Source organism: Cervus canadensis, chromosome 24, assembly GCF_019320065.1.
Source record: "Cervus canadensis isolate Bull #8, Minnesota chromosome 24, ASM1932006v1, whole genome shotgun sequence".
Classification (NCBI taxonomy): domain Eukaryota; kingdom Metazoa; phylum Chordata; class Mammalia; order Artiodactyla; family Cervidae; genus Cervus; species Cervus canadensis.
The window spans coordinates 25739382-25811470 of record NC_057409.1 but is presented as its reverse complement, the minus strand read 5'-3'; positions in this window follow the sequence as shown (position 1 = coordinate 25811470).

The window sequence follows — 72089 nt, the reverse complement described above, 5'->3', positions numbered from 1 at the left end:
AGGGTCCACAACCATTTGGTCTCAGACAGGGGTGTGATGGTTTACTGAACTAAGTTTTGTGCCAGCCTGAGATTCCCCAGTGGAGGAGAATCAAGAGTCTCTTGATAAAAGTGAAAAAGGAAGGTGAAAAAGTTGGCTTAAAACCCAACATTCAAAAAACTAAGATCATGGCATCCAACTCCACCACATCATGGCAAATAGATGGGGACATAATGGAAACAGTGACAGACTTTATTTTGGGGGGCTCCCAAATCACTGCAGATGGTGACTGCAGCCATGAAATTAAAAGATGCTTTCTACTTGGAAGAAAAGCTATGATCAACCTAGACAGCATAGCGAAAAGTAGAGATGTTACTTTGCCAACAAAGGACCATCTAGTCAAAGGTATGGTTTTTCCAGTAGTCATGTAGGGATGTGAGAGTAAGACTATACAGAAAACTGAGTGCCAAAGAATTGATGCTTTTGAAGTGTGGTGTTGGAAAAGACTCTTGAGAGTCCCTTGGACTGCAAAGAGATCCAACCAGTCCGTCCTAAAAGGAAATCAGTCCTGAATATTCATTGGAAGGACTGATGCTGAGACTGAAGCTCTAATACTTTGGTCACCTGATGTGAAGTGGTGACTCCTTGGAAAAGACCCTGATGCAGGGAAAGATTGAGAGCAAGAGGAGAAGGGGACGACAAAGGATGAGAGAATTGGATGGTATTATGGACTCAATGGACTTGAGTTTGAGCAAGCTCCAAGAGTTGGTGATGGACAGGGAAACTTGATATGCTGTAGTCCATGAGGTTGCAAAGAGTCAGACATGACTGGGAAACTGAACTGAACTGAGATTCTTATTTCTGAAGTGTTCTATTTAGAAGCACTCTATGGTGCTAGCTCATCTATAACAAATGCATGGGTCCAGAAGCTAAGAGATAGAATTAATATGAAGAGCAATGCAAAGTCCATCAGGAGAATGAATAGAAAATGGAAATATGGGTCAGGCAAGGCTGACTGATCCCTGAAAATGATGCCACATTCTGGGATGGGTTGGGGGGGGGGGAGTATGCATAGAAAATTGGAGACATACAAATTTTTTTCATTGCTTATTTGAAATCCAAACTTAATGGTTATCTCACATTTAATCTGTCAACCTTGTCTGTGAGACAAAGGCTATAATGGAAGAGACATTGACTTTGTAGAAACCAAGCTGACACCAAGCAACTCAGACAAGAGCAAGTCACACTGTAGCCTTCATCAAATACAGTGAATGGCTGAGGGAGATATGACTCCAAGAAATTTGTCCCCTGTAGACCACATTCAGAATCCTCACCATATCCTCTTGGTTGGTACTTTTGGTTCATTTTCTACTTCTTCCCACTCCCCCACCCTCTCCATTCTCCACAATGCTTGGGTCTTCCTTGCAGATGGAGTCTTCTACGTTTCCCTTGACAGACTGTGGAGGATTGAAGGAGCTCTTCAGGCATCCTTTCCCAATTCTTTCCAGCACAGATATTATTTCATGTTTCCCTAAACTCAGCATTAGCCAGATCCTGTCCTCTAAAGAAGGGATCAAAGAATAAGTCATAGTCAAAGCACACTGGGGAGGAAGAAAAGGAGACTGGAAGGGCTGCAGTGATCTCATCCAAACCCAGAGATGGAAGATGGGAGAGAGACAAGGGGGGACCTGTCCTTCCTCTTCACTGTGGCTGCCTCAGTCAAATTCTGTGAGCATCTCAGGCAGGAATGGTGTTTGGAGGGTGGATAAAGCTTTGGCATGATATCAAGAGTTCTGTGTTACTCAAATGGTGTGACAATAACTGTGTAGTCAATCAGTCCTGAGAAATTTTACCCTCACCTCCAAAAAGAAGGAGATAAAGAGGAAAAGTGGCAAGACTCAGAATAAGCATTGAAAGATGCACAGGACTAGAATTTGTTCATTTAAGAAACATTAATAGAATAAATCCTGCAGGGTTGCTTTTATTATTTAGGCAATATAAGCCCATGCTTCAGTACCTACAAACATTCAAGGGCTAAGAAAATATCTGAGACCACTAAAAATATATTTCTTGGCTCTAAGATATAGAGGAATACTAAAAGCAATAATATTCAATGTTTTATCAAATATCTAAAAATACAATTCTATGTCAGTTTTGCAACTTAATTTGTGCCATAACATGGAATGTTTAAATCAAAAAAGCCAACTCAATAATATAGTCTTTAAAATTCCCCAAATGGTAAAAGTTAAAATCTTTTCCATTTTTTTCCAGTAGGAATATATTTAATATAGAATGTAAGTGTGTTAATACAGGCAGTGGTTGTCTTTTTTCTAAGTTATAGTCCTTGGTATATACTCTATTGCTGCCCCAAGTTTTTGGTTATGTCTGCTCTTTAATTTTCTCAAATATGGGAATTAAGTCATATTTTCCCTTTTATATATTCATTATTATTTTGTCACTAAGTTGTGTCCAACTCTTTTAAGACCACATGGAACTGGAGGAATCAACCTGCCTGACTTCAGGCTCTACTACAAAGCCACAGTCAACAAGACAGTATGGTACTGGCACAAAGACAAAAATATAGATCAATGGAACAGAATAGAAAGCCCAGAGATAAATCCATGTACCTACGGACACCTTATCTTTGACAAAGGAGGCAAGAATATACAATGGAAAAAAGACAACCTCTTTAACAAGTGGTACTGGGAAAACTGGTCAAACACTTGTAAAAGAATGAAATTAGAACACTTTCTAACACCATACACAAAAATAAACTCAAAATGTATTAAAGATCTAAATGTAAGATCAGAAACTACAAAACTCCTAGAGGAGAACATAGGCAAAACACTCTCCGACATAAATCACAGCAAAATCCTCTATGACCCACCTCCCAGAATATTGGAAATAAAAGCAAAAATAAACAAATGGGACCTAATTAAACTTAAAAGCTTTTGCACAACAAAGGAAACAATAAGCAAGGTGAAAAGAAAGCCTTCAGAATGGGAGAAAATAATAGCAAATGAAGAAACAGACAAAGGATTAATCTCAAAAATATAAAAGCAACTCCTGCAGCTCAATTCCAGAAAAATATATGACCCAATCAAAAAATGGGCCAAAGATCTAAACAGACATTTCTCCAAAGAAGACATACAGATGGCTAAAAAACACATGAAAAGATGCTCAACATCACTCATTATTAGAGAAATGCAAATCAAAATCACAATGAGGTACCATTACACACCAGTCAGAATGGCTGCTATCCAAAAGTCTACAAGCAATAAATGCTGGAGAGGGTGTGGAGAAAAGGGAACCCTCTTACACTGTTGGTGGGAATGCAAACTAGTACAGTCACTATGGAGAACAGTGTGGAGATTCCTTAAAAAACTGGAAATAGAACTGCCATATGACCCAGCAATCCCACTCCTGGGCATACACACACCGAGGAAACCAGATCTGAAAGAGACACGTGTACACCCCAATGTTCATCGCAGCACTGTTTATAATAGCCAGGACATGGAAGCAACCTAGATGCCCATCAGCAGATGAATGGATAAGGAAGCTGTGGTACATATACACCATGGAATATTACTCAGCCATTAAAAAGAATTCATTTGAATCAGTTCTAATGAGATGGATGAAACTGGAGTCCATTATACAGAGTGAAGTAAGCCAGAAAGATAAAGAACATTACAGCATACTAACACATATATATGGAATTTAGAAAGATGGTAACGATAACCCTATATGCAAAACAGAAAAAGAGACACAGATGTACAGAACAGACTTTTGGACTCTGTGGGAGAAGGCGAGGGTGGGATGTTCTGAGAGAATAGCATTGAAACAAGTATACTATCAAGGGTGAAACAGATCGCCAGCCCAGGTTGGATGCATGAGACAAGTGCTCAGGGCTGGTGCACTGGGAAGACCCAGAGGGATGGGATGGGGAGGGAGGCAGGAGGGGGGATTGGGATGGGGAACACATGTAAATCCATGGCTGATTCATGTCAATGTATGGCAAAGACCACTACAATATTGTGAAGTAATTAGCCTCCAACTAATAAAAATAAATGGGAAAAAAAACAATAAAAGACCACATGGACTGCAGCCCAACAGGCTCCTCTGTCCACGAGATTTCCCAGGTGAGAATACTGGAGTAGGTTGCCATTTCCTTCTCCAAAGGATCTTCCTGACCTAGTGATTGAACCTGAGACTCCTGCATTGGCAAGCAGACTGAACCACCTGGGAAGCCCAATATATAATATTCATTATATATGGAGTCTATGCCATCTGTAGTCCTTTGTTGTTGTTGTCAAAGAAAGTGAAAGTGAAAGTGTTAGTCACTCAGTCCTTATGATCCTATGGGTCTGTAGCCCACCAGGCTCCTCATGTCCATGGGATTCTCCAGGCAAGAATCCTGGAGTGGGTTGCCATTCCCTTCTCCAGGGGATCTTCCCAACCCAGGAATTGAACCCGGGGCTCCAGCATTGCAGGCAAGTTCTTTACCGTATGAGTCACTAGGGAAGCCATATTCACCAATAGATAATTTCTATTTAGGTTCTCAGTTTTGAAACATATAAGCATTTAGAGTTATCACAAATACTTTAACTTTGAAGGGTTTTTGAAAAATTCTTTGGTACAGTCTTCTCATTTCACAGATAAGAAATTTGAACCCCAGATGACTGAGCTGACCTAGGTCATACACTGCATAAATGGCGGATATGGGACTCCAAATTGGATTTTCTCATTCTACTTCCAGAGTTCATTTCATCCCAGCACACACTTTCAAATATTTCCCAGACACTTTTGGGGTTTCTCCAGTGGCTCAGAGGGTAAAGAATCTGCCTACAGTGAAGAAGACTGGGTCTGTTCCCTGAATTGGGAAGATCCCCTGCAGAAGGAAATGGCAATCCATTCCAGTATTCTTGCCTGGAGAATTCCATGGACAGAGAGGGGCCTGAAAGGCTAGCTACAATCCAGACACTTTCCATCTTTTACAAAATAAAAATGCTGATGTTATTTACAAACTGGTGTTGGTTCATCCTACTAAGATATAGTAACAATACTATTCTTACCTTTAATTCTTCTGCCCAGTCCCAGAATTAGCCATCCTAACTAAGCTAAATGACAATTATCCATAATAAGGTGAAGATGATCACATTGTTTATTTGCAAATCCTTCTCATTTTCATTTCAAGTTTAGAGTCATACCAAATGAATTTGGAAATAAATGTATTTATTATTTCAGTTTGCCATTATTTGAAATTATAAAAGCAGGTATTGAAACAAAAAGTCCTTTTGGGGGTGACTTTGATACAGTACATTAATTTCAATTACAACATTCATGATCAAAATATGAATGTATCTTTTTCTTCTGAAATTTCTTATACAGAAATCTATTTGGCCAAGAATTTCTATAAAACCTTTAACCAGAGTACTTAAGAACTCTAAAAGGAGGGCAAGATTAGCACAATAATAACTTCCTTCTCTTTATAAGAATATTTTAATGTAGATAAAATGAGAATATATTAGAACCAGAATTATTCAGCAGATTTTTTTTAGTCTGAGTTTCAGGTAAGCCTGTTTCTACTTTACAGTCCTTAAAATTTTTAAATAGTGAATAAAAATCTCTTATTGAAAATACATCCTATATCTCTCTTTTCTAGTCTGACATTAGAATTGTTTCTTTTCAGGTTTAAATTTAAACTACTTTGATTTCTTTTTGTGCTTTGTTAACTTTTTTAGTGACTGTAAAAAATATTTTTTTCTTTTTTTATATTAATCAGAAAGAGTACATTCTTATTCATAGAAAATATGTATTTAGGACTTTAAAACATTTTTTAATTCTTTCCATTTTTTAATTTTTAAGTCATGATTTAGGCTCATTGTTGTTTTTAATATACAGGGATAAATATGAAAACTTAATTTCAGAAAAATCTCTATTTCCGATCCCAGTGACATTTCATATTCAAAAGTAGTTTAAGAACATTATTAGAATAGACCTGCAGTATAATATTTGACAGATGGTTATGACTAAGGGAAAGCCAGCTTTGGAACTCTTCCACTAACGAGTCATAAAAGAAATGTCATCCCCTTATTCTTCATTTTGACTCCATTGCTTAAAATTTGCCTCTCATTTGTAATAGACTGTTAAATTTCCTCAGTTAATCCTTCTCCTAAAATGCATTAACCCAATCTGTGTTTTCAGTATTTGGAAAGTCCAGGAAATTCCTTTTTAGGGTTATGAGCAAGACTTTAGGAGAACAAACACAGGCTTGCAAGAAGATATCTCTGTTTCTTAATAAAGTCAGCAGATCCCTACAATGCAAAGATATTTGGAGAATTAGGAAGTACCTTGGGAGTTAGTGAAATGATTGGTGTCTGACCAGTATGTTGGGGAAGAATGACAATCTGTTTTCTTGTCCCAACATCTATCAATTAGTGATGGATCTTCAGTCTAACTGATCAAGTTCATACACTTCTACCTCTTTGGAAGATAAATAGATAATGATTTTTAACGTTCCCTAGACCAGATCTCAGGGTAATTTTCGATCTCCTCTCCCATCTTATCTATTTTACTCCTCTTTGTTCTATGCTGTTTTGTCTGTAAATTTGTAGTGTTACCTTTTGGAGCAAATGTATTTTCTCTTTGCTCTATTCTCTTTATAAAGCCTGAATTCTCCCAAATTTCATAAATGGAGAGAGTGTCTTGGCATGTGTGAGTGTTTCCAAGTGAAAATGAAGTGAAAGTGTTAGTTAGTTGTTCAGTCATGTCCGACTCTTTGTGACCCCACAGACTACAGGCCACGAGGCTCCTCTGTCCATGGAATTCTCCAGGCAAGAACACTGGAGTGTGTAGCCATCCCCTTCTTCAGGGAATCTTCCCAACCCAGGGGTCAAACTTGGGTCTCCTGCATTGCAGGCCAATTCTTTACCTTCTGAGCTATTAGTGTTTCCAAGTAGGGTTTCCAAACTCTGCTTTACAGAGATCTGGAGGTTTCTCAGTCCCCCTAGGGACTACAAGTGGTATAATGATGGTAAGCAGATAGGACTTGTTTGTGTGTGTGTGCGTGTGTGTGTGTTGGGGAAATTGTCAAACACTGTCTCATTCAAGGAATTATCAGTATTATCCATTAGAATTTCTCATATTAATTTGTTTAAACAATGAATTCATTTTTAAAATTAAAAAATAATAAATTGTTTGGAAGCCAACTGTCTAAGGGGGTAAAACCATTCATCAAAGCACTTTGAGAACAAGGTAAAGTTTTAGCTCCAATCCTAATTAGATTTCAGACCCAGCTCCAGACCTAATTAGATTTTCTTAACAAGCAGAGTACTCACTACAAAGTAAGGAAGCTAAAGAAATTATCTGCAAATTCACTCTTGGTTCAGCATTAGACAATTATATGTGGAGTTCAGTGTTTTGTTCTTCTGACACACTCATATATTCAGTTGCTGTTATTTAGAGGTGTAACTTTATGAAGGTGATTTTCAAATCCAGGGCCAAGTGTCTTCATTTGTAGAATTGTTGTCTATATTTAAAGATTTCAGAAGTCTTTCTCAGATAAAATTCTAAGATTTTATCATCATTTTATATGTTACTACAAGTCTGGACTGTGCTGTGCTTAGCCTCTCAGTCATGATCAACACTTTGCGGCCCTCTTAGCCCGCCAGGCTCCTCTGTCCATGGGGGTTCTCCAGGCAAGAATACTGGAGTGGATTGGCATGCCCTCCTCCAGGGAACCTTCCCAACCCAGGGGATGAACCTAGGTCTCCCGCATTGCAGGCAGATCCTTTCCCATCTGAGCCATCAGGGAAATCCAAGAATAATAGAGTGGTCTCCAGGAACACAAATGACAAAAGTAAAGTGTTTGTAGTCTTTGCCTTTCCTCTGTATAAGATTAGGAGAATTTTATCTTAACTCTCTCATTTTCTCTTCCTTCTTATTCTTCCAGAAATTTCTTGCATTTGTAACTAAAAAGAAAAAAAAAAGTAGTGAAGGGACTCTCAGGAGGCTGTTGGGTGAAGGGCAAAATGGTTTTTTCGAGAAGCAGGTTATTGGAGCAAGATGCATGGGAACAGCTGTGGCATGTGAGAACAGTGGACCAGAAAGAAAAAAATAAAGATATTTTTAAAAATATTTCTGGGATTTATATAGAAATATCTTGAGATATTTTGAAAGGATTTCATTGCAAATGTTAATATTTTTTATGCTGAAATACACCTTCAGGATTAAACAACAGAGTCTATAGCTTCATCTGTGTTCTAGAAGGCAGTATTGTTTAGTAAAATAAAGATTAGACAAGAGTCTAAACTGTAGCATAATTAAAAATCATTTGGAGAGTTCCAAAACTCACAACAATAGTCTTCCTGCTGTTCTATGAATTTCTCCTACCTGCAGACAAGGCCATGCAAATCAGATTTAACTTTTGAATCCATAAGGAACTGAACCATTACTCCTCAGTGTCTGCTTCTCTATCTCTCGTCTCTCTAGCTCTCTCCCTCTCTCTCTCCTTCTGCATAATCTATCTCTGCTATTTTATGCATATCTAATTCAATCTTCTATTTCTGCCAACAGCTTTCACTGGGTCCATTTGGATATAATTTCCTCATAGCTCCTGTGTTTATATACCCTTAGGTCCAGACATCAGCAACAATTAACCAATTTCTTTTGGTTCCAGTTCCAAATCTGTAGGAGAGAGAATCTGGCCAGCCTTGCAAAGTCCAGGTGTCCACACCTGGTGTCAATCTTGGCTAGGCCCTAACTATATGTAAGAGTCTCCTTGCTACAGAGCTCCAAAAAAAAAAAAACCACAGAGGACTGTTAGTATTCTTCAATCCTGTAAGTCTGCCATTTCTAAAATGCAAGAATCCCGTATTTTTGTCACACACAAGCTGAAAAAGCCCTGTGCTTCCACCATCCTCCAATTTGCCATGTCATTAAGAGTGGCACACAGCCCATTATCCCACAAGCAAACAAATACATGCTCTGTAATAGGAAGAATCTGGACACTGAACCATAGATTCTCTCATTGCTGTAGCCTAGATCCACTGACACAGATTCTGTTCAGTCAGTTCAGGTGCTCAGGTGTGTCTGCAACCCCATGGACTGCAGCACGCCAGCTTTCCCTGTCCACCACCAACTCCTGCCTGGACCTTGCTCAAGCTCATGTCCACTGAGTCGGTGATGCCATCCAACCATCTCATCCTCTGTCGTCCCCTTTTCCTCCTGCTTCAATCTTTCCCAGTATCAGGGTCTTTTCTAATGAGTCAGTTCTTCACATCAGGTGACACAGAGTATAAGACCTTATAATGTAGCTTCTGTTTATATAAGCAGGAATTCTGCAGTGGTCACAAAATTCATCCTTGCCCATCTTTTGCCTTCCATGTCCTAAGTGTTTTCTGCCTCTCTCCAGGTGTTTTGTCAGTAACAATATCAAAAAAGGATAGACTGTTTCTGAGCAAGCTATGAATGCCAACTAATAACCCCTCCCAAAGAAAGGTGACTAACAGGTCTCACTGTCACCGAGGTAATGAAGGCACCTTGTCTAAAAACAATGAGGTGTCACCTTACTTGCACAGCCAGCTTTCAACACGCCTTGCCCTACTTCATCTGTGATTGATGGGGACTGAATTGTGTCCACCCAGAACTCATATGTGAAGCCCTAGCCCCCAATATGACTGTTTTCAGAGATAGGACCTTTAGAGAGGTAATTAAGATTAAATAAAGCCACAAGAGTGGGAGCCTAATCTGATAAGACTGGGGCCTTACCTGATAAGACAAAGAAGATACAGAGAGATGTCTTTCTACTTGTGCAGGGAGAAAAGATCATGTGAGACGCAGGGAGAAGGCAGCTGTACAGAAACCAAGGAGAGAGTTCTCACTAGAAACTAACGCTGACACACCTTAACCTGGAACCTGCAGCTTCCAGAATTGTGAGACAATACATTTCCTTTGTTTAAGCCACTCAGTCTGTGGGATTCTGTGATGCCAGCCCAGACAAACAGCATGACACTGTTGACAAATGCTTGCAAACAAAAGAGTGGATATGCAATAGTGGCCCCTACCACTCCCAGAGGGGATGATCAGTTTTTCTCCCTCGGTCAATTGCTCTGGTGGCATTAACATCTGATTTCCACTTAATTGATCTGATCAACTCTGCCCTCATCTGAACTGGTCACCAAGACAAGTGAAAGCCCTGAATCGACGCTGCCACCGTCTGCTGTTTTTCAGTTGTCTAGACATAGTCATAAATAGCTGGATGACTTCCCACTATAAATTTTTAATGAGAGATTTTGAAATTAGAAAAGGAGGGAAGCGATTGCAATTTATGACCTGGAGTGACTCCATAAGCAGGGACCCACCTGAAAAGCCAACGCTGGGCATCCATCAGCTCCCCAACATCATCTGCATGCTTAGTTATGCAAGCCCAGAGCATCAATCCTATTCTTACTTCCCCTGTCACCCTGGACTCTTCCCAGAAAAATCCCATGATATGGCCTCCTAATTTTTAGCTTAGGGAAGGAAAGTTTTTAAATAATCCAGAAAGCATCACATTTAAATCAAATGAAAATGATTTGGGAGCTTTTCTTTACTTGGACTAAGTAGTTCTAAAGCAAGCTGGATCAATGACCAATCTTTGAAAATATGAGGCAGATAGAGGCCTTCTCCCCAGAAAATATCTAAGTATTAAAAAGAATTTGGGCAAATGCACAGGCTTCTTGAAGCTTATTCATACACCTGAGCCTGCTAGGATGTTGTATTGGTATGCTTAGTCACTCAGTCATGTCTGCCTCTTTGTGACATAATGGACTGTAGCCCACCAGGTTCCTCTGTCCATGGGCTTCTTCAGGCAAGAATATTGGAGTGGGTTGCCATTTTCCTCCTCCAGGGAATCTTCCTGACCCAGGGATTGAACCCATGTCTCCTGCTCTCCTGCATTGCAGGCAGATTCTTTATCCACTGAGCCATCAGAGAAGCCCCATCCTAGGTTAGCACCCCCACAAGATAACCTGTGTCCCAGTTCTCTTATCTGCTGTGGTTCTGGGTTTTCTGAGCTCTATTTCTATATACATCTGGATATTCAGACAGCAATATACCTGGACTATATTCTGTTAAAATGTGCTTACTGAATTAGTCTATACAACTCTGCAGTCAAAGAAAGATAAAATGTATTTTGGTCTACATGTAGAACTGTGTGTATAACATTGTTTATGTATGTGTCATTTTCTTTTTCTTACAAACTGGTGTAGAAGACATTTCTTTAAGGTATCTGATGTATCTTTTACATAATGATCCTGGTGATTAACTGCTTTTTCCACTAGTTTTTCCCCACTGAGTTTCCTCTTAGAGGCAATAAAAATTATACAGCTCAACATGTTTACCTTTTTTCTTGGCTCCCAGAAATCTTAAAACTAAATTATATTGCCTTAAGTTCCTGGAAACTGTCCTTTAATTTAAAAAGTTTATTTAATTATTTTTAACTGACAAAACATCTGTTTTTTTTTTTTTAGAATAGGCAAGACATAAATGATAAAACAGAAAAACTGAAGCCAGCAGACAATCTAGGCAACAAGACAAATGACAGATTTTAGAAGGAAAAAAAAAAAAACACTATTACTTCTAACATTGAATCAGTAAAGTGGATGATATTCTTCTCTTAGTCAAGGATGACCTGAGATGTTTCACTATCAGTGGGGATGTTCTTATATTCTTCCAGCTAACATGTACTTGGAATGCAACCCAATGTCAAAGAGTCTACTAGATGGATATTGATTTACAAATCAAGCAAGATAAAGTTCTGCTTTTAAGAGATGGTCCATTCTTAACTTAAGAGGCAGCCAAATAAATAGGCAAATAAAGCAGTACAAAAACGCCATGTCGGGGTACACATAGGAGCACCTTTTGTGTCTGATGTTTTTTAGTAGCTGAGCATATATGCAACCCTCCATTCAACTCTCAGTAGCATAATCAGTGCTTCATTTTGTCGCAAAGTCAGTCTTCTTAAAAGCAAGGCTTCCCCACTTAGCTTCTTTGATCAAGAGGGAGAGTTTCAATTTAACATTTGATAAGAAGAAATATAAATGACCGATAAAAGCATTAAAAAAGTTAACGTCATTTAAAATAAAAGACTTTCAAATAACAACTAAGTGCTTTTCTCTGGCTACCAATTTTACAAAATGAACATGATTAAAGACTGATAAAAATGTGGGCAGCGGGCGGGGAGGAGCACTCTCATCTACTGTCAATAGGAGGCAAATCGACAATAGATTTCCAAAGCCTTAACCACGTAAATAACTTCTGAGGCAGCATCATTCTACAAATTTACTCTGAAGAAATAATTGATTATATATGAGCTATATGTCAATAGCATTATTTATAATGATAAAAAATCTAATCAATTATGATGCATAAAATATAGCAGCTATTGAAAAGTGTAATGAAGAAGCATACTCTTCATCATGCAAAAACTTTCAGGAAATTATTGAGTGAAAACAAAGCATATTATAAAACAGAATATTTAGTACAAATTGTGTATGTATATTAGGTAGATAGATAGATAGAAATAAAGGTATATAGATACAAAAGGCTGGAAAATATATATTGAAACATTGTCTCTGAAACAGTGTTCCTCAGATGTTTTCTGTGGCCCATTAGTTCAACAATCCATTATACATTTTCTTAAAGTGCAGATTACAGGGTCTAAACCCCATCCTTGGAATCAGATTTTAGGAATGGGGACAAGGATTATATTTTAACAGTCCCCTCAGGAGATTATTATACTGTGGAAGTGCAATCTACAATTTAGAGGGAATAATATTCATGCCAATTTCCATTAAAAGTACTTTCTGACATAGGAAACAACTCAAAGGACTTTGCAGAGACCGAAGTGGAACATATAGAGAAACAATATAAAGAGTGTATTGAATATCTAACCCACAGAATAAAGCATGAATATCTATAAAGAACAGAGTGAATTTTTCCTTACAAAGAATTACAAATGATAAAGCAGAGAGAAAGAGAAAAACAGACAATCGTGATTAGGCAAATATCACCGTAATTATTGCAGACAAGATCAACTAACGTGTGCTTAAGATCAGCTAATATTAAAACTGATGGATATTAAAAAAAAACTGATGGATAAAAGTTTGTGGAGGGATGATGTATGTATGTATTGTCTCAAAGTATGTTCCCTTATGATATTTATGAATTACGAAAAGGAAAGATTATGACTCTGTAAAGAAACCGGCAGATCCTACCTTACCTTTCTTTATGAGGAATCAAGGTTAACACTACCAAGAATAAGAAAATTCAGCATCATGAACCCCTTGATATGAAACACTGAGAAGAACATAACATCGCTTTTGCCAAGAAAACTAAAACTTCATCATAACGGGAGAATACATCAGATCCAAATGTAGAAAGAGAATAAATGATCAATACTCTTCTAAAGTGTCAAGATCATGAAAGACAGGAATGACTGAGGAATATTAGAGAATGGAGAAAACTAAAGAAAGACAAGGAAATTTCAGACCTTGCATAAAGCCTTAGAAAAGAAACAGTACATTAGTGGAAAAACTAGGGAAATCCAAATAAGTTGCAGTTTAGTTAGTAGTACTGACCAAGGCTAATTTCCTGGTATTGATCATTGTACGATGGTAACTTAAGATAATAACAACAGTGGAAGCTGGGTGAGGCATAAGAGCAAACATCATACTATTCTCTGCAGCTTTTCTGTAATTCAAAAATGCATTCAAATAAAAAGTTAACAAAAGTGGCTAAGCATTCCTTTGATTCAGCACCTTTCAGTTCTCACTAGCATATTTGTAAATCATAAGAGCCAAAATGCAACCATCAAAAGTTCAAGGAGTGCCAGACTCTTAAGGGGATTCCCTCTAAATTAAGCTGATGAAGCTAAATTGAGAAAGGCAACTGGTAGCCAACAAATCGAGAAGGAAATGGCAGCCCACTCCAGTATTCTTGCCTAGAGAATCCTGTGGACAGAGGAGCCTGGTGGGCTGCTGTCCATAGGGTCACACAGAGTTGGACACAAATGAAGCGACTTAGCAGCAGCAGCAGCAGCCAACAAATGTTTAAATATTAAAAAGACAGTGAATAAACCAGTAGAACTGAAAGAAAGAAGGAAGACCATTTATCATTTTCTCCACCATCTACATCTGGCTCAGAAATTCAAAGTCTGTTTGAATGAGAATGCTAGATAGCCATATCTCCTTGAGGGTGTATCTCTCTGAGGCAGCAGGAGTCCTTGAAGTTCGATGGACACCTCTTGGGTCCTCCACTATTTGTCTGAAACACAAGCAGGCTTCAGCAACCCTGGCTGCACTTGTGATGGTGGGGTGCCCAGCACATCAGAATTTTAGGGCAAAGTCCTCAGGTTGGAAATGAAGCACCTTCCTAATGAAGGGAGCCAAGCCTCCATAGATAACTTGAGCAGCCAATATCACTGAAGGAGCCTGAAGCAAGGAAAAAAAGGCATGTCAAAGATACCAGCTTGTCTGTGTCCACACATGAGATATCTCAGAGGATTTCAGAAGTTGCTAATGATACTGAATGGCAAATGCTGGTAACAGCCACAGGGGTATAGTTTATGTCTGTGTTCCTGGTATATGGGAAAGACCCAATAAATAGTAATTATTATTTTTTATTGCTATCCCATTTGTACCCTCTGGCTAGGGATAGCTGATGAAGCACTGCTTAAAGCTGGTCTAAGGTATTAAAGATGGCTTTGCAGGTGCCGTGTGAGCTGAAGGCATCAGTAGGGTGGCAATCATAACCGTGCGTGCTCAGTCATGTCTGACTGTTTGGGACCTGATGGACTGTAGTCTGCCACGATTCTCTGTCCATGGGATTTCCCAGGCAAGGACACTGTAGCAGCCTGCCATTTCTCCTCCAGGGTATCTTCTATTCTCCTGCATTTCCTGCACTGTAGGCGGATTCTTGAACCACGGAGGAACAAACAGAAACGGGGTCCAAATCAGGGTGTTAGTTCCAGATTTTCATTAACTTGGACCATAGCTGCTCTTCTCTGAGCATCTTATCTCTTCTATAAATAACCACCGGGACTCTTTTCAGCCATAGAGTTCTTTAACTGTGCATTCTTTAAATTCTCTCATTTCTCTAATTCCTGAACATGATTGCACATGTTGTTGACCCTCTGCTAAATATCAATAGAAGATAGAATGAACTTACTAGTAATGCAAGTGCCCAAATCTCACTACAGAGCTGCAGAGTCAGAAACTTCAGAGGACTGTGATGCTGGATAAAGTTTGAGAACCACAGAGCTCTTGACTGTCTTCTCATTTTTCAGAGAAGAAAACTGATATCCTAAAAAGAGATACGGCCAGCTCCAAGTCTAGAAAATGTGCTCTTTTGGGGGGCAAGACTTGAATCCAAATATACTTATTACCCTAAGTAGTAACAATAGTAATAGCTAACGTTGAATAAACCATTTATGTCAGACACTGTGCTGAAGATTAAACACAAATACCTCATTTAATCCTCACAAAAGTTCGATTAGGTAAATACTATTTGAATTTTTCTATTCAGTCTGAAAACTAAGGTGTATATAGAGAGATGAAGGAACTCTTCAGAAACCAGTTACAAAGTTGACAGTGTTGAAGCCAGACTGAGCTCACTTACTGAGTCTGTGTTGGTGTTTTTTTTAACAGTGGCTCTGTCATGTCTTATGTCTTTTTTGCTACGAAAGTGATTCTTATATTGACTGTACACACTCCAAGAGAAAAACAAAACCAGAGGACAAGACAAACCTTCTTTGAGTATTAATTTTTCTTAAAGTTAATTTAAGGACATTTGTCTCTTTTAATGCAAGATTAATATTTCCTTGAATATTATTTTTTAAGATATTAGGGAAATTTTTTCTATAAAACAGGCATTATGGCCTAACAAGTAAAACTTATATAGCTTTTTAAGATAAAATGTCATGGTCTATGTGCAGGCTGCATAAGAATTTCCAGACATGAGGCAGAATGAGAGGAGAATAAAGTTTGTTAGAGTGGGAGACACTGGTAGAACAGCAGGCTGGCTCAAGGGAAAGCTGACCCTTCTAGCCAATTTTTATAGCCTCACGACAGAAAATTCCTCCTGGAATGGTGGCATTAGGTGATTGGTTAATAGGATGGGTATTTCACTTAATATAGGGTCAGAGAACTGGCCAGTTTAGATCCAGAGGCTCATGGCAACAGTTGCTATGGGGCTCATTCAGTTCATGAAATTTTTGTCCTGTGACCTTGGTACAGGGCTCCATGCCTGTGACTCTAGTGTAAGGCTCCACATAAGACACAAAATTTAAAGTCACATCTAACATGCAGGTAATTGCATGAACTCACCTAATAGCCAAATAGGGTTAAGTATTCAGTCTTCTCTACATATGGAAATTCTACATGGAAAAAGTTTGAGAATGAAGCACCATATCACTAACACCAACATGTCATTTTTATAATCAAGCAAGGACACTTAATGAAGCATAGAATATATTTAGTAAGTTTCTGCCTTTCATATTTAAATTTTTGGCAGAGAACACCACAATGCTTGGCATACAGAATAGGGATTGAATAAATATCTGTTGCTTCTTTCATCAAAAGCTCTCACCTGTTAGTTCACCTATTATTTCATACTCTATCTCCAGCTACTCAAAGTATGATCTTCAGACTAGCAGCTGCATGAGATCAATTATGATACATACAGAATCTCAGACCACAGTCTCCTTCTATGGAATCAAATTCTGCTTTTTATCAAATCTCAGATGATTGATATGCACCGTAAAATTTGGAAAGATTACCCATCTATCCTACGTACTCCTAGAGTTAATACTCTAGTCTACAATCTTGGTTCTTAAGGTGTGGTCTCTGGACCAACACTGGCAGCATCAACTAACACCAATTAAACCTAATGAATTAGAAACTCTGGAGGTAGGTCCAGAAATCTTGCTTTAACAAATTCTTTAGATTTTTTTTTTAATTTATGTTGAATATAACCTGAATGAGAGGATTCTGGGAAAGCGGGAGAGTAGTAAGCACCAGGACTCTTTCTCTTCACATAGACAATAATTGCACTGGCAAAATCTATCTGATATAATTATTTTGGAACTCTGGAATCTATTGAAACCTTACAACATCCAGGAGAAGACTTGGAGGGTAAATCTAGACTTATTTTGGTCAATTTCAGCTCTTGGCACAATAGCAGCTACCTATCCCGGCCCTCAGCCCCATGGTAGGCAGCTGTGCACGGTTCCTGGGGCAGCTTGCACACAGCTTGAAGGAGCCAGGGTGGGCAAAAAGGTCTCTGCCTTCCAAATATCAAGAATCTGTGCTGTGATTGCTGGTTGCTGCTTCTGATCACAGAAGGGCAGATGAAGAAGCAGGTGGCTGATTTTGTTGCATTTTCCCTCATTGCTGTCGACTCCACTCCCACAGGCTGAAATGACTTCTAAGGGATTTAAAAGGCCAGTGCTTTTTGCTCCCTCTTCATTTTTCTCTTTTTCCTTTTTTGGGAACCAGACATTAAAACACATGAGATTCCAGGTGGCACTACGGGTAAGGAACCCACCCGCCATTGCAGGAGACATGAGATGCAAGTCGGGAAGATCCCTAGAGGCGGGCATGGCACCCACTCCAGTATTCTTACCTGGAGAATCCCATGGACTGAGGAGCCTGGTGGGCTACAGTCCATAGGCTGTAGGCTACAGCAGGCTGTAGGCTACAGTAGGTTACAGTCAAACAGAACATGACTGAAGCAACTGAGCATGCACGCACAGGGAAAATTAGAAAGTGATCATCCTAGTCCAGGAAAATACTCAGAAAAACCTGGGGAAACCTTAAGTTTATCACTCAGGCTGACCCTCAGCATAGAGACAGCCTAGAATGATACTCCTCCCCAACACCCAAGAGCAAAAACCAGCAAGCCCTGAGGCAGGGAAAGCCTCTGACTTCCAGAGTTACCACATTATTAGATACAAATGTTCACTTCTGAACAAAAATTACAAAGCATACAAAGGAACAGGAGAGTATGGCCCATTCAAAGAAAAACAGACATCAGCAACTGTCCCTGAAAAAAATGTAACATCAATTACTAGAAAAATACTTTAAAGTGGTTGTCATAAGTATTCAAAGAACTAAAGGAAAGCATGAAGAAAGTCAAGAAAAAGATGTGTGAATAAAATAGAAATAGCAATAAAGAGACATGAAAAAAAATCTGGGGTTGAAAAGTAGAATAACTACAGTGAAAAATTCACTAGAGGGATTCAGAGGCAGATTTGAGCAGGCAGAAAGAATCAGCAAACTTGAAGATGAAAATGGCCATTTTCAGACAATGAAAATTACTGGATCTGAGGGACAGGAAAAAAAAGGAAATGTGAAAAGAGCCTGAGAGATCCACGGAACACTGTCAAGTGGATCAGCACACACATTTTGGGAGTCACGAAGAAGATAAAAAGAAAGGGGCGGAGGGAAGATTTGAAGAAATCATTACTGAAAACTTCCCAAATTTGATGAAAAACATGAATATAAATAACCAAGAAGCCAAACAGATTTGGGAGTAAAATAAACTCAAAGACATCCACATTGAGACATGTTATAATCAAAATCACAAAAGACAAAGGGAGAATCTTGAAAGCATCAAGAGAGAAGCAAATTGTCACATCCAAGTGTTCCTCAATAAGATTATTAGTAGATTTCTGATCAGAAAGTTTGGAAACCAGAAGAGATTGTGTTGATAGAGTCAAAATGCTAAAGGGATAAATAATAAACTGTCAATCAAGAATCCTATATCTGACAAAACTCTTCTTCAAAAGCAAGGGTGAAATTGCTTTTGAATAAACAAAAGCTGAGGGAGTTTGTGATCACTAGACCTGCCCTGTAAGAATTTCACAAAGGTAAAATAAAAAGATGTACAAAGCCGTATGGAGATTAATGATCTCAATAAAGGTAAATGTATGGCAATTATAAAATCTACTATTATTGCAACAATGATTTGTAATTGCACTATATTTTCTACACTATTTAAGGGACCAAAATGGAAGTGGAAGTGTTAGTAGCTCAGTCATGTCTGACTCTTTGTGACCCCATAGACTGTAGCCCACCAGCCCACATCACAAACCCACTTGTCCATGTGATTTCCCAGGCAAGAATACTGGTATGGGTTGCCATTACCGTCTCCAGGAGATCTTCTTGACCCAGGGATCAAACCCAGGTCTCCTGCATTGCAGGTAGATTCTTTACCATCTGAACCACCAGGAAAGCCCATTCAAGAGACTAGTACATTTAAAGAAAACAATACAACTACTAGTCTGAAAGCTAATATCATTGCATCTTTGATTTGTTAACTACAAATCTTGTTTTCTATACCATAATTATAAGACCAATGCTTTTAAAAAAAATTAATTTACATTTAGGGGTACATAAGATCATGGCATCTGGTCCCATTACCTCATGGGAAATAGATAGGGAGGCAGTAGAAACAGTGACAGACTTTATTTTTTGGGGCTCCAAAATCACTGAGGATGGTGACTGCAGCCATGAAATTAAAAGACGCTTACTCCTTGGAAGGAAAGTTATGACCAACCTAGGTAGCATATTAAAAAACAGAGACATTACTTTGCCAACAAAGGCCCATCTGGTCAAGGCTATGGTTTTTCCAGTGGTCATGTATGGATGTGAGAGTTGGACTGTGAAGAAAGCTGAGTGCCAAAGAATTGATGCTTTTGAACTGTGGTGTTGGAGAAGACTCTTGAGAGTCCCTTGGACTGCAAGAACATCCAAGCAGTCCATCCTAAAGGAGATCAGTCCTGGGTGTTCATTGGAAGGACTGATGCTGAAGCTGAAACTCCAATACTTTGGCCACCTCATGTGAAGAGTTGACTCATTTGAAAAGACCCTGATGCTGGGAGGGATTGGGGGCAGGAGGAGAAGGGGACAACAGAGGATGAGATGGCTGGATGGCATCACCGACTCAATGGGCATGAGTTTGAGTAAACTCCAGGAGTTGGTGACAGACAGGGCGGCCTGGCGTGCTGCGATTCATGGGGTTGCAAAGAGTCAGACACGACTGAGCAACTGAACTGAACTGACTGACTGAATGTTTAAAAGTGTAATTTTATGACATCACTAATAGAAAGGGATGGGAATAGAGCCATAAAGAGTTAGATTTTTTGTATATTATTGAAGTAAAGCTGGTATAAATTCAAATTATAGTGTCTAACTTTAGGACACTGAATGTAACTTCCACATTACATTTATATAACCAAAAACAAATGGCAATAGAATCTACATGAAAAGAAATGACAAAGAAGTTTAAACAGCTCACTACCTCAAATAGCAACTAAAAATAAAAGAAGACAGTAATATAAGAAATGAGAGACAAAATGGTGTAAGGCATATAGAAAACCAATACTGAAATGACAGAAGTCAGTCCCTCCTTATCAGTAATTATTTTAAATGTAAGTGGATTAAATTATCCAATCAAAAGATAAAGAGTTTGGCAGAATGTATAAAACACGCTGTCCACCTATATGCTGCCTACAAGAGGATCAGTTTAGATACAAAGGCACAAAATAGGCTGTGAACGGATAGAAAAAGGTATTTTATGTAAATATTTTCCTTTTAAGTTACATGTACTTTATTGCAATTAAAAAAATGAAAAAAAAATCTGGAAGACATTTATAAATTCCTAATGCTCAGGACTTGCTTCATACCAATTAAAATACAATTCCTTAGACCAGTGGTCCTTGGCTCTGGAGGCACATTAGTATTACCTGGGAAACTTTTGAAACATACCAGTGCCTGATCTCTCTAGTACTACTTTGTTATTATCTGTAGGTGTACCATTTCCAAAATCTTAATTAACATATTCTACTCTACTCTCTGACCATTTTCTCCTATATTTTGAGCTCACTCCTCCTAGTACTCAAAATACCAGACTTACTAGGATCTGAGATCCATAAATACCTGTTATCACACTGTTACCTCTCCACATCTCTCTGTCCTTCACACCTCTCTTTCTCTCTCTCTCTCTCACACACACACACACTTCATACTTCTTACATTCTTCGCTGCTTAGCTTAGATTTCATAGATCATTATTATAAATGCTCCTTTACAACCATGATCTATTCCCTTACCCTTTTCTTCTTCAATCTTCTGTACCTAGAAAAACTCCAAAACAATTAAACCCTGTTCCTTTCAGATTCTACAACAGTAATCAAATAGCTGAATTTTGCTAGAGGAAAACACCAGCCATGTTGACTGGTGACTGGGCTTACTTTGTATTTATGATAGCAAATCTCCAGTGGACCCTTAGCACTGGTAGGCAGCCCTATAGTTGATTTATTCCCCTATCTCCCATAGCCCCAGGTAACATATTTCCTCACCCCTCAAACCTCAAACACCCTTTCTGCTCTATGCACTCTTGGTTGATGATTTGGCTTCTCATTTCACTGAGAAAATAGAAGCTTTCAAAAGGGAATGCTTTTTCCTGCTAACCAACAACACTTCACCTGGCCTCCTCTGTTCCCTTATGCTCTGCCTTTCTTCCTGCTAAGATAAATGAATGGTCTGGGCTCCATTTTAAGACCAATATTTCCACTTGTTCTCTGGATCTCATCCTATCCTCTCACTCAAAGACCTTATGCTTGTAATTTTCTCCCTTCTCTACAGTATCATTAATTCTCCTACTTTTGATCTTTAAAATTGGTACACAAGAATACTGTAAGACTTTTGTTAAAAATCTTTCTTTTGAACCCACATCTCTCTACATTCCAAATCATTTCTCAGCTCTCCTATAAAACAAAATTTCAAAGTGTTGTCTATATTAGCTTCCTCCATCATCCTATTACCCATTCTCCTCAAAATCACTCACAGGAAGCTCTGCCTCAACACTTCCACTATTCTCCTCCTACTGAAACTCTCTCAAGGTAACCAATGACCTTACGCAGGCAAACTCAACCATCAATTTTCAGCCAGTGTCTTTTTTAACTTCTGAAGAGCATTTAGCAAAGTTATTCATTTTCTCCCTGGAAATATTTTCTTTCCTTGACTTTGGGAAAGTAAAATTCTCTTGTTTTATTTTTACTTTACAGTTCTTTCTTTCTTCTCTCCATTGCTGGACACTTCGAACTTCTAATTTCTAAATTTCAGAGGGCCCCAAGCTTGAGTTATCTTCATGTATCTTCTCTAGCTCCACTTATTCCAAAAATATTTCATCTAATGCCATGGAGTTAAATACCATCTACAAGACTGATGACTACCACATTTGTTTCTATAGCCCCAACATCTTTCCTACACTCCAGATTCCATTTCTAGTTGCCTTTCTGTGTTGCCTCATGGCTATTTAAGAAGCATCTCAAACCCAGCATATTCAAAGCTAAATGCTTAGCCTTTCCTCATAAGTATACTCCTCCCTAACACTTCCCAACTTATTCTACGGCTAAACCATTAGTTCAGATACTCAGATAAAATTCATGGAGACAGGCTCCCCTGGTGGTCCAGCGGTTAAAAATCCCCTTGTAACCCAGGGGACTCTTGTTTGAAATGCAGAGCAGCTAAATCCATGCACCACACCTACTGAGTCAGAGCTCTAGAGCCCCCAGGCCACAACTACTGAGTCTAGGCGCGGCAACTACTGAAGCCCATGCACCTAGAGCCCATGTTCCATAAGAGAAGCTACCACAATGAGAAGCCCATGCACCACAGTGAAGAGTCACCCTCATTTGCTGCAACTAGAGAGAGCCTACAAGCAGCAGCGAAGACCCACTCCAGGCCAAAAAATAAAATAAATTAATAAATTAAAAAAAAAAAATTCATGGAGACATCACTGACACTTCTCTTTCTCTTGCTGTCCAGATCTAACCCATGAGCAAACACTGCTCATCCTAGTTTCAAAATATATTTCAAAGCTCTTACCAGACCATCTTATCTTCAAGCGCTGGTCTGGTTCAAAGCAACCCCACTACTCCATTAATGCTTCATCAGTGCTTCATACTGAGCAGTACAGATGTGGGTTTGGCTTCAGCCTTGACTTTACCACTTCTGAGGTGTTTTACCTAAAGCAATCCACACCACATTTGGAGTTTGATTTCCAGAGGTTGAACATATGTACAGTATGTATGTATGAATATATATACATATACATATGTGCATGTATGTATATGCATATGTATGTATATGTGCATGAAAGATAGGTAGATTGATCCCAAATATAATTTCTCACCAACTCTACCATCTTCCATCCCATTCAGTTCACCACCGTCTTTGGCCTGGATACTTGACAAAGACTTGCAAATTTGTCTCCCTGCTTCCTTTCTTGTCCATCTCTACCACCATACTCTCCACTAGCAGTTTGAGTGTCCTTTTCAAATGTAAGTCACACTATGCCAAGCTCCTGTTCAAACTCCTCCAGTTACTTCCCATCACACTAAAATAGCATCCAAAGATCTTAAGACAGTCTACACCAACACCTCATGATCCTGGTCTCACCTACTCACCTATTTTTGCCACTCACTATTCTCCAGCTACCCTGCCTTCTTGATGTTCCACTAATTCATCAGGCAAGATTGATTCATTTTATTTTTCTTCATGACACCTGTCACTATCTAATACTATATTAAAATGTATGCAAATATTCACTGTTTATTTTTCCCATTAGTATGTAAGTTTCATGAAGGCAGGGATTTTTTTCAGTTGTATCCTTCATTGTATCTCTAGTGTGTTAGAACACTGCATGCCAGAGTAAATACTCAATGAGTGTTTATTAATTCAATATATGAATGAACAAATGGTGAAAAAATCCCTGTACTTGAAAGGTTGATATTTGAAATTTGCTTTCAGCTATACTATCAACTTGTTTCTTCACTTCTTTTCTTTTTCTTTCAACTTTTCTAGTTTCCTCAGTATTCCCACTCTCAGGATGACATTCATTTTCTCCTCTTTCAAAGATTCAAACTTCCTTTAATGTAAAATATTACTGAGACTTCTCAAGGCCAGTCTCCTATCTCTTTAACCAAAAGCTTAGAATCTTTGTAGCCTCTAATATGATCACACCACTTGGTTTTCTGACCTGTCTCTTGGACACCTGAGTTCCAAAATTGAGTCCAATCGCATAATACTTCTGATTTTATACTGTGATATAACTCAGAATCCTTCCTTCTTGCTTTCATGGCAAAATTCTTTCAGTTCATATTCTGAAACAATTCTTAACCACAAATTTGTGACTCACAAAACTGGACCTGTGAAGAGATAGAAGACAGGAGGGCTAGAGATGATGAAAACCACTCTATAAAATTAGAAAGGTGAACCTGCTCAATTTTTTCTTTTGCATGGAATTCTATAATCAAACCACTTTGTTCCCCTTAGTTTTCAACATATGCCTCCCATTGTCAACTTTCTATTCCATTTCTTCACCTGGGAAAAGTACTTCTGAGGTATAGACTCCATGTTTTAAAAGCTATTGACCTAAAATTTATGCTGTTGAGCTGTTCCTGTTAATGGACTTGATGCACATAGGGAAGGATACTCATGTTACTGGGCTTGATCGCTTTCCTCTGTTTCATTACAGAGGTTTGTAGACAATCACTATGGAGTCAGACTAAGATGTATTAAGGTGAGTAACAAAGCATTTTTGGATTCCCTTGTATTTTGTCAGCACAGACGGTGAGACCAAGCTTTTATGAAATGGACACCTATCTGTGAATGACCACATGGTCACAGAAATTTGACTGTCAGAGTCTACATCACAGAGAATGACTCAAGGAAATGAATTATTTTCTCCTGTCTTCCTGCTTTGTTCCAGAAGTGACATTTAAGAAATTAATCAATAGCATTTGGTGCAATTATAAGTTTAAAGGGAAAGACTTGTATTAATTTTATTAATAATAATTTGACAGAAAATGCATGGAATTAGTTTCCTCAAAACTGAATTGTGAGACGACTCATAAATTGTACTGTCATTTCTTTCTCCAGCCTGTAATCCCTCATATGTCAGAAACAGTCTCACGATTGAACAGGTGTTTTAATAATAGACTGGAATTTGCTTTAACATATATCCCTGAAATGTCCATTTGAGTGACTTAAAGCTAAAACCCACATTATAAGAATATCAAACTGAAAACCTACCAATCTAGAGGAGGCCTGTCTTTGGGCATGGGTGGCACAGGGTAAAATCCAGGGCTTGACCCCAGGAGTGTAGAAAAAGTTCTCCTGTCCTCAATTCCTCCTCCATCTGATTTGTACACCTCAAATTGTCTCAAATTTATTAACAGGAGATTTTCATTTTGTTTAATACTTTTGAAATGTTTGTAGCCAGTTAATTTTCATTCATTATGTATTTTTATATCTGTGTCTATGTGTCTTTATATGTGCTTGTATGTGTGAATGTGTGTATTTTCCTAAGTTTCCATTTTTATTATGATTGGCCCTTCTTCCTAAGACAGCACACACCAAAGGAAGTGAAATTATTGAAATCAGAGGCTGTCCTTAAGTTCAGGAAGCTTCCTTTAAAATGTTTTGTTGTCTTAGTCTCTCAGTCATGTCTGACTCTTTGTGACCCCGTGGGTTGCAGCCCGCCAGGCTCCTCTGTCATGGAATTCTTCAGGAAAAATACTGGAGTAGGTAGCCATTCCCTTCTCCAGGGGATCTTCCCAGCCTAGGGATCAAACTGTGGTCTCCTGTATTGCAGGCAGATCCTTACTGTCTGCGCCACCAGGCGGTTTACTTCATATTAATTTGTACTTTATGGGAGAGTCCCTTCTGACCAACCCACTTAAAAGAGCCTCCTTCACTCACTTTCCTCTGCGCTGCTGCAGTTTTCATTATCACCATTTGATATGTGGTTCTTCGTGTGAGTGTGTATTGGGAGACTCTGCCCACAAAAGGTCAGATCATTGGGAAGCCATTCTGGGATGATCAGTTACTCCAACTTTCCTGTCCAATCCATGCGTGCCTGGCAAGACTCAGGGCTCTATATCAAGACTTGCAGGCATAATTGAAGAAAGGGAGGTAGTACTGACTACCCACGGACTTTCCGGCCCTGGACTCCTAGCATAGCTCCAGGGCAATTAGTTCAAAGGTCAGGGAGTCCAAAAGGTTTGGCAGAAGCAAGAGAAAGAGAACATGAGATACCCTAGAACATGCTTGACCTTTGTTATCTGGAGGTGAAAATTAGAGAGATTAAGGGACAGAATAACCTACCAGTTTTATGGAGAGTTCTGCAGTCAAGTCTTCTGAAATTTAATGCTCATGCTTATGGACTATATGACATTGAACAAAGTTCTTAATTTCTCTGCTCTTCAGTTCTCTAATATGCAGAATAATTTATAATCTGCAACAATAGCAAACATGCTTATTTGTTCTTATTAATCTTATGTATAATCATATTTATGATTAATATACAACTTGGAATCTATAAGCCCTCAAACAATGTGTCATTATTGTTGTTATTATTATTATTAACACTGCTCATATTGTTACACTTCATCCTGCTGCTACTCTCATTCTACCCCATTGGCTTCTTGGATCTGGAGAAATAATTTATTAGCTTTTAAAATCAATTTGTGAAATATATTAAGGCTCTATTGTGTACCAGGTACAGAGCTAAATACCATGGAAAATGTGGATGTGAAGAAACTGTTGCCTGACATCCACTTATGATCCGGTAGGGAATGTAAAAAATACTAGAGTATAAACCAAACCAAAACAAGGCAACATTTGATAAACATTATGGGAGAGATATAAGCCAAGAGTCATGAGCCCTGTGAAAACAGAACACTTCAGCTGTGGGTTCATTTATTCATGGAGGTGCCAATCAGTGTGGTGAAAGGGGAGAAAAAGGGGGAACAGGAAAGTCATTTCAGACAGAATCACAGATCCATTACACTGGAGGATACAGGAAATATTGAGGACAACTTGTATGCTATGAGCCTGGAAATCCAAGAGAAGATTAACAGAAAAATGAATAAATGAATGAATGGATAGATAAATAAATAAGAAAGCAGGAAAAGCTTGTTTGGGAAGAAAAATAATGCTTCCTCATCCAGATGGGCACTGGATCAAACATTTATGAACACCCTCTAAACTGAACTTTTGTCTTGGCTGAGTTTTCCACTATAAAACCAGGTAAGTGTGGGATTGTATTTGCTTCCTCACCTTCAATATTTACTTATCATTTGTATGCAGTTTTGTTTTTTTTTTTCCTGTTCTGATAATATTGCCCTTGGGAACCGTCACCCACAAGCATATTTCCTCACTATGTGAGCTAACCCTGTTCTGTAAATGAAAAAGCACATTCTCCCACATTTCTCCCTGGCCAAACTGAGAGTCATCAGTAACTTCATCAAACCCAAGGAAGCACACAAAGCATTTCAGCCAGTTGAGTAATGTTTGCCATAGATCATTCCTACTACTGGGTAATAGACATATGTTATAACTGTGATCTGTTGGGGAGAAATTCATAGTCAGTAGTTCTGGTATTTCTACCTCCGTGTTGTGTGCACAATCGTTAAATTGTTAAATACAATTGTGAGTATTTTGAACTGTAATAGAATGTATATTGTAGAAATATCAGCTAACTCCTGTGTGAGACACTCAAGCTAATTTTTCTTGAAAAACTGCATTCTTTTGTTCACCTGGGTTAATGATTTTTCTGTTCAAAACAAAACAAAGAGCACGTCACAGAAAAAAGAAGTCATTGATCTCCTGCTCAAGCCTTTTGGGCTATGGTTAAGGAAAATTGGGGCCCCTGGGAGAACTCAGACCAGGTGCAGCATCATAGGATGTTAGTTCTAGAGACAGTGTAATCTACAATTTATAGATGGGAAAATGGGATGGAGTGGTGAAATGACTAGCAGAAGATATCATTATTACAAGTGTGTTAGAGGGAGCCTCACGACTAGAATCAAGATTTTTTGTGGCTGAACAACTGAACTAAACTGAGACAAGATAGTGGCCCTAGACCACTGGTGACCTCAGGACCCATCAGGGCAGGAAATTTCATCAGAACCCTCTGATAGGCAGATAGTTTGTCTTTTCATGGAGCAAGAAATGTAGGTTAGGAAAGCTGGGTGAGTAGTAGAATAGTTTTTCTACCAACTTTTTACAGAACTCCATGTCCTTCCTACACTTCCTTTTCTGAATGCACCGAATTGCTGATGGCCTTTGTTCACCCTGCAGTTTCACTGTGTTTTTAAAAATTGAGGTAGCAGATTGGAAGTTCTTGGAGTATCTATTAAGATCTTTTCCAGCCCTGAAATAATGGATCTGAGAGAAGTCAAGTCAGGGTCCTCGCTCCTTCTCTATTAGGAGATTAATGCAGAGGCACACACCCATCTGGGCAATCAGAGTTTACCCCTTATTCTTATCCATCTCTTCCCTCACCAGTTTGAATTTGGCCTCTAGCATCAGCCTCTAGGACCTCATTTTTTTTTTTTTCTTCTGCGCAGAGGGTTGTTATGAAACCAGGAAAGAAATGGGGTGGGGGTGGGGGGGAAATAGGCTGAAATGTCCAAATGTAAGATTCCTGGGCATCCCGATTTTTCCCCCAGGGCTTTCTCATTAACTTTCAAATGATCATGGACAAATATTTAATAGGAACTTAACTGGCAGTACAGTAGTTAAGACTTCACCTTCCAATGCAGGGGACACGAGTTCAATCCCTGATCAGGGAACTAAGATTCCACATGTCATGCAGCCAAAAAACCAAAACAGAAAACAGAAACAATATTGTAACAAGCTAAATAAAACCTTAAAATTTTAAATAAATAAATAATTTAAAAAACTACAAGCAAAGGTATACTGACCATCTTTGGGACACACACAAGCAACATAAAAGAACCCAGCTGTTAAGTAGCAGTATCTAAAAAGACTCAAAAAAATCTACTATTTAGGTATTTGGGGGGAGTTTGCTATAATCGTGGTCTCTTGTTGGGCTTTCCTGCTGACTCAATAGGTAAAAAATCTGCCTGCAATGCAAGAGACATAGGTTCGATCCCTGGGTCGGAAAGATTCCTTGGAGAAGGGAGTGGCTATCCCCACTCCGATATCCTTGCCTGGAGAATTCCTTGGACAGAGAAGCCTGGTGGGGTACAGTCCATGGTCTCTTGTTATGGCAGAAGACAGCAGTGGCTCTTTCTTTCAGATTAATGTCTCGTAATTCTCAGTCTACTTCAGTATAATGCACAGGAGATTCTCTGGGACAAATAATTTCTAAAGACATTAACCTACCTTAACATTTCTTCCTGTGATAAAAATAAAACAGTCTGTATCTTGACAATGATGGCCTTTTGTTTAAAGCAGAGCCTAGTAACTTGCTCGGTTGTGGATTTTAGTTCTGTTTAATGGAAAAACCAGACTAGCTCCTTAATTCAACATCAAGGAAACAATAAACCTGGTTTGTTCTCTGTTAGTGGAAGCAAATGTCCTATTTATACCTGTGATTATTCTGGCTGGTCTGCTTGATTACTTTCAGGGATAATAGAAGAAGCAAAGGGCAGGTTTGCAGAATTGACAAGCCCTCCTAATTAAAGACTAAATCAACCCATTACTCTATTCAAGGTGGAAGGGTTTTATACATTTACCTTTTCTTTCTCATGTGTTTCTTCAGTCAGATTCAGGGTTATCTGGGGGGTTCTCTCACACTACCTGCTGGGATTGTACATACCCTTCAGACATCAACTATTCATTATGGTGGATTAACAGAGGTCACAGATTTGTTTCCACTACTCTCATAGGAAGTGAAGTCCATTCTCAAGCCTTTGAATCTGGGCTAGTCTTCAGACTTGCTTTGGCCAATAGCCTGAGTAATTTTCGATATTCTTTCTGGAAATAGCCTTTGTCAGATCCACTGGTTCATTAACTACTTTTTCTCCCATGTTTCCTCAGGCAACGTTTCACTATTTTCTACTGGGATATAACTAAACTCCTCTTTTCCCCAGCTTTCAAAAAAAAAAAAAAATGATCTCACTGTATTTTACACCTTCACCAACAGTCTCCTTGAGGTCCTTCCAGCTTCTACTTACCACCAGTCCCAAAATCATTGGTACTTTTATTTTTCACCATGGCAGCCCCTTATGTTCAGTACCAATTCTGTTTCATTTTTTGCTACTTAATAAACCAACCTAAATCTCAGTTTCCTTAAAACAGCAACTTTTAAAATTCTCTCTAACAAATCATGGGTTGACTAGGGTAGTTCCTTTCCTCCACATAATCTCACACAGAGCTGGATTGGGCTGGAAACTCCAAGATGGTACCCCCATAGCTGGTCGGTGATATGGTTGTCAGGCAGGTGCTCAGCTGGGAGTGACTGCTGGGACACCCAAGGTGGTGTCTCTGGGTGGCTTGGGATTCTTGTCCTAATGTCTGGATTCCATGGGGAAGTACTCAAGAAATGGGTGTTGTAAGAGAGAGAAAGTAGAAGATTACAATGACCTTATCCCAACTAGATCCAGAGCCATTGTACCATTTCTTTCACCACATTCTATAGGGTAAGTTTTAAAGAATCACAGTTCCGGGGAATGGAAAATAAATTCCACTTTGGGGTGGAGATTTTGTGGCCTTTTTTTTTTTTAATACACTCTAATCTTCAAATATTTTCCTTTTGAGTGCTTTTTCGAATTTTACCAAGCCCTTTCCTTCCGTGTATGTCCTCCTTTTCTACATTAGCAATCCAGACATTCCCCACTCCACCACCATGTTCTTAGAACATCTGGAAGATGTATCATCTGGAAATATCATTGGTCACTAATTTTATAAATATAACAATAAAGTGCATGACAGTAAAACTGTCATCAGTTGATAGTTGTGGGACCCACATAATGGGTACATGGGGGTCTGCTACACTGGCTCCTGTACTTTTGTACATATTATAAATTTCCCATAGTAAAGAGTAAAATAAGGGAGATTATAGTAAGGATTGGGATATACTCTTCTATAATAATCTTGTAGCAACCTCTAGCTGACTAGCAACCCTCTTAGCTACTTAATAATGTTTTAAACAAGTTTTAAAGCTCCTGGAATACATGGAATATAAACAAGATCATGCATGCCTGTCTGGGCTCAGTCATGTCTGACTCTTTGGAACCCCATGGATTATAAACCACCAGGCTCTTCTGCTATGGCATTCTCCAGGCAAGAATAACGGAGTGGGTTGCTATTTCCTTCTCCAGGGAATCTTCCAGACCCAAGGATTGAACCTGCATCTCCTGCATTGCCTGAGTTGACAGTCGGATTCTTTACCACTGCACCACCTGAAAGGTCCTGACAAAGTCACAGGGAGTCTAATTAAATACATGGGTTTACCTGATTTTAATATTACAGGAGGAAGACACACTTCTTAAAGTATATAATTGCTAAACCTTAGGTGGCATAACTGTGCAGTTTCAGATAGAAACATGAGTACTCACAGTAAATGGAAATGGTCTTGATTTGTTGCTGTTCAGTTGCCTAGTCATGTCCAAGTCTTTGCAACCCCATGGACTGCAGCACGCCAGACTTTCACAGTATACTTGCCATGAGAACTCCATCAACTGACTTTATTAAATGATGGGCTGAATGAATCACAAACTGGAATCAAGACTTCTGGGAGAACCTCAGATATGCAGATGATACCACTTTAATGGTAGAAAGTGAAGAGGAACTAAATAATCTCTTGAAGAGGGTGAAAGAGGTGAGTGAAAAGTAGCTTTAAAACTCAACATTCAAAAAACTAAGATGATGGCATCTGGTTCTACCACTTTGTGGCAAATAGATGGGGAAAAAGTGGAAACAATGACAGATTTTATTTTCTTGGGCTCCAAAATCACTGCGGACAGTGACTGCAGCCATGAAATTAAAAGATGCTTGCTCCTTGGAAGAAAAACTATGACAAACTTAACATATTAAAAAGCAGAGACATCACTTTGCCAACAAAAGATCCATGTGATCAAAGCTATGGTTTTTCCAGTAGTCATGTATAGATGTGAGAGTTGGATCATAAACAAGGCTGAGCACGAAAGAATTGATGCTTTCAAATTGTGGTGCTGGAGAAGACTCTTGAGAATCCCTTTGACAGCAAGAAAATCAAACCAGTCAATCCTAAAGGAAATCAACCCTGAATATTCATTGGAAGAATTGATGCTGAAGCGGAAGTACTGGTACTTTGGCCACCTGATGCGAAGAGTTGGCTCATTGGAAAAGACCCTAATGCTGGGAAAGTTTGAGGACAAGAGGAGAAGGGGGCTGCAGAGGCTGAGATTGTTAGATAGCATCACTGACTCAGTGACTATGAGTCTGAGCAAACTCCAGGAGACAGTGAAGGACAGGGAAGCTCCAGTTCATGCTGTAGTTCATGGGATCACAGTGTCAGACACGACTTAGCGACTGAACAGCAACAACAAACTATGAAATATTTTATACATAGAGACTTAGAATGCCCTTCATAATATGCAAAATCTGATACTGTTATCAATCTAGCATGCTTAAGAGTACTTCTAAGGATATCATAAGCCCCACAATATCAGTATTTATTGTTATTATCAGCAGCAGCAGCAAGAAAGGATCTAGCTGACACTAGTCAGTGTGACTCAGTGTAGGATCCTAAATATTTGAGGATGCAGTTGTGGTATAATGGGGAGTATAGAATGAGGACAGTGACTAAAGCAGGCCCAGGCTCGAACAAAGACATACATTATCCTGGGAATTCCACCTCAGTCACAGAGACAAAGTCTTGGTAGATGATCCCAGACCTAACTGCTATGATGTCTACTTACCAGTTGTGGTCTACTTTGTCAATCAAGCCTTCCTGGATGGCTCAGTGGGTAGAAAATCTGTCTGCAGTGCAGGAGATACAGGAATCATGGGTTTGATTCCTGGGTTGGGAAGATCCCCTGGGAAAGGAAATGGCAACTCACTGCAATATTCTTGCCTGGGAAACCCCATGGACAGAGGAGCCTGGTGGGCTACAGTTCACAGAGTCACAAAGAGTTAGACACAGCTGAGCAACTAAGTGCTAGCTAATCAAGCTTATAAAATCAACAGGGAGTTCACTGAAAAGCACTAGTGCTAGTGTCAAAGAATCCGCCTGCAATGCAGGAGACCTGGGTTTGATCACTGAGTCAGGAAGATCCCCTGGAGAAGGGAATGGCAACCCACTCCAGTATTCTTACCTAGAGAATTTCATGGACCAGAGGAGCCTGGCAGGTTACAGCCCATAGGTGACAAAGAGTCAGGCATGACTAAATGACACACATACACACACACATACACAATCAAGCAAACAGGGGAATTCATTGAAATGCATCCCAGCAATGTGAAGAGCCATGGACCTGCATCTCCAAGAAGTCTGTGTCCTTAGGTCTCATGTTGCACCATTGCTCATGAAGTCACCACTGCTCTTGGATTTTTCTCTCTTTTGACTTTATCATCCCAGATGATGACTTAATGGAGAACTGGAGCCTAGAAAATTGCAGTTATTTTCTTTAATATATTTGTTTAATGTTTCACTCCAATATTAGATACAAATTCCTTGAGGTTAGAACCAATGTCTATCTTTTTCTTCATAAACCTCTAGTACTTAGAACAGTGACTGACATATTTCCTGAATGACTTGTGTAATGACTTAGAGTTTACTAATGCTCTGTTTTCAGGGAACCTCTTTGGGTAACAGGTTCCCAAATGGTAGGATAATATCTGTATTTATTCACCATCTCAGTTTCCAAAGTTGATAACAGAGGTCATCTTCCAAGATGTTATCTGAACAAGGACTGTTTCTGTTTGGATACTCTTCATAAATGGTCAAGTGAAGTATCATCAGTTCAATAGTTTCTTAACATATCCTAACATGAGTTTTGCTTATTTTGCAAGAAAATGGAATTTTAACATATATTTATCTTAGCATAGACATCTCTATTTATATATCCCCATCTATCTATCTATATATATATACACACACATTCAATAGCCCTCTACTTTTCCACCTCTATTCCCACCAAATAGTAATTGGTTATTGAAGTTATTAACTAATCAATAATCAATAAAAGTCTAAAAGGAGACACAGTTATGAATACAGTTTGGAAAATTCTATCAAAAGTCCCAAGCATGACATAATCTCTTAAAAACATTCTGGCAACAAAGTTTTCTATAATACAATCATTGCCATTATTTTAATCTGCCCATAGCTAGTAATATTAACTACTGTAATATTTTTATAGAGCTTTATAGTTTGAAAAGTACTTTCACACAGTCATTACCCATTTGGTCTCACAATAACTCCACAGCTAACTTCTTATTTCTGTTACAATAAAACCACACTTTGGTATTATTGTTTCTGTTCTTCAGATGAAAACAGCTGAGGATGGAGTTTCTTGATTGACTTGCCTGGCATCATCAAGCTATTAGAATTCTTGTATATTTAAACGTAAGAGATTCCAAAGGGTCTTAATTACGTGTAAAGCACAGTTTTGAAAGCGTTCATTTGTGCTATTACCAGTTTCTCTCATCTACATATCAAGAGAGACAAAGGTGATTCTAAGGTCACTTGGACTAAAAGAGAGTTAAACACAGCTTACTGTGTAGAAGCTACAGAAGAATGAAGACGGCCTTTGACTCAGTTTTCTTCTTTCTGAACTAGCTTTTAAGAATTCCACCCCTCTAGAATTCACATCTGTTCATGACGTAATGCTGTGGGTCAGCCTGGGTTCTGTCAAAATGAAGCCAGCATTACCAAATTCCAAATTACAGTATGTTTTACTAACCGGTTTTATAGACTAGACATTTCACTCAGGCAGAAAGGAATTCCCACTGCACTTGAGGGGTAGAAGAATCTCCAGAACAGGCTACTGGTTCTGCTTGGCTCCGAGCTGCCCACAGTCTCCAGGCACCCCAAAGACAAAGAGGCAGGAGAAATTGGGTGAGGAATGAAATTACGAAACCAACATTCTGGATTTTAACTGAACCTATTCAGGCCAAGTGGATGGCATGACCTTATACTCAGACATAGCAAAGAATGTAAATCTAAAAATAAAACCTCTTAAAGATAGAAAATTAAAATCCTGACAGTTAAAGAGTAAGAATGCACATTAGAAGTCATATTTCTATTTGTGTGTTTGTTTAAGGCTGTTGCTCAAAAAAAAAAATCTAAAAAATTAATGCAATTATTCATTCCATGCAGCTTAAATTATACCTGGTCTATGGCTTTACTTAACAGAAATCACATCAAAATATTTTATTTTATTTCTTAATCAGCCCCATCAGCTTAGTCACCATTCTGGGGTAAAAGGAAAATCAGTAAGTAAAGCAGAAAGAAATTAAGAGGAGGTGCAAGACTAGTAATGTGATACAAAGTGCAGGGCATGATCTGAGGTCTTTTACAGACATTTTTATTCACACATTAAAAAATTACTGATGGATTTTTTTTTAACTGAACATGTTTATGTTTGTGTAATAAGGGTCCCAGAATTATGGTCTAAGACCTGCACCTGCTATAATTTTGTTTGCTCATTTATTCATTTCTTGACACAACTAATAGATAGCTACTGCATGGCTAGGATGTGCCAAGCACTGCATTAGGCACAGCAATGCAACAGAGAACAAGATAAAAAAGAAACCTGTCATAAGGCTCCTTGTATTATAATGAGAGAAACAGAAAATTAATAAGCAACCACATGTGACATCATATCAGGCAGAAATAAGTGCTAAGAAGAAAAGTAAAACTGGATTAGAATTTAGAAAGTGTGTTGGGTGGGCTGCTGCTTTAGGTCAGTAAAGACAGGCTATCTGACCAGGTGACATTTGAGCAGAGTAGAGACTTAGTCTATTTGCTAGAGAACATCAGAGAACTTCATGGATGGGTCCACGAATGAACACAAGGCACTGCTGTTGACACCCAGTCCCCAGAGCTGGATGGAATAATCACCAGGAAATTGATCTGTGTGCCTGCTCTAGGAGAAGGGGTTATGATGAGAAGCAACCTCCAAGAGAAGAAACTCAGAACATAGGCAGCAGTAAGTAGGCTGTGATTGTTGAGTCCAGCATGACGTAGTCCTCACATGCCACAGATTGTCTTTTAAGGACTGCCCGGGGCGGGGCTCATTTATGCCAGAGCCCTTGAGAGATGTTCTCTCTCTCTTAAAAAAAAAAAAAAAAAGAAATACTATAATATCATGTCTCCAAAAATTTCTGTTTCACTTCTACAACTAGTCAAAGTAACACTTGTACTGAGAAAGGGCATTTTATTTCATTTTATTTTGGAACCTGAAATAACTAACTTACTTTCAGAAGCCTCAGAAAATCATCACAGAAACATGGTTGTGGAAACATGCTTGGCCTCTCTAAAACCCTCTTCCCCTTCTTCTTCTATTAGTAGGTTCTCTTTTTCCTAGAGGGAACCCATCAGTATGGATCAGGTGGAGTTAAACCCACTCTCTGTTAACAGCAGCATTTATTTGACCCAGTTAGAATCTATATGTCTCAAACAAATTAATCAATAAAATATGGGCATGTGATACAAACCAGACATGCTAAAATCCTCGGCAAAATATGTTTTAGGAGTCATTAGAAAGTCCTACCTTGTTTTCCTTAGACTGATTAAGTTAAACAGATGAATGTAAAGCTTTTCATTACCAGTTGTGGCTGCCTCTGAAGAGAAAAATATTAAAAGAGGAGAAAGAGACAGAATCTCTGATGACATTTGTGAACCCCTGGATCCAGCTATACCTGAAGGCATTTCTTTCCATACATGTCCCAGAAGGAGGATCAATAAATTTCTGGGTTGTTTAAATGTGAGTTGCATTACTGCCAGGAATAACTGAAAAAGATCCCACATAAAGAGAATCAGGGAAACAGAGAAAACGTGACCAATGACAAGAAAGATACCAGGAACACTGGTGGCTAGCAAAAGCCAACAAAATGGTCCATGATATAAGAAGAAAAAGAACTGTGGTTGCCCCTAGTTACACATCAGACTCCCTAGGAAGTTCATGAAAATGACAAGGAATGGTGATTGGCATTCCAGGTATTCTCTCAAAAGTCTACTGCAAAGGGTTGCTGTTGTTTTATTGTCCCTCTGAGGTTATACCTCTCAGACTGGTGTGACCTAGACCACTGTAGTTTATTATTGTTGAATAAAACCACTTTCTTTGATAGTTAACATTTGCAGAGAGGGCCAGCAGCAAGTCATGGGGTATGACTTTCATTCACCACATGTTGAGTGAGTGCCAATCACAGTTGATGTCCTTTAAAGTCAACAAAAGTGACCTCCAATATAGCACACTCCTTGGTCCCCATGAAAAATTTTAAAGGTAAAATCTGGGATAAGGAAGTTACCAGGGAATAAGACAAAAACACAAAATGCTTTCTGAAGAAAGCATATGAAGGCAAAAAGGTAACTTTGGTTGATTGCAGCTGACTTGTGCATGGGTGTCCATGGGGTATTTTTAGCATGAGCTGGGGGCACCGAATGTTTGTCCCTCTTGCTCTGAACCCTGTCCTATCTCACTTTCCACTCGCCTGCAACATGGCCTCACAAAATGGCGGCACAGGGCAGGGCAACCCTGTGAATTCCATTCTTCCTGCTTCTGTAGGGACAGGGGTCTTTCCTTGGTGGAGAGATTGTTCTAAGACCTCTTACACTGAAAAATTTTCCCTTAACACAAGAACGCTAGTAATACTAGTACACGTGTTTACATGATGACACATGAACGCTTTGATGAGATGTAGCACAAGTCATGGGAGACACTCTTTACTCCCTCTGATTCCTCCCTTTCCTCGCCTCCAGATTTGCTACCCAGAGCTACCACCCTGCGGACATGGAGATCTGATATAGAAAGTGAACCTGGCAAAAATTTCCAAGGAAAGGGTGAAGCAGAAGGTGGGGCTGGAATAGGGACAATGTGGCAACTCCTTTGGGGATAAAACAATGGTGATTCTGAAGGAAATGTCTGGGGTCAAGAGGTCAATTCTGTGAGACAGAGTAACACAAAGGGTACAGGATTCCTACAAAGGGGTATGAATAACCTGTCTTCATCTGGGCTTGATTTGTCCAACTCTGCCACTCTGCCACTGGCTCTTACCCTCGCAATCTTGCCCTTTTTCACGATGCACCACCACACTAAAGAGAATTGATTCCACTGCCCCCATTGTAACCAGGGATGAGGTTCTTCGGGTAATTTGGGGCCTGTGACCAGCCTTCTCAGGGAACAGAGGAGGGCCCCTTCTTCTCTGCATCTGCAAAATATGAAAGGAGGCAAAGGTCTGAATGTCACTGAGTCCTCCCACAAGAGGACAAAGAACAGAGCTTCTCAGTGTCTCCTACGGGCACACACACAGTTCATTTAAACACTTTCAGATTAACAGACTGTGTTGACTGAAGGGCGCATTTCTCTCTGTTTGGGATGAAAACTAATTTAAATGTGGTGGTACCAGGCTGTGAACACATTCCTACAAGGAAGTAAACAAATGTTATTGCCTTCGCTTAGACAGTCTTGCCCAATTAGGTTGATTATGGTGATCATAGCGATGTCTCCTGAATGCACAAGAACGTAGTAATGCTCAGATTTGTTATATAATATTTATAGACTCTGTGGTATAACTTCAAATGAATTAAAATATACAATCTTGTGTTTCCACGGACCAGGGGAATGGGATTCACATGTTTGCCAAGAGCAAGAGACAGAGCCAGCAAATTCCCTGACATTTAAGTTGATAAGAACCTTCTCTGAGAAATTGTAAACTCCTGCTGTAAACTGCTATTTTAAACAACAGAGAAACAGCTCATCTCTGTCACCTAGAAGTTTAACCCCAAATCACAATTTGCTCTTTGCTTGACTTTAGAAACTGTCTCTATCATTTTCTCCTAAGTGGATCAACTAAAGAAGGCATACTCCGTAAGAAAACAACTTATGTTACCTCCTATTCAGCCTAATTATTTTATCATCAGACCTAAAGTGTTATTAGTGAGCAGATTTACTTAGATATTTCCAGGACTAAATATGGGCTTTGCCATGTTTCTGTGACAGGCTAGAGATGTGTCAAGGTCACTAAAAAAAGAAAAAAAGAAACAGTTTTTAGAACAGCATCTCATTTTACCGATAGGATTTGTTTTTATTGTATCTGAATTGATGAGAAAGCATACATAGTAAAAGGGCAGTGTTAATGAATGTTAAAATTTTGGATGAAGAGTTTAACCCCTGGGGGATCCTGTTTCCTCATGTGAAATGATAGCTATCTTAGATGATCTCAAAGGTTTTTCTAGTCCTCACCATCTGCGGTATTTGATGCTAACACACTGATGCTGTGGGTGGTAGCTAGGTTGGGGGGACCAAGCCTGAGAATACTATTTCAGTATGATAGTCATTTGTGGTTATGTGAAAACAAGAGTGGGGAGTCTTCAAGGACAGGGAGCAGACAGGACTGGAGGAGCTATAAATGAATGAAACAGAGATACATGCACAAACACATATATAGAGTTTGGAAAAAATACTTGCTGTTAAAGTAAGCATTTGTTGCAACATTTTTTTGCATAATATGTGTCTTGGGGGAGGCAGCTCATTGTTTAGGGGAAAAATGAACCTCTATGGGTATAAAAACTAAGGCTAGTTGTAGAACAGAAGCAAGTCAAGGGGGTCTTCATTCCAAGTCTGTGCATGTCCCTCACAGCAAATTCGAGAAAGTGACCGGTATCAACAGAGACAGTTTCCTGAACAGTCTTGCAAATCAGATTTCTGTGCTGTCTCTCCTACTTTCTAGCTGTATGAACTGGGGCAAATGCCTCAAGCTTTCTGAACCTCAGCCTAGGAAACTGTTGGTTGTGTCTATTATCAATGTTTGTGAAATGTTGGTGACGATGCCTACCTGGTCTTTCACCTGACTTGAACTATAAAGTTGGAAAGATTCACCTGTGTGGACTGAGGAGCATCCACACTCAGATCACAGATGAAGCTAGACCTTGGAATGCCTTTTGGTTTCTAAAGAAGGTAGAACACAGAAACAGGTAGAATATGAAACGCCACCAACTTTAATAGCATTTGGCTCGGTACCAGACATCCTTTTGTTGATGGCATCCTTCATTCATCTGTTGCCTTTCATTACTAACCTGGAGCTGGATGACTGAGAGATTGTATGGTTTTGATGTTGATATCAATATAGTTTGTTTGTTCAATTATTCCTCATTCATTCAATAATCATCTACAAGCTGCCAGACATTCTGGAGACCTGTCCTAGAGATTTTGATTGAGTAGAATAGATGAGAGCCACATTTTTTCAAAATCATGCTTGCCTGGAGAATTCCAAGGACAGAGGAGCCTGGCAGGCTATGGTCCATGGGGTCGCAGAAGGTTAGACACAACTGAGTGACTAACACTTTCACTTCCAGATAACTCTGCTGCAGGTGATCTGAAAATTCCATTTTGAGAAACTGACCTAGACTTTCTGTGACTGAAGCCCACCAGATTCCCTGGAACCAAAGTTTTTCAGTCCTTTCCCTGACTTGCCTGTATTCTGCTCAGGTTCTTACCATCTCTGCTGCTTCACCACTGTGCACATCCCTCAGGCTGACTACAGACTGGCCCTGAGTATTAGCGTTAAATTACACAAATAATAAATTACATGTGGGTTTGGCTACTCATTGAGGTGAAATGAATTACAGAACCTTTGGGGAATAAATGCAACTGAATCTGTGACTCAGCCCAGCACACAGTGAAATAGAGGTCTGGGTAAGGAGATTTCATCAAGGCAGACATTTGCAATAATATAATCACCTCAGTGAGGTTCTCCTTTTGTAAGTCACTTTGCATGTAAAGCCACGAATAGTATTTAATTGGGAGTCACCAGTCCACAGTGGTATATATCATGTAGGCAACACAGAGACCTAGATGCTATCAGGTTAACAATAAACTATCATGCCTAAATATTTCATCACAGACCACCCAACCCGCCTCTTGAGAAACCTGTATGCAGGTCAGGAAGCAACAGATAGAACTATACATGGAACAAGACTGCTTTCAAATAGGAAAAGGAGTACATCAAGGAGTACAAAAGGAGTACCCTGCTTATTTAACTTATATGCAGAGTACATCATGAGAAATGTTGGGCTGGATAAAGCACAAGCTGGAATCAAGATTGCCAGGAGAAATATCAATAACCTCAGATATGCAGATGACACCACCCTTATGGCAGAAAGAGAAGAACAACTAAAGAGCCTCTTGATGAAAGTGAAAGAGGAGAGTGAAAAGGTTGGCTTAAAGCTCAACATTCAGAAAATTAAGATCATGGCATCTGGTCACATCACTTCATGGGAAATAGATGGGGAAACAGTGAAAACAGTGGCTGACTTTATTTTGGGGGGCCCCCAAATCACTGCAGATGGTGAGTGCAACCATGAAATTAAAAGACGCTTACTCCTTGGAAGGGAAGTTATGATCAACCTCTACAGCATATTAGAAAGCAGAGACATTACTTTGTCAACAAAGGTCCATCTAGTCAAGGTTATGGTTTTTCCAGTAGTCATTTATGGATGTGAGAGTTGGAATGTAAAGAAAGCTGAGTGCAGAAGAACTGATGCTTTTGAACTGTGGTGTTGGAGAAGACTTTTGAGAATCCCTTGGACTGCAAGGAGATCCAACCTGTCCATCCTAAAGGAAATCAGTCCTGGGTGTTCATTGGAAGGACTGATGTTGAAGCTGAAACTCCAATACTCTGGCCACCTGATTCAAACGACTGACTTATTTGAAAACATCCTGGTGCTGGAAAAGATTGAGGGCAGGAGGAGAAGGGGACGACAGAGGATGAAATGGTTGGATGGCATCACCAACTCTATGGACATGGGTTTGGGTAGACTCTGGGAGTTGGTGATGGACAGGGAGGCCTGGCGTGCTGTGGTTCATGGGGTCGCAAAGAGTCAGACACGACTGAGCAACTGAACTGAACTGAACTGAACTGAAAGTATTTTAAAAATATTCAGCTAGTGAAGCTAAGATTAAGAAAGCCTGATAAGGTTAATCAGGTTAAGGCCAGGTTTTTAATCAAAATTATCAATAAATCAATTAATCAATTAATCAGTGCATTCACAGACCTGTACCAACAATACACACGAGTGTTCTTATTTGCAGGTACCTAAGAAAACTACTCCATGGATAGAAAAGCACAGCTGGAAAATAAATTGGAAAAAAACAATTTCTGATCTTTGAGTATTTTGTTTGATTCATTCCTTTCCATAATTGTAAAATGCACATGGGAGTGAAATTTATGGTCCCCCTGCATTAGAAAAGCATAATCTTAAGTTAGGGAAATGATGGGACCAACTGCTGGTTTGTAAAATGTGGTTAGGATGTGTATTTAAAGAGGACCCTATCAGGCCTTTATTCTATAAAACCGCTAGACAAATAAATCTGAGGCATCTAAGGGTAATGGCATCGCGAAAGATAATGGATATTCAATCTGGGAGATGGGAAGGAGATAAAACTTTGGCTGTGGTATGTTTTAAAAAAAAATCAGTTTGCCTGTTAAACTGCTGGATAGACTAGTCCCTATAAATTTTCAAAGGAGTGTCCTGGGTTTCATCCAAGAGGCTATTGCAAATGAGATACTCAGTGCTAAAACTCTCCACAGCTCTTCAGAAACTTTAGGGCCGGTTCATGTAACATATACCTCATGCCTGGGGTTAATCACCAGTAGTTCTTGGCAGAATGAAATCTTTAATATAACTCTTAATGCAACCCAGGAAATGGTGGGGAAAAAAAAAACTTCACTAGATTTTAATTCAAAGATGAAGTAGACTCCTGATCTTATCCACTATCAGATATTTTCCAAATGTTAAAAGGAAAATTAGAGGTAATTCTCATTAGCATTTTTGCTTATTTGTTTCCAAAAAGATTGAATTTCAGCTATTTCATTTACTGAAAGCATCCATTGTCAACCTATAGGACATAGGGTTTCAGAGAGACACACTATGTGACTTTTAGGACATTCATAATCAATATCTCTATGCTTTGGACAACTTCTCACATTTACAGAAAAAGCAATTTTTCATAAATACTGCCCCCTCTAGCCCAAGAAAAATTTTTTGTTAGTGGGGGAAGGATGGAAAGATATTCTTCTCCACTTTATATTTGGTAAAGTGTAAAATGCATTCCCTCCTTCCTGTGTTCATTCTCTTTAGGTCAACATGTTGTGGCTCTTCCTCCCATTAAGGGGTGGAATCTATTTCCTCATTCCTTGATTCTGGGCTGGCCTTATGAGTGTTTTGGTCCAAAGGGATGGGATTGAAGTAACAGTGTGACTGTTTGTAGTCCAGAACTCCTGAGGCTTTGCAGACTTCTTCTCCCCTCTTGGTCCCCTGACTCTGCCATTAGATTAAGCCTGGCTAGGTTACCTAATGGCTCAGATGGTAAAGAATCTGCCTGCAATGTAGGAGACACAGATTTGATCCCTGGGTGAGGAAGATCCCCTGGAGAAGGGAATGGCAACCCACTCCAGTATTCTTGCCTGGAAAATGCCATGGACTGAGGTTACAGAAAACCACTAGACAATTCAGGTATGACATAAATCAAATCCTTTATGACTATACAGTGGAGGTAAGAAATAGATTTCAGGGACTAGATCTGATAGACAGAGTGACTGAAGAACTATGGACAGAGGTTCATGACATTGTAGAGGAGACAGTGATCAAGTCCATCCCCAAGAAAAAGAAATGCAGAAAAGCAAAATGGTTGTCTGAGGAGGCCTTACAAATAATTATGAAAAGAGAAGTGAAACACGAAGAAGAAAAGATATATCCATTTGAATGCAGAGTTCCAAAGAATAGCAAGGAGAGATAAGACAGCCTTCCTCAGTGATCAATGCAAAGAAATAGAGGAAAACAATAGAATGGGAAAGACTAGAGATCTCTTCAAGAAAATCAGAGATACCAAGAGAACATTTCACACAAAGATGGGATCAATAAAGGACAGAAATGGTATGGACCTAACAGAAGCAGAAGATATTAAGAAGAGGTGGAAAAAAAACACAGAAGAACTGTACAAAAAAGAACTTCATGACCCAGATAATCATGATGGTGTGATCACTCACCTAGAGCCAGACATCCTGGGATGTGAAGTCAAGCAGGCCTTAAGAAGCATCACTATGAACAAAGCTAGTGGAAGTGATAGAATTCCAGTTGAGCTATTTCGAATCCTAAAAGATGATGCTGTGAAAGTGCTGCACTCAATATGCCAGTCAATTTGGAAAACTCAGCAATGGCCACAGGACTGGAAAAGGTCAGTTTTCATTCCAATCCCAAAGAAAGGCAATGCCAAAGAATGCTCAAACTACCGCACAATTGCACTCATCTCACATGCTAGTAAAGTAATACTCAAAATTCTCTAAGCCAGGCTTCAGCAATATGTGAACCGTGAACTTCCAGAAATTCAAGCTGGTTTTAGAAAAGGCAGAGGAACCAGAGATCAAATTGCCAACATCCACTGGATCATTGAAAAAGCAAGAGAATTCCAGAAAAAACATCTATTTCTGCTTTATTGACTATGCCAAAGCCTTTGACAGTGTGGATCGCAGTAAACTATGGAAAATTCTGAAAGAGATGGGAATACCAGACCATCTGACCTTCCTCTTGAGAAACCTGTATGCTGTTCAGGAAGCAACAGTTAGAACTGGACATGGAACAACAGACTGGTTCCAAATTGGGAAAGCAGTACATCAAGGCTGTATATTGTCACCCTGCTTATTTAACTTATATGCAGAGTACATCATGAGAAACGCTGGGTTGAAGGAAGCACAAGCTGGAATCAAGATTGCCAGGAGAAATATCAATAACCTCAGATATGCAGATGACACCCCCTTTATGGCAGAAAGTGAAGAACTAAAGAGCCTCTTGATGAAAGTGAAAGAGGAGAGTGAAACGGTTGGTTTAAAATGTTGGTTTTAAAAAATAAAATAAAATAAAATGTTGGTTTAAAGCTCAACATTCAGAAAGCTAAGATCATGGCATCTGGTCACATCAATTCATGGGAAATAGATGGGGAAAAGGTGGAAACAGTGGCTGACTTTATTTTGGCGGGCTCCCAAATCACTGCAGATGGTGATTGCAACCATGAAATAAAAATACACTTACTCCTTGGAAGGGAAGTTATGATCAACCTCTACAGCATATTAGAAAGCAGAGACATTACTTTGTCAACAAAGGTCCATCTAGTCAAGGCTATGGTTTTTCCAGTAGTCATTTATGGATGTGAAAGTTGGAATGTAAAGAAAGCTGAGTGCAGAAGAACTGATGCTTTTGAACTGTGGTGTTGGAGAAGACTTTTGAGAATCCCTTGGACTGCAAGGAGATCCAACCTGTCCATCCTGGGTGTTCATTGGAAGGACTGATGTTGAAGCTGAAACTCCAATACTTTGGCCACCTGATTCAAACGACTGACTTATTTGAAAAGATCCTGATGCTGGAAAAGATTGAGGGCAGGAGGAGAAGGGGATGACAGAGGATGAGATGGCTGCATGGTATCACCGACTCAATGGACATGGGTTTGGGTAGACTCTGGGAGTTGGTGATGGACAGGGAGGCCTGGCGTGCTGTGGTTCATGGGATCACAAAGAGTCGGACATGACTGAGTGACTGAAATGAACTGAACTGAACTGAGGTTACAGTCTATGGGTTGCAAAGAGTCAGACACAACTGAAGAACTAACACTTTCACTTACACTTTCTTTCAGGTGAGTCAAGGATGCAAGACTAAAGAGAGATCTCAACTGCTCCAACCAACATCTTTCCAGATAAACCTATAGACTGTTGACCTCCACAGATGTGAGAAAGCCCAGTCACATTCAACAGAAGTTCTATCTGACATGTTGCCAATTGCAAGCCCACAAGTATGTCTAGTTGAGTCCAAAAGAGCCACACAGTTGAGTAGTAGACTAATCCTTATTCATGATAAGTCATGTCCAGGTCTTTATGACTCCCTGGACCATAACCTGCCAGGCTCCTCTGTCCACGGGATTTTCCGGGTAAGAATACTGGAGTGTGTTGATATTGCCTCCTCCAGAAGATCTTCCCAACCCGGGATCCAATCCATGTCTCTTGCATCAGCAGGTGGATTATTTACCAACTGCGCTACCTGGGAAACCCAATGGGCAGTAATAAATGCTGATCATTTAGGCCACAAAGTTTTAAGATTTTTGTTAAGTAATAGGTCTTTAATATAGTTTGTTGCATAAAAAAATAAGGAAGTAAAGGGAAAAAAATCAAAATATGGTTTTCTTTCTTCAAGAAGCAAAAATATCTGCTTTCTTTTCAGACTTCTCATCACATTTGGTGAGGCCAGTGCCTGTGTTCTCTTTGCTTTGAATGTGGGAAATACACATGATAATGATGACAATGGCACTGAGAAATTACAAGCTGAACAAATCTCAAAGAAATGTGGGTGGGGCTGATATGATGGGAGAAAATTTTGCATCCTAATGATATTTTCTAAAAGGACTTTCAAATCTGTACCATATATCCAAGCCATGCATCTCATTATGCTATACATTTCATTAGGCTATAGGCTTCATTAGACATTTGAATCAAGAATCTCATTACACACTCCAGACACACATCTCATTATGCCATGCATCTCATTAAGTTCTCAGCCAGGAACAGATGTAAAATAGACAAATTTCACCAAAGCTTTGATTCAAGGCCACATGGCGTTGTCATCAACAACAGAGCAAGGGTGGACCAACAGTTGGGTGATTTTTGAATGACACTTAACAGGGAGGAACCAGTTCAAGCAGGCACTGTTAAATGACCAAGGAGAAAAAATAGCTTGGTGTCAAATTCCACTTTGCTGTCCATTCTAGGAATGCGTTCCAACTGTCAATCAGGAATCACCTATCAGCGAAGAGCCGGAGATGGGGTGAAAGAGGGCATGTGTCTGTAACATTGCAATCATCTGTCATGAGGCAGACAGTCAACAAAGGGTAGCATCAATGTCACCTTGAGTTTGGCTTTAGCAATTGTATCTGTTCTGTGTCCCCAGCTCTAATCAGTTGTTTGGCATCTTCATTAATGGGTCCCCTGATGACATCCTTGATTAAACAATACTTCTTTGGTCACCAGTGATAAAAACCCAGCTCACACAAATTTAAGATTAGAACATACTGAGGAGTTCAGGCAGTGTGGCTGATTCCAAGCCCAACTATATCTAAAAGCTGAGGCAACATCACTAAGACATGGATGGCTTCCTATCTCTCAGTTCTGCTTTGCTATGTGTTGGCTTAATGTTTAGCACATTTTTCCTCATGAGATGGTTGAAAGTGGCTCTAAGCTTTCATCATACTCATAGCTATCAATTCTAGCCAAAGATAATGTCCTTAAAAAGAGACAACTAAATTCTGGGAGATGACTCTCATTGCTCAGTTTGGGTCAAATGACCATTCAGAAGCCAATCACTTTGTATCAGAAAAATGAAATAATCTGAGTTCCCAGTTCAGGGTGATATACCTTTCTCTAAATATAGCCATAGACTGAAAATGGAAAAAGAGCTGGATACTAAGGGAATGTTAGGTAGACAAAAATAACCCATGTGTACTTTGCTTACTCTGTCTTGGGGATACTTATAGATCTGGTAAGAATTCTACAATATGTGTTCACCCTGAAAACTAGGGGACCTTCTCCATGGTCACATGGAAAATATTTGTCACTAATATTCAAATATTAGTTTGAAAGCAATTCAGGACCTAAGTAAATATCACAGATGCTTCTTAGGCTCTTGTGATACCATGAAATATTCAGTTCAGTTCAGTTCAGTCACTCAGTCGTGTCTGACTATTTGCGACCCCATGGACTGCAGCATGCCAGGCCTAATCATTATTCTCGAGAATTTAGGCTGAAGTGAGTAAGCCACCTATAGAGAGCATGATTTGGGGATGCCATCAAATCTTCTGTTTTGAAGGCTAAAGCATTTCTGCCAAATACTGGCCTGAATGTCTTTAGAAAAGGTTGAATTAAGGAACATTTAAAAAATACAAAAAACAGATAGGAGAAATTACAGTTGAATTAATTCCACACCCCAGTGCAAATGCTATTTTGAGTATCTTCTTGAGAATAAGTTTTGGGCTGGGAAAAAGGAAAGGAACATCATCAAGAATACTAAATGATGAGTAGAATGGCAGATAAAAAGACACAGAACAAAGGAGAGGAGGAGGAGGCGGGGAGAAAGTTAGTACCGAGGGCAAATACCTCCATGGCATGGTTTGCCTAGAGAAGTCCCCAGGTAGCACTCTGCAACTCTTAATAAACACAAATTTTCTCTCATCTAAAGGGTAATGATTTTGGTAGATAGCGCTATAGAGTGATGTCCAACCATAAGTTGCTAAAGAATATTTTCACTGGATTTTCTAGACAGTTTTACTCTGAAAAAAGATGAACTATCCACCCAGGCTTGACCTTATAGGTCCTTGGGACACTCCTTGCCTGTGAAAACATTACAGTTTAAACATTCCCTTCACATTCCTTTGAGATGAAGTGCTATATCACTGATTGTTCAAAGTAGACAAAGTGATTTCCTTTTCCAACTTAGCAGATTTTTTTTTTTTTTTTTGTCTAAAAAATCATTTGGCTGGAAGATATTAGAGCAGCGGAGAGTTTTGAGTAACGGTTATGTGTCAAATTTTAGCTTCATGTAGTAATAAACTCCCTCTGGTACCACATTTCACTGAAACCAAAGAAATGAACTATGTCTAATTTGCAGTTCATTTTTACCCCAAGAACACCTTAGAACTAGAGGAATTTGATATGTGCATGTTAATAAAAGCAAACTTTTTACATACTTAAAAAAATTCTCATCTTATTTATTAAAAAATAATCAGCCACACCTGCTATCATTTAAAAATGATACTTTTCCCCCTTTTGTTTGATAGGACTTATTTTTGAGCTTCTTTATTTGCACAGTTTCAATTAAATGCTTGGGTCCATCACACCATTCTTGAAGGCAAAGTTCTCCAATCTTTCTTGGCTTTTGGAAACACACCTTCATTCTTTGGTTCACTCACCAAATCTACAGGTGATTAAGAGAATTTGTGTCTAGTTAAAAAGAAAGAATAAATGACTCTAGTCAACATTTGATCTCACATTCAGAATCAGAAGCAGGCTATCTTCCCACTTTTGTCTTATGATTTCCATTCTGAAATGAAAGACTGAGACTGCAATTACAGGGTGGTGGTGGTGGTTCAGTGTGTCAGCTGTGTCCGGCTCTTTGCCACCCCATGGACTGTAGTCATCCAGGCTCCTCTGTCCATGGGATTCTCCAGGCGAGAACACTGGAGTGAGTTGCCATTTCATTCTCCAGTAATTACAGGGAAAAGGGTAAAAATCAATATCTTTACCTGGGCGATTTGTCCCCTACACACTTGAATATAAGAACGCATGACTATGAAAGTCTATGCCTTCCAATCCCCCTCTTTGCATCCGACTTTATGAACAATATATAAATGGGCTTTGCAATGGATATTAATGATAGTGATACCAAGCAGGACTCTGTGTGGTTTCTGGGCATAAAAGCCTTTCTGTACTCCCCACTTCTTTATTACAGGAAACAGGCTTCATTCAGCTTCTGTGAAGGGTTTCCCTGGTGGCTCAGTGAGTGTAAAGAATCTGCCCGCCAGTGCAGGAGAACTGGGTTCAATTCCTGGGTCTCGAAGATCTCCTGAAGAAGGAAATGGCAACCCACTTTAGTTTTCTTGCCTGGGAAATACCAGGGACAGAGGAGACTGGCAGATTATAATTCATGGGGTCATGAACATGACTTTAAGCAAACTCTGGGAAATAGTGAAGGACAGGGAAGCCTGATGTGCTACAACCCATGGTTACAAAGAGTTGAACGTGACTGAGCAACTGAACAACAGCTTCTGTGATCTCTACTGAGCTCCAAGAAACAAGTTCAGACCGTTGCTAACTAAGGAAAGGAGGGGATGCAAAGACAAGGAAGGAAAAGTTAAGAAACAATAGTGCAACCTTGGGGCAAGGTCTTGATTTCCCCACAGGAGTTACATATAACAATAGCTTTGAGCTGTTCTATAGATAACTGAAACCCGCACCACGTGGGAAAAGTTAAGGGTATGCAGTCGATAAGCATGTAGACCCCAGACCAGTGAAACCAGAAGGTTGATGATGCTGACTCCATTTACCTCACCACAAACCAATCATCAGAATGTTCATGAACTGGTCACACACTCTTTGAACCATTACAATAAATCATCTCATTACCCACTCTTGATTAGGGCACAATTTTGAGGGCATTAGCCTGCTCTGTCCCCCTTTGCCCAGCAAAGCAATAAAGCTGTTCTTTTCTGTTTCACCCAAAACTCTGTCTCCAATAATTAATTAGGCGTTGCTGTACATAGTAACAAAATAGCACGTGACCCCGTTTGCAAAAAAAATGCATGGGAGATGATTTTAAAAGAACTTTTAAAATTGTCATAAGGATATAACATTTCTTTTAGTTTTTTAAGTGTACAACACATTTTTGTTCACTATAAGTTTAATGTTGTAAGGAAAAATTAGGGACTTTGCAGGCAGTAAATTTTAAGACAATAATGAAAGAAAAAAAATGGTCTTGGTGTTTGGTTGTTAATTTTATGCTTTTCAGGAGAGTCTATTAGCCTAGAACACAGTCTCTTGGTGGTCCCTACGGCTCAAAAATATATGTGAGCCTTTAACAAAAAGTATCTACTTCAGGGTTTGAGATCCTGTACCTCTGTGATATCTGCTTGTCACAAGAAACCCAGGATAACCTTTTCCTATTTTCATTTTGTTGTGAAATTCTTTGCACTTGATTTTCATGTTATATACACTATTATAATACTTAGATATTCAAAGCTAAAAAGATTTGCTCACTTGGCTCAGGTGGTAGCATATGTAGAATTTAAAAAAAAAAAAAAAAAAAGAGGCATTCTGACCTTTGGTTGAACAGAAAAACTTAAAATGCTATTGTTACAGTGTGGCATGGGGAAAGCATGATTTAAATGTAAATCTTTTATCTCCAAAGCCATAAAAGACTATGCCTTGGAGGTATGAGAAAATGCAAGCTCTAATGTAGAGCATATAAAAAAAAAATTAAAACATTCAGCATGGCACCAAATCTGCTTTTCTGAACTGCATTTTGCTCATAAACTACTTAGAGTCTATAGTATTGTGTTTAATTTCAAATGAACTGTTATTTAACCATTTAGTCTTAGGCTTCTTGACTTCCGGTTCTAAAACTCAAGACATCTCACTCCCTGTGAACCCCACCATTCTCCTCCCTCTAACCTCCAAACTTCTGATGTGCGTTTCAGCCTGCAGAGTGAAGCCCCTCATGGGCAGATCTACCCCACGAAAGCTCTCCAGCCAGGCTCCCACCTCCCTGAGTTGTTCAGATAGCCAGGGAAGACAATGTCAGTGAGGAAGGTCATTTCTCCGTTTTTATTTCCTTGACCTGCCCCACGGCTTTGAGAGAGAAGAAACACAATCCTGTAATTTGGACTAAGCCATAGGTAGGACTGGATTTATGACAGGTTTGTATATGGGCTACAGATTGGGCACAGCCAGAAGTGAGAATCCTGCCCAGATTCTGCTCACCGTTTTCCATATGGCTCGATTGGTGCTAATCGTACCTTTCCAGGACCGAGTATACGCTCCCTTTTAGGAATATCTTGCCGTTCCCTCGTGTTTTCACTGCCTGCTGGCTTATCTACTCCTGGCACCAGTGTCCCAGACTATTTTCTCTGATACCACATGCAGAGCAGGCAGAAGTCTTCTCTCCGTGCCACCAAAAGAAATGAATGTCTTGTGCAGCCCCAACTGGAATATTTCACTTGGGTCCAAGTTCTCTGGGAACAATCTGAACTAGAAACCATCTCTTTTGTGTTCTCAGAACTGGCAAATAATAGACACCTGATAAGTTTTTTCAGTAAATAAATGAGTATATGTCGCATCCTTCTGAATCTTAAACTTTAACCCTTTGTATAACTTGGACTTTGCATAACTTATGTTTCCTGTTCCTTCTACCAGGAATCCTCTAGGATACTACATCTTCTTCCAACTTCCCTCACACCCCAGTTAGTTCTGGCCCCTTCTTGTAAGTGCTGAGGGCATCCAGTGTTTTCCTTCTCAGCCTTAGTGCAACTAATTAAGTGATGATGCACATAATTGAACATTTATTGTTCTCCCAGCTAGACTATATGCCTTTGAGAACAAAGAATCACATTTAGTTCATTTCTTACTGTATTTACAACACCAAGATGATGTGTGATTATATAAAAGGCATACTATTATATTTGTCAGATGAAAGAGAATCAACCAATGATTTTCAAAGTGTATGTATGTTTACTAGGCTTCCTGGTTTGTCTAAGACATCGTTAGTTACTTCTTCAAAACCGTCTTTGAATTCCTCCTAAATCTCCATTCTCAGCTTTGAATGTCTTTCTCTGAATGTTTTTGTCTGCTTAGAGTCCTTTATTGGGATGCTATAATAAAGCATTCATGTATATACCTTCAGGATGATCTTAATACATTCCCCACATATATTCTTATGCACCCATAAAACTTTTCCCTGCATTCTGTTCTCATGACAATTAAATATAGCCCAAGTTTTCCTGCATTCCTAAAATATACAATAATATACATCACAATTAGTCTTTCATCTCACACTGTAAGACCATTAACCTTGTGAATTGGGCAGTACCATCCCATTCTGAAGTTAAGGAATCTCAGATTCTGGCATACACAGCTGAAGAGTTATTGATTCACTCTGAACTATACTGCAGGTCTCAAAGTACAACATCATAATTTCTTCCTATAATAATTCCTTCCATAATTCCTTTCTTTTTTCTGTTCAAGCAATCACAGTCCTTGGCCAGATGTTGATTATTTCCAACTGAGTTTAAGAAACTTTTTCATTTCTAGAATGCTTTTTATAGATCTTTTTCATTTCTTCTCTCATTGTATCTAAATGGTGGTGGTGGTTTATTTGCTAAGTCTTGTCGGACTCTTGCGATCCCATGGACTTAACATGCCAGGCTCCTCTGTCCATGGGATTCTCCAAGCAAGAATACTGGAGTGGGTTGCCATTTCCTTCTCTATGTATCTAAATACTAGAGCTTTAAAGAGCTTCCATGGTCATATTATGAGAACTTTAAAGAGGGAATCCCCCAAAGCCAAACAGATCACCAAAATTATTGACTATCAAATATGATGAATAGATAATAATATCCTTAACATAATAAATGCACAGTAAAACTGAAGGCAATTAACTCTTGGATTAATTTCCACCCACAAAGGTTCCCTGCTCTGGACTGACCTATAAAGAGGACTGCTGATTTCAAAATCACCTTAAAACAATGCTCAAGAGGAAAAACTACACTCACGTGAGAACAAAAAGATAACATCAGAAGTAGACAATGTGCCCAAGACCCTCAACCTGATTCGTATGATACTTCATAATGTTTTCTTGACTTCTTGGAACTCTGCATATGAATCAAATGATTTTCTTTCATAGATATGATCCTATGCTAGTTTTAAAAATCAATCCAGTTGATGGGTTTGTGCAAATTACCTGTGTCTAGCACTGTCTGGGTTATCTTAGTGGATTTCACCACTCCAAGACTTTAATTGGTTGACTCTTAGGAAATTTAATTTAAAAGAGAAAAAAAAATATAGTCATGTTCAGGCCACTATTGATATTACAAGAAAAGATTCTGTCACCATATCAATTAATAATACCTGCTCTGATCTTGGTCATAAATATAAATTTTCCTCTATTACTCAAGATCAATCAGAGCAACAAACAAAATTTCAACCAAGTAATAAAACCTCCCACAATTATGGGATGGACTTATGTAGTTAACATCAGGCTATGGTAATTTAAATTTAAAGGCTTCTCTATACTGGGAACAATTAAATAATTTGCCTGGTAGCCCTTTACCTGCAATGCAGGAAACCAGGGTTTGATCCCTGGGTTGGGAAAATTCCCTGGAGAAGGAAATGACAACCCACTCCAGTATTCTTGCCTGGAGAATTCCATGGACAGAGGAGCCATGGAGAGTCCATGGGGTTGCAAAGAGTCAGACACGACTTAGCAGCTAACATTGACTGACACTGATCCTTAATACATAAAGAGTATATAAGAAAACACGAAAATTTTAAAGTTTATAATTGAAGAAAAGATGTGAGACTGTAAATATCTAACAAGAGGAAGAACACAATAGGTCAGTAAACACAAAGGGAAAAATTCCTTATTGTGGGCAATCAGAGAAATTGAAGTAAAATAGAATGTGATGTTGTTTTTTGTTGTTGTGTTGTTTTAATGATTGCAGTTAATGTTCAGTATGTCTTATGAGTACTTTCCTATTATTTTCGGTCAGATGACCACTATTTTTAGCAACTTATATCAGCAGTCATGAAAACATCTATATCTTACAACCTCATTAGCAAAGGACAGGGAAGTCTGATGCGATGCAGTCCATAGGGTTGCAAAGAGTTGGACACAACTTAGTGACTAAATAAAAACAACTTCATATGTTCAAAAATGAATATGGTCATCTTCCGTCATAGTGACTAAATTCTAAAGCTACATATTATGTAAATTCTGTATTTAAGATTACTAAATTTGCCATTCCATTTTTCTCTAACTTGAAATATAATTCCTAAATCCTGCATTTAAAATTACTAAATTTGCCATCCCATTCTCCTCTAACCTGAAATATAACTCTTCAGTAATTAAATGTTTTCCTGAGACTACAAGCAATAAAATAATACAGAAAACCCAGGAAAAAAAAACAAAAAACAACTTCATAATCCTTCTTTTAGGTATCTAGAATAAAAAGATTACTATAAATTTAAAGGTAAAAATTTATATAAAATTTATATAAAACACATATAAAAATGTTTTTAGCTATGCTGGATTAGACTCTAGACTGAAAAAAGACTGAAAATTTACTATGAATTAGATAATGATATGATATCAACATTAAAGTTTCAAATTTTAAAGATTGTTTTGTCATTATGTAGGAGAAAGTTTTTGTCTTTAGGAAATACAGACAGTGTTTTGATATAAAAGCAGAGTTCATTCTCAAACAATTCAGAAAAAAATGAAGGCATGTTTGAATATGCATGTGTGTGTGAGAGAGAGGAAGAAAGGAAGGATAAAGCTGGATAAAAGGTATAAGGAGTTCCTTATGCTTGCAACTTTATTTGTCTAAGTTTGAAATTATATTAGAATAAAAAATAAGAAAACATTATCTTCAATGTGTTATTTGAAAAGCGAGAAAAAAATAGAAACAGCCTGCATGTTAAAAAAAAGAAGAAAGGCTAATTCAGTTACAATATAGTTTCATGATGGAAAATAAAGAAACTATAAAATGCTTACAAAAAATTAAGAAGGGAAGAATACTGCAAAAACAATATAAATTATTGATTGTTAATGGGATTACTAATGATTTTTATTTATGTTATACTGTTTCTTATTTTCCATATATTTAAAGTGATGTACATTAGTGTTATTTTTACAAAGGAAGATTTCAATTTCTAGTCTTCTTTTTCCTTGTTTATTATCTTTTTATTTATTTGCTAGGAAAGAATAAATTGCTCACCTTGTCCTGTAAAACCTTTCACTAGAAGAGCAAGATCAGGGTCCAATGATGTCATTAAATTCTATGTCTGGATATCATTATGCTTCTTATGCTCATTCAAATGTATTCTCTCTCTTTATGTTGTAAACTTGCAATGTGGAAAAATAAACATTCTTCTGTCATTTCTAATAGGTCAGTATCACATGGACTATGCTGCTTCTTGATAATGGTGTTGTTTTCCATTCTGGACCCTTGATATGTAGAATATTGGAGCACTGCCTTGGAGGCTAGGAAAACCTGTTTGAAACTTGACCACTTGACCTGGAGGAGATTTTTAATCCCTCTTAGCTTTAGTTTCATTACCCATAAAACTGGAATGCCAGTATTTACCCTCTAGGGTCACTGTAAAGACTAAATGGGACAACGTGTGTGGAGAAAGTTCCCTAGTACATCCTCAACTTGTGAGACATTAATGTGACTATTGCTTTCATCTCTTGATTTTCTAACCCTGGGAGGGTAACAAGATATTCTTCTTGCAATCTGCAGGATAGGTAAAGAAGAACCTGGATTTCCAAAACCTTCACCCTGACTCTGAGTTTTCAGTCACTAAAGACTAGAAAGAACACAAATTAGGAAACTACAGTGTAATTATGTTAATCCCCTTCAAGGTCCATTGAGTCATGTTTTTCCATGAGCTTCAAAACCATTCACCCACCTCTAAAGGAAGAGTGAGAATCCCATTCAAAAATGCCTGAAGCGTACAGTGATCAGACACAGCCGTAGGCTATGTGTGACACAATAATTAATGCCACAAGGGTCTTGCTTTCAAATATCTCAAATCCTGGCGGCAGAGAGAACAAGGGAAAATGGCAGCTGGAGTTCAGTGCAGGTAAGTTCTATTAGGAACATGGTGGGTCTTCTAATCCAGATGTGGGAAAACAAAGCAAAGTGGGCTTCATAGGCAAGGACCTAAGCTGACGTTGTTGTGATGCAGGCATACTGGGTAGCCGGGTGCAAAAAGGCTTCCAGGCACAGAGAGCAGCACAAACAGGCAGGAGGCTTTTGAGGAATTGCAAGGGATTGTGGGAAGGGATGGGAGAGGTGAAACATGAAGGGAAAACTGAGGCCAGTAAGGAAAGCTGCAGATTTTATGAGGAGACACTGGAAAGCTCAGAGCAGATAATGCAACATTTCACTTTAGAAAGAATGTGTTGCAGGATCTGGGAGGATAAAAAACAAGGACACAGTGGACTATAAAAACCCACAGAATGATTTTAGGGGAGAGAGCATGTAAAAGAGGAAAGGAGGCTGAATTTCACCAGGTAAAATAAGACCTCATTAATTCATACCCTGGTTGCTCAGTGAACATCCCTGGTGCCTCAGACGGCAAAGCTTCTGCCCACAATGCAGGAGAACTGGGTTCAATTCCTGGGTCGGGAAGATCTCCTGGATAAGGAAATGGCAATCCACTCCAGTATTCTTGCCTGGAAAATCCGATGGACTGGGGCACCTGGTAGGCTACAGTCCATGGGGTTGCAAAGAGTTGCGACTAAGCGACTTCACTTTCAGTTTACTCAATGACAAAGAATCTTCCTGCCAATACAAGAGACACTGCTTCAATCCCTGGGTGCAGAAACTCACTTGAGAAAGAAATGGCAACCCACTGCTGACTTGCAAGCCTGCAGAGAGCCTGGCTAGGCCACAGTCCTTGGGGTCAGATAAGACTCCGACACATCTTAGTGATTCAGTTCAGTTCCGTTCAGTTCAGTCGCTCAGTCATGTCCGACACTTTGCTACACCATGGACCACAGCACATCAGGCCTCCCTGTCCATCGCCAACTCCTGGAGTTTACTCAAACTCAAGTCCATTGAGTCAATGATGCCATCCAACCATCTCATCCTCTGTCGTCCCCTTCTCCTCCCGCCTTCAGTCTTTCCCAGAATCAGGGTTTTTTCAAATTAGTCAGTTCTTTGCATCAGGTGGCCAAAGTATTGGAGTTTTGGCTTCAGAATCAGTCCTTCCAATGCATATTCAGGACTGATTTCCTTTAGGATGGACAGGTTGGATCTCCTTGCTGTCCAATGGACTCTCAAGAATCTTCTCCAACACCACAGTTCAAAATCATCAACTCTTTGGTGCTCAGCTTTCTTTATACTCCAACACTCTCATCCATATTGAGTACTGGAAAAACCATAGCTTTAACTAGACGGAATTTGTTGTCAAAGTAATGTCTCTGCTTTTTAATATGCTGTCTAGGTTGGCCATAACTTTTCTTCCAAGGAGTAAGAATCTTTTAATTTCTGCAATCACCATCTACAGTGAATTTGGAGCCCAAAAAAATAAAGTCTGTCACTGTTTCCACTGTTTCCCCATTCTAGATGCCATGATTTTAGTTTTCTGAATGTTGAGCTTTAAGTCAACTTTTTCACTCTCCTCTTTCAATTTCATCAAGAGGCTCTTTAGTTCTTCACTTTCTGCCATAAGGGTGGTGTCATCTGCATATCTGAGGTTATTGATATTTCTCCTGGCAATCTTGATTCCAGCTTGTGCTTCCTTCAGCCAAACATTTCTCATGATGTACTCTGAATATAAGTTAAATAATCAGGGTGACAATATAAAGCCTTGATACCCCTTTTCCTATGTGCAACCAGTCTGTGGTTCCATGTCCAGTTCTAAGTGTTGCTTCCTGACCTGCATACAGATTTCTCAGGAGCCAGGTCATGTGGCCTGGTATTCCCATCTCTTTCAGAATTTTCCAGTTTGTTGTGATCCACATAGTCAAAGGTTTTGGCAGAGTCAATAAAGAAGTAGATGTTTTTCTGGAACTCTCTTGCCTTTTCGATGATCTAGCAGATGTTGGCAATTTGATCTCCGGTTCCTCTGCCTTTTCTAAAACCAGCTTGAAGATCTGGAAGTTCATGGTTCATATACTGTTGAAGCCTGGCTTAAAGATTTTTGAGCATTACTTTACTAGAATGTGAAGTGAGTGGAATTGTGCAATAGTTTGATCATTCTTTTGCATTGCCTTTCTTTGGGATTGGAATGAAAACTGACCTTTTCCAGTCTTGTGGCCACTGCTGAGTTTTCCAAATTTGCTGGCATATTGAGTGCAGCACTTTCACAGCATCATCTTTCAGAATTTGAAATAGTTCAACTGGAATTCCATCACCTCTACTAGCTTTGCTCATAGTGATGCTTTCTAAGGCCCACTTGACTTCACATTCCTGGATGTCTGGCTCTAGGTGAGTGTGAGTGATCACACCATCATGATTATCTGGATCATGAAGATCTTTTTTGTATAGTTTTCCTGTGTTTTCTTGCCACCTCTTCTTAATATCTTCTGCTTCTGTTAGGTCCATACCATTTCTGTCCTTTATTGATCCCATCTTTGAGTGAAATGTTCCCTGCTGCTGCTGCTGCTGCTGCTGCTAAGTCACTTCAGTTGTGTCCGACTCTGTACGACCCCATAGGCAGCAGCCCACTCCCCTGCCCCTGGGATTCTCCAGGCAAGAACACTGGAGTGGGTTGCCAGTTCCTTCTCCAATGCATGAAAGTGAAAAGTGAAAGTGAAGTCACTCAGTCGTGTCCAACTCTTAGCGACCCCATGGGCCACACCTACCAGGCTCCTCCATCCATGGGATTTTCCAGGCAAGAGTACTGGAGTGGGGTGCCATTGCCTTCCCCTGAAATGTTCCCTTGGTATCTCTAATTTTCTTGAAGAGATGGCTAGTCTTTCCCATTCTACTGTTTTCTTCTAATTCTTTGCACTGATCACTGAGGATGGCTTTCTTATCTCTCCTTGCTATTCTTTGGAACTCTGCACTCACACTGGAATATCTTGCCTTTTCTCCTTTGCCTTTTGCTTCTCTTCTTTTCTCAGCTATTTGTAAGGCCTCCTCAGACAGCTATTTTGCTTTTTTGCATTTTTTATTCTTGGGGATGGTCTTGATCTCTGTCTTCTGTATAATGTCATGAACCTCCATTCATAGTTCATCAGGCATTCTGTCAGATCTAATCCCTTAACTCTATTTATCACTTCTACTGTAAGGGATTTGATTTAGGTCATACCTGAATGGTTTAGTGATGTTCCCTACTTTCTTCAATTTCAGTCTGAATTTGGCAATAAGGAGTTCATGATCTGAGCCACAGTCCGCTCCCGGTCTTGTTTTTGCTGACCATCTCTGGCTGCAAAGAATATAATCAATCTGATTTGGGTGTTGACTATCTGGTGATGTCCATATGTAGAGTCTTCTCTTGTGCTGTTGGAAGAGGGTATTTGCTATGCCCAGTGTGTTTTCTTGGCAAAATTCTTTGCCTTTGCCCTGCTTCATTCTGTACTCCAAGGCCAGATTTGCCTGTTACTCCAGGTGTTTCTTGACTTCTACTTTTGCATTCTAGTCCCCTTAATGAAAAGGACATCTTTATTGGGTGTTAGTTCTAGAAAGTCTTGTAGATCTTCATAGAACCATTCAGCTTCAGCTTCTTCAGCATTACTGGTTGAGTTATAGACTTGGATTACCATGATATTGAATGGCTTGCCTTGGAAATGAACAGAGATCATTCTGTCATTTTTGAGATTGCATCCAAGTACTGCATTTCAGACTCTAGTTGATTTTTATGGCTACTCCATTTATTATAAGGGATTATTGCCCACAGTAATAGATATAGTAGTCATCTGAGTTAAATTCACCCATTCCAGTCCATTTTAATTTGCTGATTCCTAAAATGTCAGCATTCATTCTTGCCATCTCCTGTTTGACCACTTCCAATTTGCCTTGATTCATGGACCTAACATTCCAGGTTCCTATGCAATATTGCTCTTTACAGCATCAGACCTTGCTTCCATCACAAGTCACATCCACAACTGGGTGCTGTTTTTGCTTTGGTTCCGTCTCTTCATTCTTTCTGGAGTTATTTCTCCACTGAGGTAGCATATTGTGCACCTACCAACCTGGGAGTTCATCTTTCAGTGTCCTATCTTTTTGCCTTTTCATACTATTCATGGGATTCTCAAGGCAAGAATACGGAAGTGGTTTGCCATTCCCTTCTCCAGTGGACCACATTTTGTCAGAACTCTCCACCATGACCCATCCATCTTGGGTGGCCCTAGATAGCATGGCTCATAGTTTCATTGAGTTAGACAAGGCTGTGGTCCATGTGATTAGATTGATTAGTTTTCTGTGATTGTGGTTTTCAGTCTGTCTGCCCTCTGATGGAGAAGGATAAGAGGCTTATGGAAGCTTCCTGATGGGAGAGACTGACAGAGGAGGAAACTGGGTCCTGTTCTGATGGGTGGGTCCATGTTCAATAAGTCTTTAACCCAATTTTCTGGGTTGATGGGTGGAGCTGTGTTCCCTCCTTGCTATTTACCTGGGGCCAAACTATTGTGGCTCAGAGGTTAAAGTGTCTGCCTGGAATGCGGGAGACCCCGGTTCGATCCCTGAGTTGGGAAGATCCCCTGGAGAAGGAAATAGCAACCCACTCCAGTACTCTTGCCTGGAGAATCCCATGGAGGGAGGAGTCTGGTAGGCTACAGTCCATGGGGTTGCAAAGAGTCAGACATGACTGAGCGACTTCACTTCACAAACTATTGTGGAGGTAATGAAGATAATGGCGACCTCCTTCAAAAGATCCCATGCATGTACTGATGATCTCAGTGCCCCCAATCCTGCAGCTGGCCACCACCAACCCATACCTCCACTAGAGACTCCTGGACACTCACAGGCAAGTCTGGGTCAGTCTTTTGTGGGGTCACTGCTCCTTTCTCCTGGGTCCTGTTACACACAAGGTTCTGTTTGTGCCCTCCAGGAGTGTGTATCCCAGTCCTGTGTAAGTTCTGGCAGCTCTATGCTGGGGTTAATGACAACCTCCTCCAAGAGGGCTTATGCCATACCCAGGTCTGCTGCACCCAGAGCCCCTGCCCCTGTGCCAGGCCACTGCTGACCTGCACCTGCACAGGAGACGCTCAAACACAGTTCTGTCTCAGGCTCTGTGGGGTCCCTCGGTCGTGGTGTGCACAAGGTTTGTTTGAGCCCTCTGAGTGTCTCTGGCAGGAGTGGGGTTTGATTCTAAATGCAAACTCACCCCTCCTGCCTCCTAGCAAGTAGACAACAACAACAAGCTAAGAAAATTGATGTCAGTCAATGTCGGTTGAACTAAAATTTACCTTTGCAAAAATAAACAAACAAAAAAGCATTTTGAGCAAGATATTACTGTGCAAACCAGATTGCTGTGAGCTGGTTTTTAAAGAATGAACTCTTTTCCTGACTTTGTTGAACTAGTAGAGTATACACCTACTTATCAAAAATGTCCCTGGATCATTCCAAATGAGTGTTTTGTGTTCATTAACACAGATGTGGTAGTTCAGTGATCTTAAAATTAAAAAAAAAAAAAAACTTCATTAAAAATAAGAAAAACTAACACTTTAGAAATTTAGACTGGCCTCTCTCCAATACACGGATTTACTCTCCAAGCTTTAACTGATTTGCTAACTGAGGTTAGCAAGCAATTTTGGAATTGTGTAATCAAAATCTAAATTGATCTTAATGGCCCCAAAGAATTAATATGTCTGCTACAATGTGAGCAATTTATTCCCTTCACACCAGTAGATTCTGGTTCAGTGATTATTAAATTCTGGATTATTTGTAGGAAAAACATTCTATGAACAAGGTTGTCTTTTGCATTTGCCTGTTTTGTTTGATTTTGTTTATTTTCATTGGGTCTCTTCCATCCATAGTAAGTCATTCATTTCTCAAATACGGAGCACAGCTATGTGCCCACACTGTGCTATTCATCGCTAAGTCATGGACGACCAAGTCTCCTTCAAAGGGATCGTCATCTGGTGAGGAATACTGGGGCATAAACAAACCCCGATTAAATGATACAATAAATCCCATTGTGGGAGTTTACTTTTGGGGTGATAGGAATACAGAAGGGCAAGAACCTAACTGTCCAGAGGATTAGTTTAGGGAAGGTTCCCCTAGAGAACTGACCAAGCAGCTTGATGAAACATTTGAGCAGATTTCTTCTGCATTTTTAGGCAGAAGGAATGAAGACGTGAAATTACATTTAATATGTGAGAAAGTATGACTAGTTGAAATGGACAGAAATGTTTTATGGGGAAAAGATATGAGGGGAAAGGACAGCAATGCCGGTGAGACATCTAGAAAGGAGTTTCTCATTCCAGGCTGCGTGTCTTGTGCTCTACTTAGTTGCTCCGTTGTGTCCGACTCTTTGCACCCGATGGACTATAGCCCATCAGACTTCTCTGTCCATGGGGATTCTTCAGGCAAGAATACTGGAGTGGGTTGCCATGCCCTCTTCCAGGGGATCTTCCCAACCCAGGGATTGAACCCAGGTCTCCTGCATTACAGGCTGATTCTTTACCATCTTATTCATCTAGGCAGCTATTAATGCATCTCTTCCCTGACGGCTAGGTAGTAAAGAATCTGCCTGCTCATACAGGAGACGCAGGTTTGATTCTTGGGTCAGGAAGACTTCCTGGAGAAGAAGCTGGCAATCCACTACAGTATTCTTGCCAGGGAAATTCTATGGACAGAGGAGCCTGGCAGGCTACAGTCTATGGAGTCACAGAGTCAGACACAACTGAGTATGTGCACACACACACACGCACACACACACACACACACACACACACACTAATTTCACTCTGACTGCCCATTTCTCCAGCCTTGGAAACTTGTTTATTTCAGTCCCATCATTCCCAGGAGATGCTGACCTCCTGACCAAATGACAGAAAAAGGATAGATTCTAGGATTCCCAGAACTGAAGCCTGATGTCTTTTCTCGTATAGTTTGCTGGTTAATGAAATTACGCTCAGCATATCAACTTTCACTACTTTGTATAGACCCCTCCATGGACACTTAGATAAGAATTAAAAAAGGGAACTGAAATTACATATCAATCATTTTAATTACACACACATACACACAAACACACACATATACAATGAGCCAACATAATTTTAAAATATGAGACAATGTGGTGGGAAACCCTATCCAAAATTGTGCATGTGTGCCTGTATGTATGTGTGTGCACATGTCCATGCTAACTTTCTTTTGTACCCCCCAATCATTTAAACAGAAATAGTGTTTTTGAGATGCATTACCCCTAAGGAAAGATATTATCCCAAAAGTAAGATACTAACCACAAATATGCAGGGACTAGCAGTTTTTGAAAACTTGATTTAAATATCAAGAGCAAATAATGGAAGACTTGGAGCAAATAATTTATGTCATAAATCTCAGAGTGGGGAAGAAGTTAAGATAATGCAAGAGTTATTTCCTGGCCACCCCATGAAGGAGTTGAATCTTCTCACGAAAGAGAGAGGGAGGGACAGAGAAAGCAGAGAAAAGAGACTAGTGTGGGGCTCCTGGGGTGGGATTCTTGCCTGAAGCTGTGTCCCAGGGGGATCAAAGAAGCCTGAAAATATATCTGTGGGGTTGCAGAAGAAATTTAGCCAAAGAAAAAGAAATTTTCTTAGAAAAGTCACACCCTTCTTAGAAAGCCAAGCCCTTCTCCTATAGGGAACAGAGAAGCTGACAGGGCAGACCTAACTGAAGGAGGGTCTGAGAGTCTCCAATTATTCCATGGCCGTAGAGCAGTAGTTTTTTGCACCTCCAGGACAGATCCAGAAGAATCTGGAAGACCCAGGATTAGTTGACGCTTATATTGGGATCAGAAGGACACAGTGCTTCAACTCAACATATGTGGCCACAGCAGGAGGAGCAGTGACCAGCTGAAGCCACACAAGTAAATGGTGATGACCCCATTTAAATGATGACATTTAAGCTATTTCTGCTTAAGTGATTTGGGGGGTAGGGGGTGAGCAAAAGAAAGTGAACACATGGACATGCACACACACATACATGCAAGCATGTGCACAATTTTGGATAGGTTTTCCTACCACAGTTCCTGCAGGACTGGCTACCTGCAAGAGGGTTGGCAGGTTGAAAGATGTACATGGTCCAATACAAGCCTGGCCTCAACCCAGAAGCTAAAGGTCTAGGGAGAAGGGATTGAATTGACTAGGTAGCTAATCCAAAGTGAGTGACTTTTAAATCCCAGCTGATTGACTGATGTTGATTTGGCAAAACTATGTTCTCTGATATAACAAAATGGGCCTCTTGAGCTTGGTAGGCCTCAGTAATTTAGAAATAAATTATATTTTGTGCACCTGAATTCATAACTGCATAATTTCTCTTGAGGTCACATGTATTCCATCTTCAAGGAGGCAAGTTGAACACCCAAAGAGGTCTCTTCTAAACTACGAAATATCAAAAAACATAGCTGATAGATGTAAAATCAATGCAGAGAGCTTTGCCTTGGTTGGCAGTCATGAAATACTGTGAAATGAATGGGTCTGTATTGAAATCAAACCAACAAGCTTAAGTTTATTGGCACTTTCCTCTAATTATCTTAAAATTAGATTCACATGTAAGGTGGAAGCAAACTAGAGATCTTAAGTTGTTCCTTGAGGAAAGTTGATTCCCCTCTAATCCCTCCTTCTAGAGGGGAGAAAATTGGAGGAGTTGGAGTACATGGACACTTGGTTCTATTGTTGCCATGGGGGATCTGGGTGGAATATTCTTTGCCCCAGCTATGTGAGGAGTCCGCTGTAAATATGACTTCCTAATGGCCATATCCATGATGCCCCTCATTACAAAACCTTGAATGACACTAGTGAGAAGTGCTGCAGAAGTGTCAGTCCTGTCTTAAAAGACAAGTAAAATATACGGTGATGCTAGAGGTCCTTTCAATCACACTTTTATAATAAGCCCAACTATTGACACCCTTTTGAGTATAAAAAATCTAGGTTTGTTACCCAACATCCAATGTGCCATACAGGAAAATTCTATTCCACACTCTAAATATCTGAGATGTAGGCTTAATGCCAAGAAGAAAAAAAAGTTGTCAAAAAACCTCACATTACCCTGAACTGTACTATAAAGAAACCAGGTTGGATAGTTGGCTCTGGAAACTTTTTTTTTTTTTTTCAGTGTAGTCTTTATGTTTAACTGGAAAAAACAAAATTGATCTCTACAAGTCAGGACATAGAAATAAGTGTGTGATTACTAATTATACACTTAGGGGATTATTCTCCCCAAGATACACATGCCCAACTCACACCAAAATTAATCTGAGTTGCATTCACACGTGGAAGGGAAAATGGGCTCCCTGGCCGTAACTGTAAAAGTCATGAAATTCACTTACAAGCCCATGTTGCCTCTTAATAATACTCCAACACTGAAGCTCAAGTTTGTTAAGGAGCAAAGACTCAATACAACTATTCACTGTGAAGCCTTCCCAGGAAAAGACCCCAGTGTGTATTGAATATTTTAATATTTTCTTAGAAATGATTAGTTTTTTAATTACTTTAAGTAGGGGGAAAACAACCCTTCCAAAATTATTCAGGGAAAGAGTAAGTTACAACCCTTTGGACTTGGAGGTAGAACTAGAGCATGGGTAGAAACAGGAGTTTGACAAACCCTTCATTTTGCCGTTCACTTTTTAAGCACATTGAATCACATATTTCTTAATGAATGAAATAATGAAATAATATCAACAGACTGGTTCCAAATAGGAAAAGGAGTATATCAAGGCTGTATATTGTTACCCTGCTTGTTTAACTTATATGCAGAGTACATCATGAGAAACGCTGGGCTGGAAGAAGCACAAGCTGGAATCAAGATTGCCAGGAGAAATATCAATAACCTCAGATATGCAGATGACACCACCCTTATGGCAGAAAGTGAAGAGGAACTAAAGAACGTCTTGATGAAAGTGAAAGAGGAGAGTGAAAAAGTTGGCTCAAAGCTCAACATTCAGAAAACTAAGATCATGGCATCTGGTCCCATCACTTCGTGGCAAATAGATGGGCAAACAGTGGAAACAGTGTCAGACTTTATTTTTTGGGGCTCCAAAATCATTTCAGATGGTGATTGCAGCCATGAAATTAAAAGACACTTACTCCTTGGAAGGAAAGTTATGACCAACCTAGATACCATATTAAAAAGCAGAGACATTACTTTGCCAACAAAGGTCCATCTGGTCAAGGCTATGGTTTTTCCAGTGGTCATGTATGGATGTGACAGTTGGACTGTGAGGAAAGCTGAGTGCCGAAAAATTGATGCTTTTGAACTGTGGTGTTGGAGAAGACTCTTGAGAGTCCCTTGGACTGCAAGGAGATCCAACCAGTCCATCCTAAAGGAGATCAGCCCTGGGTGTTCATTGGAAGGACTGATGCTGAAGCTGAAACTCCAATACTTTGGTCACCTCATTTGAAGAGTTGACTCATTGGAAAAGACCCTGATGCTGGGAGGGATTGGGGGCAGGAGGAGAAGGGGACGACAGAGGATGAGATGGCTGGATGGCATCACCGACTCAATGGACATGAGATTGTGTAGACTCCAGGAGTTGGTGCTGGACAGGGAGGCCTGGCGTGCTGTGATTCATGGGGTCGCAAAGAGTCGGACATGACTGAGTGACTGAACTGAACTGAACCGAAAGAGCAAGGGGTGAGACTGTTGCTTGCCATTATTAATAATGGAGAGTTGGAAGGTAAAAACAATAGAAAGAAGGAGACTCATGCTGCACTTTTAAAATAGAAACCTAAATTTCCACTTACTGTACTTAAGCATATTTTTAACTTAATTATTTTCTGCTTGTAGTTTAATACTCATTGGAGAGAAATTAGAAAATACAAGGAAAAAAATAAAACTTGCTCTTAAACTCCACCACCCAGACACTATCAATGTTCGTATTTTCTAGTTTTTTACTATTTTCATTGATATGCTTTACTTTATGAAGGTAGAATTTGGAATCTATGCCATTCTGTATTGCTCTTTTATGACATTTAACATGCATTTTAAAATTCTATTAAACAAGCTGTGAAAACATTATTTTAAACAATTTGATCATTAAAAGCATTATCCTAACCTCTCTCTTTCTGTACTATAAATAGACAATAGACTGAAACATTTGCTTTTGTATTGACTTTATATCAATTATCTGAGTATACTCCTATATGTGAGGCAATTTTTATAGGTTTTCTCATTTTTTTAACTATTTTTAACAAATAATGCAAAGGCCTGGTGAGACAGACAGTAAAAAACACTATGACAATTCAATCTCCCTACTACCTTTTGTCCCCAGTTGTCTTCCTCAGAGACAGATTCATTACCAGTTTCTTCTACATATTTTCAGAAAGACTATAGCATGGAACTCTATTTTAAAGATTTTTGGTACATCTTCATTGGCTTTTTCTCCAGCACAATTCTTGACATTAATGGTACCAAGAATGAAGTCAAGTGGGTATAGAATTGAATGGTGATGGATTGCAGTAGCTACTGGTTCTATTTTCCTTTCTCTTTCCTCTTCTTGGAGGAAACAAACAAAAGCCAAGGACCAAAGACAGGTCAATCATAGTAACCTCATCCTTCCCAGCACTGAAATAGTTACAAGCATCATCACCCAAAGGCAATGAGGGACCCTGATGGCTTTAATTTAATATACTTTTTTGGTAGTTATTCTTTCTTTCCAGTAGTTTTCTTTTTTTTTTAATTTTTATTGGAGTATAGTTGCTTTATAATGTTGGGTTAGTTTCTCCTGTACAGTAAAGTGAATTAGCTGTACTACGTATATATTGCCTCTTTTTTTGGATTTCTTTCCCATTTGGGTCACCACAGAGTGTTGAGTAGAGTTCCCTGTGCCATACAGTAGGTTCTCATTAATTATCTATTATATACACAGTATCAATAGTGTGTATATCAATAGTGTGTATATGTCAATCTCCCAATGCATCCCTCCCTACATTTGGTATCCATACATTTGTTCCCTACATCTGTGTCTCTTTTTCTGCTTTGTAAAAAAAGATCATCTATACCAATCTTTTCAGATTTCACACATTATGTGTTAATATATGATATTTGTTTTTCTCTTTATCATTTACTTCACTCTGTTTGACAGTCTATAGATCCATCCACATCTTTACAAATGATCCAGTTTCATTCATTTTCATGACTGAGTAATATTCCATTATAGGCTTCCCTGGTGGCTCAGTGGTAAAGAATCCACCTTCCAATGCAGGAGACGCAGGTTTGATCCCTGGGTCAAGTTTTATTCCCTGGAGGAGGAAATGGCAACCCACCCCAGTATTCTTGCCCAGAGAATCCCATAAACAGAGGAGCCTAGAGGGCTGCTGTCTATGGGGTTTCAAAAGAGTTGCACACGACTTACCAACTAAACAAGAACAATAGCATTTCATTGTATACATGTACCACATCTTCTGATGGCTTTTATGTATTGTGATGGGGAAGGTAGACTTGGCTCTTTGCTGGTACCCTCCCCTGCAAGGCAGCATTCCTGGTGCAGCTTGTGGAAAGAATGAAGCCAAGTCAGAAGAAGCAGAACTCAGAAAGAGAAGAAAGCCCTGAGTGTCATAACGTGAATACCTACCTCTACCAGGTGTGATGGTCAGTTACTAAAGTGAGTGAATCCACTTGATTTTTTTTGACTAGTTTGAGGTGTGAGTTAGTTACTTGCAAGTGGAAGAAACTTGATTTCTACAATAAGAGATGCCCTTTTCATGTGTAAATACAACTGACCAGCAGTGAAAGGAACCCATATAGCAACCCTGATGTCAAAGAAAAATACATCTAGAGAGAAGCTCCCAGGAGGACAATCTCTGTGAAACAACATACAGATTCTCACCAGATTTGGGAAATCAAAGCAAAATATACCACAAATGCTATTCTGTGCATCTGGTGTGTGCAGGTATTTGTGCAGAAAGGAAGATGGGAGAGTGCTTGTAGACACCTGATCTGGTGCAGCCTGCAAGGTAAAACTATATAGATTCTGTGCCTTCAAGTAAGCCATATCTAGATTATTATTTTGAGTTTTGTGGGGGTTTTTTTTCCACTTTACCGGAATTAGAGAAAGAACGTAGAGTAACTGAGCTCCAGTAACATATTTAAATACAATTCAAACCAGGCTTGAATTAGAAGGTGGGGTGTATCCATTTCTGGCATCTAAACTGGTTCTTCCTGAAATTTGCACTTGGGGGACACAGAACCAGCACAGCGTTCATTTATCTACAGATGATGTGTAACGCCTTTGTCCTTGGAAATGGGTTATGATGGACTGAATAGGGAGAATCAACTCAGCTTAACAACAGATGAATATATCTGCATGCACAAGCATTACACACTCATGCACATACACATACAAGCATGCACTTACATACAGATGCTCACACACTTGCACTCATAAATATGCCAGACTTGACAAGTCCATCGGCCACCTTTGTGATAATGGCACTCACTGTGGGAGAGGAAGAAAAAAAACTGGAGTCCAGCCTTAAGCTTCCAGAGTTTCATTTGAACTTGCATTTACACTACCAAAGAAGGAAAATGAAAAATGTGCTGGCACTTTGTCATTTCCTGACAATTAGTATTTGTAACAAATCCCCAGGTAATTTGGACTCATTAATGCTCAGATGCTCATCATCTATTTGCTCTCTTTAGTGGAGCAATTGAGGGTTGGTAGATCTAAAAATGCTCCCCACCCTCCCACATCTCCACATTCTGTCTTTTTGATATGAATTGTAGGAGCAAAGTAAACAGAGGGCTCTGTTAGAATTTCCCTTTTTACAAATGAGCCATAAAATTGTCCATTAATCAGTCTTTGCTCCCAGGGGCCAGTTTGCATTGTGAAGGTTTCCTTTCCTTTTCTGATCCCCATTTTCTTGAAGAGATTACTCAAAAGAAAGGAAAAAAAAATCACACGGCAATAAGCCCAAAGAATAGGCTTAAGAAAACCAGTTTGTTTGTTTGTTTTTTAACAAGCAGCCTTTGGCCTGAGCCAGATTCTCATCATTCAGTGCCATTCAAAACTTTAAAATTTACTCTACCCACTTCAGACTTTTAAAAATATAAAATAGTCTTCCCCTTCCCAGAGGATACAGTTCTTCTACTTACTCCTACAGATACTACGTGTAGGTCTTTAGCTCCATAAAAAGACCACTCTGGATGTCTGGGGCAAGAATCCACGAGCACAGATATAAGGAAAACTTGGAAGAATTCACTCTGTATTTGGCATTTCAGGGCTTTCTCCAACTTAATTACTACACGAGGTGTCAGTTCTGGCAGTTCTTGCATTTATCTTTAGGGTATTTCCTTTAAGAGACAGAAGAGGAAATACAGCTCAAGCTTGGAGCTGTTGGAGAGAAGCGGCAGGAGGTATGCCTTTTGGCTGCAGCATCCTTTTGGTGGCTCACTGGTAAAGAATCTGCCTGCAGTGCAGGAGACCTGGGTTCCCAGGTTTGATCCCAGGGTCAGCAAGATCCCCTGAAGAAGAAAACGGCAACTCACTCCAATATTCTTCCCTGGGAAATCCCATGGACAGGCGAGCCTGGCAAGCCACAGTCCATGGGGCTGCAGGAGAGCTAGACACGACTTAGCCACTAAACAACAAGAACTACCTCATTAGGCAGCTGCTTACATAGACCAACCTGCCCACCTGTATTTTCCTGGTGAACCAGATTTCTTACCTTCAGCAAAACTCCTCCTCCCAAACACAGACACTCCACAAGTATTGTCAATACATAGGCTATTTAAAAATATTTATTTGTCATTCATTGTAAGCAAAAGAAAGAGATTGTGTAAAAACTGACTTGAATGGGACTAGAACAAAAGAATTTTCTTTGTTTAGCTTGGGACTGCTGCCTTTTGTTAGCCTCTGAACCTTCCCCGTCCCTCTTTCTCTAGTTTTCCATTTGTATTTTGTCCTCTATTTACACTAAGCATAAAACTTCCATAAGCTGTCTTAAGGGATTTCTTTATTTTTCTTTACCATTTTTTTTTCCCGAAGCTGAACTGTTTGTCTAACCTGGGGGGTTCAGAAGGGAACAGAATAGCCATCAAAATTTTTTATTTCTAAAGCACAGTCACCCTGAGGTTAACTTGGAAGCCAAACAGTATTAAAGTTTGTCTCACAAATGTTGGAACTAAATGCTGCAGGGTGCAGTACCCTGTGTAAAATAGAGCTATTTCACATAGAGGGACCGCTTGTTGATCTGGGAGGAGGCATCTGAGTGTGACTAACCAGGAGAGCCCCTCTTTCGGTCATTAATGCTATTTGGGTATCACTCTTGGTAAATTAAATACATTGGTCTGAATTGATGAATTGTTCCATAAATCTTCTTCTGAGAAAGTAGATGGGCCTCATAATCATTCGTCTTCGTGAGAACTCCACCAATAACATTGCACTTATGCACATAAAATTCCGGAACGTCTGGGCTTGTATTTGAAGTGACTCACTCACACCTAGTGAACCGTTCCTCCCCTTCAGAGACGACAGAAGTGTGAGTTCTTTGAATCATTGATTTCCTTCGCACAAACATGTTGGATTTTGCTAACATACCTTAAGACTTTATTAGCCTACCTGACTTTATATGTCCTACAGGCTTTGGCAGTTTTGCACATTTAATTGAAACACATTGGCTTCCATAAAAGGAACTTGCTTAAATCAG